This window comes from Varanus komodoensis, unplaced genomic scaffold, assembly GCF_004798865.1.
Source record: "Varanus komodoensis strain SLA01 unplaced genomic scaffold, ASM479886v1 scaffold20_1, whole genome shotgun sequence".
Classification (NCBI taxonomy): Eukaryota; Metazoa; Chordata; class Lepidosauria; order Squamata; family Varanidae; genus Varanus; species Varanus komodoensis.
The window spans coordinates 14,825,103-14,897,191 of record NW_025335587.1 but is presented as its reverse complement, the minus strand read 5'-3'; the positions used below and the strand labels follow the sequence as shown (position 1 = coordinate 14,897,191).

The 72,089-nt window shown below is 45.3% G+C and overlaps 1 protein-coding gene across 1 annotated transcript; it reads right to left on the bottom strand.

The window, feature by feature from the left end:
* Nucleotides 1–18,386: 18,386 nt before the first annotated feature.
* Nucleotides 18,387–38,267, bottom strand: WSCD1 (WSC domain containing 1). Its single transcript, XM_044430316.1, has 8 exons — nt 37,841–38,267; nt 34,066–34,180; nt 31,412–31,596; nt 24,956–25,077; nt 21,497–21,665; nt 20,005–20,169; nt 19,244–19,444; nt 18,387–18,739 (listed from the first exon to the last, which is right to left on the bottom strand). The coding sequence occupies exons 1-8, from the start codon at nt 38,265–38,267 to the stop codon at nt 18,387–18,389; spliced, it is 1,737 nt and encodes a 578-aa protein (XP_044286251.1).
* Between the last annotated feature and the right edge of the window lie 33,822 nt (nt 38,268–72,089).

The window sequence follows — 72,089 nt, the reverse complement described above, 5'->3', positions numbered from 1 at the left end:
GACCTTCTGAAGTTCTTCTGCATTTTAACCTTCAGTTTTATGGTATCCTTTTGTTTTAGCACCGTTGCTTGCTTCCTCAGGGACTCTTTCAGCCAAAAGACAATGCAGAAGTTTCTCGAACAGACAGCCATGCCCAGGGCGATGTCCCCGCTTTGCTTCAGACCAACCCCCTCACTTCTCTCCCTTCCCCAGACACGTTGCTCCATTCTGGCTCATTTTACATTCCCGATTGATGACAATGATCATGGCACCATAACAATATTATATTGCATTTATATCTAACCTGTTTTCCTCTTGCAAGGGAGGTTTTTTCCCTATAGTTCCCACCCACCTGTCTTGCTCCATTGCTTGTCTTTCCACCTGCCTGTTGTCATGTCTTTGTCCTCCCTGCTTTCTATTCAAATATCTGGCCAAGGGCCAAGCTTAACCTTCTTGGGACCCAACCCAGCCCTGGTGGGTTTCCCCAGGTGGCTCCTGGCTACACGGTCAAAATGACACCCCAACAGTTTACTTAAGGTCAGGAAGGGTGTCTTGTCACACAACAGCTTGGAAACAGGCTGGTTGCAGCCCCTGGCTTCACACATGCTGTAACACCATGACAATCTCAAACAAACTTGGTGGCTTCCCACTGAAAACCAAGAATTTTGGGAGCAAACCATCGGGAGTCTTTCTTTGCCATTGCACCACCTCATTTCAGTGCCGTAGGGCTGGAGACACACATTGGAGAAGCTGCTGTTGGATCGATCCTGCTCTTGAGTGCTTTATTTATGTATACTTTATTTCTTTATCTTTCTCTAGAAAGCCTTGCAGCCCTGGGTGTGCAGAATAAATACTAAATCTCCACCTGTGATACACAACTTCCAGAAGAGGAAAACCAACCATTGGGACTCTTATTAACATATGTATGCGTTTTTCCCATTTTCTTTCCTGCTGGCTGATACTTGCGGAGTTGCAATCAGCTCTCCCCAGTGGCTTTGGCCCTTGCAGAGCTTGGCACTGATGACATGAACTTTGAAGGGAGAAAAAGGAGGTTCTTCAGCCATCGAGTGGCCGAGTGGCTGCAGAAAAGTCTCCCTTGGGTGGGCGTCTGGGAGAGTCTGCTGGGCTGGACAGTGCTAATTGCAAAGGTGAAGCAGCATTTTACAGAGCACTGGAGTGTGAAGTTGCTTTACATGGTGTAATTTTTGGCCAAGGACAGTTGAAAGAGTGCCCTTTCTTTCAAGTATCTTTGGAGTAGCCATTCTTACTTTGCTCTTGCTCTGCATAGTAATTAACCAATGCATGCTTAAATGGAGCACAGCGGGCTTTTTTCTGAGCTTGAAAAGCTCCAAACATCTCTGTGCGCTCACTCAGTAGTGAAATGGATTAAATTTGTCAGACTTAGGAATACTTTAGAAGCTCTTTTGCCTGTTGGGTGTGCTTTTCAGAAGCACTGTCTGCTGGGTTGCATGGAAAGATGATGCCCTTACAGGTTTTCAGCCCACATACCTTGGAATCAGTCAAGTCCCAGCCATATATGCTGATGATTCCAATGGTGAGGCATATTTTTATCCCCTGCCCTTTTAGGGTGGATGCCAGGAAGTACTCCCTGAAGGTTAGGCCCCCGAGGGTATGGGATGGGCTTTCACAGGAGGTGGATGAGGCCCCAACGGTGAGGGCAAATGGTCACACATTCTTTGCCTGAGAAACACAGGGGCTTTTGCACAGCCAAGATAGGATATAAATAAATGCAGTTCCAAAGCCAAGCCAGGTAGAAGTTCAGGGTCAGTTGGTAGCACATCTGTTCAAGTGCACAGAACAGTCATGGAGAAAGAAGAATGTGGATATTGGAGCTGAAGATCAGATGTCACGCCCAGCATTTTGCAAGCTACAAGTGAGAGCTGAAATAGCTAGAGCTCCTTGAGCCATACTCAGGGCTCCCAGGCAGATCTGTCCGATGACCTTGTGAGTAGTTCTCTTTAGTAACTGAGCACTCCTTCACCTGGCCACCATCCTTCCAGATATGTGGTGACCCAGCATCCCCCTTTGTCCCAGAAGCTCTCTGCTTCTCCAGGAAGATGTTCCAGACCATCTTGACCAGTGCCAGGGTCCTCTGGGAGATCAAGTGGCTCTGAAGATGGACCAGCCCTTGCTCTGAAGATGTTTACATGAATAAATCAGTTAATCTGCTGTGGGGGAGGTGATTTTCTACAGTGCTCTCAACGTTGAGCAGTTATGTATTTGATTTCTGTACTGCCCATTAACTGACGCTTCGGGGTAGAGTACCAAAAGAAAAGCAAAGCAAAGCAAAGCAAAGCAAAGCAAAGCAAAGCAAAGCAAAGAAAAGGGTATACCATCCATCAGCCTAGATGGCTCCCTGAATGGTTTACAACATACCAAGAAACAATTAGCAGTGAAATTACCAAGCTACTATCTCAGATTTAGCAAGCCCACACACTTTTAACCATTGAAATATTGGGTAAATAGAAGAATTTTTACCTGGTGCCGAAAGAAATAAAGGGTAGGTGCCAGGCATAACTCTTTGGGGAGCTGATTCCTCAGCCAGGGGGCCATAACTGAGAAGTCCCTTCCCTTGGGAGCCCAGTCGCAAGATTTTCAACAGGGGTACTCCAGTGGCTGAGGAGCTGTGCAGGAGAAGGTCCCGCACCCGTCCTGCTGGAGGGATCCAGTGGGCAGCTGGTTTGCCACCTGGTGAACGGAGTGCTGGACAGGATGCAGCCTCACCGGCCTTTGGCCAGATCCAGTCGGGCTTTTCCTATATTCTTATGCTCAATTAGTTCATTTCAGCTCCTGAATCCTTGCCTTATGGGGGTCCCCCTTCAGAGTTCAAGAAGCACATCTCTGATTCCCCCTTCCTGAAAATAAAACACGAAGCTGTTTGGGAAATAAAAAAGGGAACGATACTCCTAGGATGCACAGGGTTGTATTTTAAATGCATGTCAATCAGGCACCATCCAGAGCAGGGGAATACAAAGCATCTACTTCTGCTGCCCTGATGCTAAATGAGCTGACTTGGGAACACATGACCTTTTGTTATACAAAAGGAAGATACCTTTGCAAGGAACTGAAATAAAATACAATGGAATCTGCAGCAGGGTATATGACTAGGGAGCTTTGCTGAGGCTATAAAATTATTAAATGAATGAGAAGTCTTCATCCCCAGGTGCTCTCTAGGTGGTCATGTGGAGGTCCTCTGCAGAATGGATTTGACTACTTTTGCTGCACAGCTGCTCGTGCAGTCCAGATGTGTGACGCGAGGGATTCTGCTGGGCCCATGTTTGTTCCCCATCCATGTTCCACAAACACCTCCTTCTTTCCTCAGCAATGTATTATTGAACAATCACGAACTGCTCTTACTGACTTCTTAGAGCAATTGGCATTGAATTTGCTGAAATATTCAATTAGTTCCATCCCAGGAATTTCTAATCAATATGGCATTGTAGCTGTGGAATAACATAATAACAGCAATTATTAGGATAATTCTATCCCCACGTTGTTGACATTCGCAGCTGGCAGCAGATCTTTAATTAACACTTGAGGTATTATTTCAATATGTGCCATTCTTTTCAATTTATTTTATCTCTTTGTTGTTTCCACAGCGTACGTAAAAATAAAAATGGGGCTGACCAGTATTTAGCTTTGGGGTGCACCCTTCAGCATTTTAATGTGGTGCTTGCTCAGACAGCTGAACACTGGAAATATGTTCTTCCTAACTCACCCTGTGGGTGCAAAGTTACAAAGAACACATAGAAACATAGAAACAGAGCGAGACAGAAGGGGCCTCCCGGGCCATCTAGTCTGACCTCCGGCACCAGACGGCTCCGCTCACGACATGCCCACCATGTGCATGTCCAGCCTATCTTTGAACACCCACACCGATGGGGCCTCAACGACCTCTCGTGGAAGCCCATTCCACACCCTCTTCAATCATGGTTAGCTTGGAGAAGGGGAGGCTGAGGAGAAGCATGGTGGCACTTCTGAAGACTCACGGACCTGTCAGCAAAGAGGGTAAAGGAAAATTCTCAGATTCCCAAGACTGGATCTCAAGGACTTACATTGCAGGAGACTAGTCAAACATTAGGAAAAGGCTATGGACAGTAAAAGTGGCTCAGTCATGGAAGACATTCTCTAGAGAAACGATGGGGTCTCCTCAGCTGAAGTCTCGGAGCAGAGGCTGTTCCACCATCTGTAGCCGTTCAGCCAAAGCATTAGAAACCATGACCTGGGTGTAAGGAACTTGATTATTTTATGAACATCTCAGCTGTTTATTCTGGTGGCCCTTATGATGCCAGAATCTCATTTGTTGTGCTTCCGTGAACATTTCCACAACACTCATCCAAGAGTTTCCCTGGACTTTGGGAATCCAAATTACTTATTTTTATTTTGGAAGTGGTGCCAATACATGACAAATCTTCTCCTTCTCCTTTCCTTCTCCTTCTCCATCTATTCCTTCTCCTTTTCCTTCTCCATCTATTCCTTCTCCTTTTCCTTCTCCACCTATTCCTTCTCCTTCTGCTTCTCCTTCTGCTTCTCCTCCTCCTCCACATTTTTTTCTCCACACTCTGCTTCGAAGCACCAAACGCCTTTCAGGCTGAGGGTTGAATGCCATGTCAGAGACACTCGCAGGACTACATTCCAGCAGTGGACTGAGCCAGGGCAAAAGGAATGGGGGCTTGGTAAAATAATTTCCCCTGGCCCCAGTGATTGGGGGGACCAGGGGAAACAGGCATGACAACCTGGGGAATTGTGAAGGGCTGGATTTGGCCCTGTCCCTGCAGTTCTCAACCCCCACTTTACAGGAGTAGAGTGATAAACGTATTGATAATAAGCTACGCTTCCCTCTGCCGCTGCCCCGAAGGCAAACCTCACGTGCTTGTCCATATATTCGTGTGAAGATTCTTCTGATGTGGTGTTTGCTGACTATCAGGTGTGCACATGGGCATTATTGAAGCATTGCACAGAAAGGTGATGTTGCACTCACAAATGCAAACTGGGAACTTGGCATCTTACGCATTTGCTCTAGAAAGAAGCGGAGGACCCTGTTCCCTTTTTCCAGCGATTACACACTCTTAGTGTTTGAGGATGCTTTCCCCCCATATCGCTTTGCACTCTGCATTTCAGGCAGACTGAGTCATTCAGATCTTTTGCCAAGCGCCCTCAGGGCCTAATTAACTTTGGAAATCTAACAAGCCAGCAAATATTATTTTGCTGTCCTGATCCTTACAGTTTTGCAGACTGAGAATAGAGACACTAAAACAGAGGCTGGAAAAAGAGCACACCAAGAAATCCAGAACAAGGAGAGATTTCTGTCTGTTTTCCTTGCCTATTCTGCATGTTTCGGTTGCAATGAAAACACCTGCACAAAAATAGAGAGCTTATTTTATTCCAGCAGTTCCTTAGAAAAGTGCAGTATTTTTTCACAGCTCCAACCCCTTCCTCTTAGCCCTCTTTTCCCTGGGGCTTCAAGCATCCCACATCCTGTCTCGAAGCCCCAGCATTTACCAGAAGGCATTCCAAACCTGAGAATTGACCCCCAATGTAATCCAACATTTCCTTGCCAAGTTATGAATCCAACAATTCAGATCATGAGAACTCTGCTGCCACAGTCTCCAGCTGATGTGTGAACAAGCCAGCCCTGTAGACTTGTTTGGACTCATGTTAGCTGCGTGGATGCAAAACAAGAATTAGCGATGATCATTTAGACAGAAATACCATAGATCTTTGAGAAGGAAGGACTCACTGGAGAAGACCCTGATGCTGGGATCAATTGATGGCAAAAGGCGAAGGGGATGGCAGAGGATGAGGTGGCTGGATGGGGTGGACTCCAAGGGATGGTGGAGGACAGGAGAACCTGGAGGAATGTTGTCCTTGGGGTCACGATGGGTTGGACGCGACTTCGCAACTAACAACAACCATAGATCTTACTTAATGCAGAAGTCTGACTGGCCACTCAGTTTCTTGTTCAGGTATTAACTAGTGGTGGTCAACCCATGCTATCTTTCTGTATCTTTAAACTGAACAGGAGTCTCCTTCAAATACGTAGAGGACTGTCCTGTATAAGCGAGGAGATGTGGTCATCCTAGAAAGGGTGCCTCTTGGTCCTAGCATGTCCTCTGTTCTGCTAGGGGTTCGGAGGAGGTCAACTTGATGTCTGGACAGGTCTGAGACTCCACTCTCAGTTGAGACTTGCACTGTATTCTGTTACCCGCTCCTCAAATGCACAGTCATTTTTATGGGAATCTCTTCTTCCATTTTCATCTTCTTTAAAACCCCCAATAATCACATCCATTAGGACCAAAAGTTCATCCCAACCACAATGCCTAAAGCAGGTTAGGAAATGCAGGGTACATTTCAGTGTGGAAATTGACAAATGCGTCAAGCGAAATGTTAACATAATCTTGTTGTAAACTCCTTGAATAAGAAGATTATCCACTGAAAACTCCCCCGGCAGGAGCCAGCCATCCTGACATGAAGACACGCTGGATGTTAAAAAATTACAGCTTAGCTCTGGGGGAAAGTGATGCCACTGCGGAATTCAGTGCTGCAGCATTTTGCATCCCACTGTGTAGGGCGAATGTGTGGAGGGAAAGTTTTGCACGCCTCTTGCTGCCTTGCTCTATCTTCCTGCATTGGATTGTGTGGGCTTGTTTCAGATTCTGTGCACGGAGGACTTCATGCACCGTAACAAAGCAAGATCAGTGCAGTCATGCAAGCTAGCTGATCCAGGATGTGTGTGGTATTTCACTGATGTCCATGCTTACATGCAAAGATGAGGAAAGACTGGGTCTGGGATACCCGACAGAGCGCCTCCTTCCCTGTGTGCCCTCCTGTTCCTCGAGATCTGAGGCAGAGGCCCTGCTCCAGGAGCCCTCCTTGAAGGAGATCAGGAGGGGGCCGTCTTTGTGGCGGTACCCCGATTGTGGAATACACTCCCCAGAGAGGTTTGCCTGGCACCGATGCTATATTCTTTTCGGCATCAGACAACCCCCTTTTTATTTTCCCTCTATTTTAATGCTTAATTGATTTTAACTGGTGTTTTAGTATATTAATGCTTGGTTGTTGTGTGGTTTGTTTTATTCTACTTATTTGCTGTAAGCCATCCCAAGATGTTCTGTAGGGGATGGGATAGAAATGTCTTTGATGGATAGACAGATAGATAGATGATGCAAATAAATGCAAGGAACTGACAGCAGCATCAAACCGAGCTGCTTCTAGTCCCGTAATTCATCTAGGGTTGTGTTAAAATTACGTTAAGCATTCTGTGGGACCTTGACTCCTTCCAGAGAGGATGCTGGAACTCCAGTCTCCTTCTGACAGTTGTTACAAGCCACCATATTTAAACCTGACCATTCTGCACTGCTTTATTAATTTCCCATTAAACTCATTTCTACAGAAATCTATTACTCACTGCTGAAGAGCAAGTGGCTGCGCTCCTTTAGGCACATTACCCACCACGAAATAATTAAGGACTAGACTTTCAGCACGGGCTCTTCTGTGTCACCTCTCAGGAACCTAATACGTCTTTTCGTGGCATAGGCTATAATGAGAAGTTCAAATATAGAAAATTGAGTTACTGCTTGTTTCAGTTATGACATTTATCCAGCCAGTGGCTTCTAAGTTTTTGACAGTGTTGCTTGCAATTTACTTTTGACCTTGGTAAGCCAAGATCCATCATCAAGGAAGCTATCTTCTGAATTTCTTCCTTTTATTGGTCTTTAATTACGGCAGCACGTTTTCCAGTGTGTAAATGATAATGTAGGTTTGCCATTCTTTTCCTTTCTTTTTTGTCCTTCTCGTGTTATGAAGCCTCCAAGAAGGACAATTTGAGGAAGTAGTTGAATGCATTTCCTTCAAAGAAGATGTCTCCAGATGTTAATGAAGCCTGTGAATACTTGGTGGATAATATTTGGGGGAAATCTGCTATTAGAGGAATAGGAGGTTATTCCCATCTGGTCCCTTCCATAAAGGTGGCTTCCCTCAGGGGCTGGAGCTCTGGTGCACCTCCTGTTCAGCCTGGAGACTGCCCTGACCAGGAGGGTGGACCCGATGGTCTTCTGGGCCCTTGTAACTCAACTCTTCCATGATTCAATGATTCTATGATCAGGTGCCTGCTCGTGGGGCAGGGGCCACATATGTTTGTCTATGCATACAGGTGCCCACGTAAGCACATTCACATGCAAACATATCCCTCACACACACTGTGCTTGTCTCATATAATAAATAAACATGTTCGATTTCACACAAGGGTGAGCAACTTTTACAGCATTTCAGGAGTGAGGATCCCCTATGCAACCCCCTATACCTTCTTCCACTCACACCTAAATCTACTCCCTTTTCTGCTCTCTTTCTCACTCACAGCTTTAACCATTCCTTTCCCTCTGCTACCACCAATAAGCTAAGCCAAGCCAAGCCAAGCCAGTCTAGGGACTCCATGGGTCTTCCCAGCACACCTTGGAAAGCTGGCACCCAAGCATGGCTTCTTAAGACTCCAAAAAAAGGATTGCGTCCTTTTTCCTTTCCCTTTCTCCTCTTTCCATTGGCACTAAGCAGCAAAAGCAATTCTCTAAGAACTCTGCACGGTAAAGGTCCCCTCCATTTAAGTTGAAATCCACTGATAACTATCTGGACAGCCAATAGAGGACTATGCCTTTCTTGTCATTGTAGGCTGGGAAAGCAAGTGAACAGAGACTAGATTTGAGCAGGTGCATATCCCACCAAATTTGGTGCAACATTACATTTGCTTTCTGGACTTGAGGGATGCAAAAAATTTCTCAACAAGTATCTTCCTGACCTGTAATTCCAGTGGAGGACACCGTACCATTCTGATCTCCTTACCTGGGGATTCCCCATCATCTTTTATTCACAGGTACGTACACATTTAAGTCTGATTTTTCCCTCTTCTCCCTCTGGGGTGCTTTGGGGGACCCACACCAGGGCCAGAATGCCAAGTAAACAGTGCATCCATCACTGTTTACTTGGCAAAAATGGGAAAACAGCAAAATGCAAACAACTAAGAAGCAAATACTGATGCAAACAATTCCCAGATTTGCAGACATTTCCCCAAATAGGCCAAAGCAGGGTGGATTGCACTGCCTGTGTTTTGAAAAAGTTGCATGTTTTTCAAGTATACATTTTATGGACAGGGAACCAACTTTTACAAAAAAAAAAAAAAAAGGGGAAAATTCCCCACTCAAATTCAGGATTGCAAACAAGGATTGTTTAACGTGATTTGCAAACTGACACAAAATCCTCATCCAGGACTGAACTAGATCCAGCTGGAGCAGGATAGGTGCTCGCATCTTATACTGCAGCTGTCCAAGAATGTGGCATAGTGATGAGTTGCTCTGTGACCTTTTTAGTTGGTACTACCCAATGTTCAGGATGTTGGAGGCATTAAATGGGTTGACATTTTAATGCCGTTGGACAGCAGAAATGCCAGAGCATTTCAGCTTGGTGTCCTCCAGCCGACTCGCATTTTTCCCGGCCACAAGAGCAACTCTAAACTAGCTCCCTCCCATGCTTTGAACTAAGGAATAATTACGTGCGAAAGGTGCATGGTTGGAAGCCCCATGGAGGGTCATGTGTGAAGAAGACGAAAGGTACTTGGAAAGAGCAAACTGAAGGATAGCTGCACTTCGTTTGGGGTGATGCAGCTTTCACATCAGAAATGGTAGTGGATACATGCATGTCTCAGGCTTCCCAAAGTTGTACATGGCACAGCAATGCAACCCAGAATGTTTTACTAGGTTTTCTGCTTTAAGCGGACTTCTACACTCCTTTGGAAACGGTTGATCTAGCAAAGAACAACAAAGCTGACCGTGTTGAGAAGCAGTGAGAGATGATGAACATGTGGCTTTCCGAGCCCCATGCAAAGGGCAACCTGAGATTCTCTGTGCTATTTTTGAGGGCAGAGAAATTAGGAAAATTTCACTGGAGTTTGCCGGGGCAGGGAAGTCTGCCCAACAGTTTCGTAGGGATGAGGTCCTCCATGCACCATTGCTCTTTCCTCCTAAAGTATTATTATTTTTCCTTACTGTTGCTGCAAGAAAAATTAGCAGCAGACCGGTTACCATTTTGTAGCCTTCATAATACCTGCGGGTGAAAGAGGAGAGCACAAAAGTTGGCTTGAAACTGAACGTTAAGAAAACTAAGATCATGGCATCTGGTCCTCTCACTTCCTGGCAAATAGCTGGGGAAGAAACGAAGGCAGTGACAGATTTTATTTTCTTGGGCTCCAAGATCTCTGCAGATGGGGACTGCAGCCAAGAGATTAAAAGACGCTTGCTCCTGGGGAGGAAAGCTATGGCAAATCTAGACAGCATACTAAAAAGCAGTTATCACCCTTCCAACAAAAGGGCATATAGTCAGGGCTATGGTTTTCCCAGTTGCAATGGATGGCTTGAAAGTTGGACCATACGGAAGGCTGAGCACGGAAGAAGTGAGGCCTTTGAATTGTGATGCTGGAGGAGACTCCTGCGAGTCCCTTGGACTGCAAGGCGATCAAACCGGTCAGTCCTAGAGGAGACCAACCCTGACTGCTCTCTAGAAGGCCAGATATTGAAGGTGAAACTCAAATGCTTTGGCCACCTAATGAGAAGGAAGGACTCCCTGGAGAAAAGTCTAAAGCTGGGGACAATAGATGGCAAAAGAAGAAGGGAATGGCAGAAGATGAGGTGGCTAGATGGAGTCACTGAAGCTGTCGGCGTGAGCTTGAGTGGACTCCGGGGAAGGTGGGGGACAGGAAGGCCTGGAGGAATGTTGTCCATGGGGTCATGATGAGTTGGGCATGACTTAGCAACGAAACAATAACAACGCTGGCATGCTGGGAAGGTAAAATGTTGGCCGCCCCCAGTGAATGTGCAGGCAAAAACCATCTGGTGAGTGGTCTGCAAAGAGTCCTTCTTAGTTCCTGGGAGTGGGAGGCAGTGAAAAAAGAGGGGAAATCTGCTTTTTTCCCAGAAAAATACATGTTCTCCAAAGAAATTAGATCATTGGACCTGTAACTGTTGCATAAAACATTTCATTTTAATAATGCGCTCCCGTTGTATTTGCTGTTATAGCAAGAGTATGACACCATTTATGTGAATAAGGTTAGCCATTTCTCTCATTGGGAGAGATTTAATAGGCCTTGGCCAAAAACTAAGAATCCATTAACAAGCACGGCTGGAAATGAAATAATTTCTAATGTGGTTCTCTCACTCCCCAGCAGACATATTGCAAGAACTGCTTCATTAGCAAAATGGAATCAAATTTATATTAGTACAGAAAGTCATATTCGTTATATAAGACCCTTTGCAGCTACAAACAAGAACTGACATTTAAGGGAAGGAAAGGGGGAATCCTAATCTCAGATGGATCTGCTTGGAAACTTCTCCCAAATAGACATTATGGAAGAATGGGTATGTCTCCCCCTTTCCCAGAAAGAAATATGGGGCACGCCATTCTTCCATCCAGAGTTTCCTCAGATTCTACTCCCACGATTACGCTGATCCAGCCATGCCCAACCGTAGGTCCCCTAGTGTTGTTGGACTCCATGGGCTGTTATTCCCAGGCAGCATGGCTAGCTGTTGAGGGTTATGGGAGCTGTTGTCCAACAAAACCCAAAGACCCAGAGATCTTGGGCAAAGATTTCTGCAGAGGGTGGAGAAACACTGTGAAGATATGCTGTGAAAACGCCACCAAATCACACATGAACGTTGAATGTGGACAGATGGAGGAAGATGTTTAGTAGTCAGGGGGAAAGGCCACACAGGGAAAAGTTTTAGGCGTTTTTTTCTTGGGGAATGCTTTCCAGAACTTGATCAGAAGTAATGAGAACAGACAGACAGGAGATTGCAGTGTGAATTTGTCATTTGGGAGAACTTTTGCTACTGAGGAGCCCAGATCTGCTGTCATCTCAAGTATTCCCTTTTGCATTTCAGCTCTATTTGCATGACGGTGCAAAGCTTTTGTAAGTCATACAGTGGAAATGAATGCCTGTTTTACACTTGCCCATCCTATTTTCTTGAATGTGGTACCTTAGCCCCATACCAGAACTCTATTTATATGCAAATACCTTGCCCCACACCCTATTCCCCCAGTCTTCTTAGCTTTTCCTTTCCTTATTTAGAATTATCTTTTGTATTCAACCTGACAGACTCGTTCAGCAATGCTGCTTGGTTATAATTTATGTTTCTCATGTGCAGGTCAATTCACTACAGAAGGGAGGGAACTGAGATTGAATCTCCAGTTAAAACAATGCATAGCCCATGGTGCACATGTCCCACCTCCCCCACTGACCTCTTGGGGTCCACAAGAAGCTCATCACTGACCATGGGTGTGATGGAGCACTCCAGAGTCAGTTTTGAATCTCAGTTGTTGAACTTCAGCGAGAAAGCAGAGTATTTGGGATGGTGTAACGTGGTGTCCTGCAACAGCAGGGGGCTGGACCCAATGGGCCCTTCCAACTCTACTATTCTACGATTCTATTTCTTTGCACAGTCTGTGGGAGGTGAGGGGTCACTGAGGGACTCTCACAGTAGCCCACCCTTGAGTGGAAAGAAGCAGAACCTCATCCACTCAAAGCTGTAACGCCATCTCAATTCTCTTGCGGAACAATTGGTCCCAGCAGCCCCTGTGGTCCTTTATTCCATCCAATCTGCAAAGAACCGAGCAAAGTTTTCTTACAGAGAACACAAGAAGGGCTGTTGCACAGAGCACCGGATCATGACTGTGACCTTCTCATCAAAAATACTCTCTAAATTAATTCTTGTTGACTTCAGTGAGACCTGCTTCTTATGTCTTCAGAGTTATGTGCCCTATAACAGTGGCATGAAAAAAACGAGCTCATTACAAGTTTACATAATTTAAAACATGGCCTTGAGCAGGTTCATTATCCACCTGTTGGGTCACACAGGTGGTTTCTTGATTAGAAACTAAGATGCATCCACAGGAATGGCTTCTTTTGTCTTCTATGATGCAACATGCAGGCACATCTGTCTTTCCTTAAAACAGAAGGGGGGAAAAAGCAGAAAGATCATCTTTGAAGTCTTGGAGATCCATCACCCACCTCGTGGATGGCTCCTGGCTACATGGAGAAATGGTTTGCCATAGCAGAACATAACATGTGGCTTATCAGATGTGTGTGTGCAGCTTCTGCAACAATTGATTGTGTTGCAGACAGTCCGTTGTCTCCCAGACTTCCTCTTTGATCATTCTTTTGTTATAATGAACAATGTGGTTATGGTTAAGTTCCTTAGTCTTGCCTTCGAATGCTCATAGGGCTGATGGACCAACAGAAAGTTCCCCATTGGCAACACAAGTTATCCGTTGCTTTTGAACTGTCTGGACCAGAAGCTCCCCCTCTTGAATGCTCTTACTACAACTTCTTTTCCCTTTAGGCCTTAAGTCACTCTGCAACAACAACAAATATTCCCCCTATAGAGAGGGGTTCCACCTCTTGCACACCCCAGACTGCTCAGATCGATCGGTCTGATTCTGAGGAGGAGGAGGAGGAGGAAAGTAGAACATAGAAACAAAGAAACAGAGTGAGTCAGAAGGGGCCTCCTGGGCCATCTAGTCTGACCTCCAGCACTAGCCAGCTCTGCTCACGACATGCCTACCATGTGCATGTCCAGCCTATCCTTGAACACCCGCACCGATGGGGCCTCAACGACCTCTTGTTGAACTACAAAGGTCTGTCTTTTGCTGGGTAACCAGAAAGAAAGAGGGAATGGGATGATCCATAACAGCCAGCCCCAAAACACCCCATGCCCTAAATCTGACCATTCCCTTCTCAGAGTGATCATGTATGAATATACAATGCTTTTGCCAGTGACTTGGGGCTGGGGAAAGACCGAAATGGAGGGCAGCCAGAGACTGGGCATCAGAGAAGGCCTGGATCATGGGTCCACACAATTTTGCCTGTTAATATCCACCAGTGATTGCAGTGTGCGTCCCCCAAGCACTAGAAGGGGGCAACACTATCTTTTTCTGTGTTGACCTTTTTGGAAATGATATTTTCCATCTTCCTTCACCCCCAGCCCAAAGTCTGATGAAAAGAAAATCTATTAGGAGCTAAGGTCATTTTTAAATATTATGCCTTACAATCCATTTGTAAAACATGCCATATATTGGACAGATGAAGCTTTTTCTGCTTTGTCTTCCTCCCTGCAGAAGAGAAGGGGGAGTTAGTTTTGGACGGTCGAGCCATTGCTAATTCTCCTCAGACTTCAAAGCTTAAGTTAGTATCTGTTGGAATCAAAGGAAGAGGAACACTAGGAACACTAGAATGAAGAACTGTGGAGGAAGCAGAATTTCTAAGGAAATAAATGCTCTCACAGCAGAACACTAAAAGAGGAAAGAGGTGGGGGGAATATGGTATCTCACCGCTCAGCCATCTCTAAAGGGCAAGTGACCCCCTTATTGTCACCTTGATAAAATTATTCTGGGGCTTGAAGGAAAAGAATTCCTTTGAACAAACCTTACAGAGCAGTCTAACGATAGGGAAATAATTCTTTCACCAGTTTCTCACACACCACATTGTTCACAAGTTTGATATATGAATGCCTCGATGCTGGTGAAGGTGGAAGCTGATCTGTAATTAATCACTTGAGTGTGGTACCGTGGAACTAATTAAAAAAGAAGGGGATAAAAAACAGAACAAATTTATTGGCTGTGTTGACAAAGATTCAAGTCTCATAAACTTGATGTGGGGGGAATCATTAACGTTAGCTAGACATACGGACCTCTGGAGGTATGTGTTGACTCTCTTGACATCTTCCAAGGATGTGCAAGCAGTTTATTTCTCCAGTAATTATGGTGCTTCCTCTCCACCCCATGGCCTCAAAGGGCAATTTGCAGGGTGTGGGTGGGTTGACATGGAGCATGGTCCTGGAAACACTTGCTTCTGCAAAGGTGTGGGTGCTTACAGTGTCCTTGCATGAACTTGGAGGGATATGGATTAGGGTCCAATGAAGGAACAAGAAAAGATCATCAAGTACTGTATAATGATTTTTCACTGGATACTAAGGCCAAGATCATCCACACAATTGAATACTTGGGTATGAAAGCTGCACAAGGAAGAAAGCTGACAGCACTCAAAACAATGTGCTGAGGAGAGCCTGCACCAGCAGAAACATCAACAAGTAAGCCCGAGATAAATCAAATCAGAACTTCCCCTAGAAGCAAAACGAAGGCTGTCCTACCTCAGGCAAACCATGAGAAGGCAAAACTCCTGGAGACCATCATGCTAGGAAGAGTGGAAGGCAGAATTAGCAAAGGAAATCCAGCTATGAGATGGATAAACTCCATCAAGGAAGCCACAACCTTGAGCTGGGAAGAGCTGAGCAAGGCAGGACGGCTTTTATTCATGGGATCTCCATGTGAGCACAGCACAACAAGAGAAGTCCACACAACTGCCTCCTTAGCACATGAGTGTAACACATTTGTTTAGAGCACAGAGCTTTTGGGGAAGGAGTTGAAGCTCTTTCAGTCCAAGGGCTGACTTCCATTTCAGAGAACTTCTCAGGAATCCTATTCCTGTTCTTGGAAGGACCAAAGACAGAAGAGACAGGGGTAGAATTAGCAAATCATTCTGGCACATCATGACTTTGATGGCTGGTATCTAAGTCTTAGAAGAAGCATTTCAGTCGCTTAAAAATGCCAGGGGAGCAACTGGGCAACTCTGAGCAGCTACCCAATCCCTGGTGGCCAGGGGAAAAGGAAGGTGACCTTCTAGAGAACCCAGGAGAACATGGTTGGGGTTCAAGGCAGGCTGGGTGTGGTGTCCAGGACGGTCCCAACCTTGAGACTAATTCTGAACCTTTGCACTTTGGTACACAACAACAGGATTAATGGGATGTTCCTGCCACAGTTGTGCTCCAGTCTAGGAGTGTCATCAAGAGCACACAACTTTTATTTTAAAGAGTAGTTTAGGCTGCAGCTCTGTGTGAACTCACTTGGAAGGATGTCCCACTTCCCTCTTATTGGTTTAGCACCATTTTGTTCTGGGAATGGAATTGCCTAATCCGGCTTTCCACAATGTGATCCGTTTGAATGAAGGACTGTGGAGGAAGCAGAATTTCTAAGGAAATAAATGCTCTCACAGCAGAACACTAAAAGAGGAAAGAGGTGGGGGGAATATGGTATCTCACAGCTCAGCCATCTCTAAAGGGCAAGTGACCCCCTTATTGACTACAACTCCATCATTCCTGGCCAGCTACAGCTTGTTGGAAATGAACCAACTTCAACCCTATAGTTTAAGAAACTGGCTTGTCTCAACAAACCTTAGTTAATGTTAAGCCCCCTTTAAGAAACAGATGTGGCTAAACCTAGTTTAGGTTGACCTAAACGTTGATGATGGTTAAAGTAAATTTGGAAATGGAATGTCCAAATTCATCATGGTTTAATCCCATAATGCTAAATGGTGGTTTTATGGGATATAGAAATATAGAAACATAGAAAACAGAGTGAGTCAGAAGGGGTCTCCTGGGCCATCTAGTCTGACCCCCGGCTTTGCTCACGACATGCCTACCCTATGACATATCTACATGAGGACAGTGTGTCAACCAAGCACTGGCACCAACTCACCCAGGGCCCGCTTCTTTTAAAGCGGGTCTTCTCTCTCTGCCTCTCTGTTTTTAAAACAAAAAATTGCATATAACCTGGCTGACAGTTGCACAAGCTGCAGACAGAATTGGCGCAGATTACAGCAGAAATTTATGCACATTTCCCTGGTTGTGTTGTTTCAATGCAAGACAGGCCCACTTTAAAAGCAGAAGCTGTGAGAACCACCTCCCACTCCACCTAATTTTGGTTCTTTAATCGGTGAAATACTGAAAATCCATCAAGTGCAAGCAGGTTGAGTTTCTTTACTCCTGTGCAAGAATGGGCATGCCTCCAGCCAATTCGGGCACAATACCACTTACGCTCTCCTTGTCACCTGCCTGGTCACTGTGGATTTCAGGCTCCCAGCTGCTGCTGGTGGTGATGCTGAAGGACTCAGTAAGTCCTTCTTACTGATACTTCTTTCTTACTTCTTACTGATACTGAAGGGGCCTGTAAGATTGTTTTGCTTGCCCCCAGATTTGCTTGGGCTGCAGAGTTTTCCACCTGGTTTATCCTGATAGCTGGAGCAGCCTTAAAACTGCCAAGTTCATCCCTTAACTTGCAGATCATGGTGGGAAAATTGGTAGATATGGTATAGGGTTGGTGAGCAACTGAATGGCTATAGGAAACTCCTGAAACTTGCATTCAGGATGGTGGTACCCATGGGCAAGGGATGGATCACCTCAGAGGCTTATCTCCTCTATCACCCAGAATTGTGGAGCTCTGGAAGGGGCATGTACAGGAGAAGTTTCTCCTAACCTATAAGTGGACCTCTAAGAAGGGGTGGTAAGAAAATTTTGAGAAGTCCCTCCCAAGATAAATATCAAGACAGCAACATAGTGAAATTCTATTACCAAATTCTTTACTCTGATAATCCTTCTCCTGTAAATTTCCTAAAACCAAAGACCTACATCATTGGTAATCTTGAAATTTAATTACTCCCAAATTTAGATAATATGGATTTAATTCCAGCAAAGTCATGATTAGAATAAACCAACTGAAATCAACAGGACTGAAATTCTATTCTATTTAGGGGTGCTTATTCGGAGGTTAACAAAGTCTGGGTTCAACCCAAACCAATTTGAAATTAAATTGGGAAGAAACATTTTCCTAGCTTTACAATTACAGAAAAGTAAACTCTTTTGCCAAAATTAATTTCATAACTATGGCTGCAATCCTAGATGTCATGTCTTGATCCAGATAGACACAACTCCCCTTTTGATACATTCATAAATCTAGGAAAAAAGACAAAGAAAGCAGCTTTGTTTTCGCTCTCTCATTGAACTAATATTCAATATTTAGCTAAAATTCAATATTTAGCTAAAATATTAGTTAAAAATATTTATCAGGATGAGTTTAAAACCAACAAATTAAAAACCCTGGAGGGGGGAAATACATATTTGAATTGCCAAAATTGCTATAAAATGCCTAGAGAGTATTGAGAAAGTATTGCTAGTAGGCAGTTAGCATGAGACGTAGGAACGTGTTTCCCCTTTTCTTGGAATTAGCAGTGCACAGAAGTGTTAAAATTTGTAGCCATTTATAGAGAAAAGGACACACACAGGCAGAGATGCTAATGGCTTTTGCCTTGGTTTATAACCCAATTTCCATCCTTCATTGCTTGCCTTTCGTAGCACTTAGTACTCCTGAAGAGCATCCAAGTCTTGAGAATTTGCATTAATCAGCAGACTCCGTGCAAACTCTGCCTTTCCACTGCTTTAAAATCCCTGGCCTTTTTTTTTCTTTCCTGTTTCATTATTAAGCTTTTCTTAAAAACGCAGCTTGCAGGCCATGGGGCATCATCTGGGTAAATACTCTTTTGGCAGGCCAATAAAGTTTCTTTCTCTTAGGGCCTTGTCCACAGTCACAATGTATTTATCGATCAAGTCTTTCATTTCCTTCGTGAAGGGCTCGAAGGCCTTCTGCCTGAGTCCCGACCGTTTGAAATTCCCGTCTCGGTTGTTCTCGACGCAGATCAGCCTGTCTTCTGGAACTGTGATGTTCAGAAACGTGACTATTTCTTTCAGCTTGGGGAACAGGGTCTGTTTTAAGTCTTCGTAATGAACGACAAGGAGATGTTTGCCATATTTGAGCCAGTCCAGCACATGGGAAGCCCACCAGGATGCATAACTGTTCACAAAGTCTGGCCACTCTGTATGGTAGGAAAGAAAATAAAGGAGAACCAATTATATCTCCCAGCCTGAACCCCAGAATCACCTCCATTTTGTATCCCCTTCCCCTAGCCTTTCTCTTGCCCCTTGACTTCCATATCAAAAAATAAAATATGGTGATTTTTTTGGTATTTTGCTCCAAAACCATTTTTTTCTTTGGCCCTACCTCTCTGGCCTTTGGCATTCCCAAAGAGCTTTTCCATAATGGAATTCCATTCATAGGTTGAAGCCGATTTTGCCATGTTGAAGGCTGTCTCTTAACACATTTAAGGTGGAAGGCAAAAGAAAGCTTTTAAAAAGAACTAGTCACTTTGTGCTAGTGAATATCAAAACAAAATAGCAGCAAAGTCCTGATCTTGCTCCCTCAATATGGTACATAACCCCCTAAATCCCAAACATTCCCAGAGGGTAGTCATGTTAGCTTCTTGCAGTAAAAATGGCCAAGTCTTGTGGCCCTTGAAACAACTAATGTTCCCTCCAGTTACCTTTGCTTTTCCAGTTTCGATCAGAGGCATATCCAAGGTGACCTCCACACTTCCGATTGAATTCTGCCACCAACGACTTATATGGATTACGTATCAGCAAGATGGCGGAATCAAATAGCTCGATTTCCTTTTTGCCACTCTCATGAGTTTTTACACAAATTGTCCTCCGGCTTCTCCAGTGATCCTTCTCCCCTTTGAAACCTGTTTAATATGAAGAAACGTTTATATACACTTAAGAATCGGGTCAAATTTGTGCCTTATGAATGGACCAACCATACTGGTTTTTCCAAAAGTGGAATTCTGCTTCTGTGCAGAGGCCTTGAGGGCTTTGCATCGTTTGCCGAAAGAAGCTGCAAGCATTCCTGGGCATTCTCAGACTTGATCACAGCTCAGCTGTGATTAAAAGGGGGTACTTGGACATAGCTGCTAGACTGCGTTCAAGGAACTGCTCTGTGCATGGTCAGAGGCTCGTTTAGTGCTTACTGGATCTCCTTCAGAGAATAAAGAGCTTTTGAAAAGGAATGGTCCGTTGCATTGAATGTGCAAAAGGGGAAACCTCACTCTTGACAGTTGATGGACAAAGGGATGATTGATTCAGCTGATCTAGCTGGTTAGGTGGGTGGTCCCTTTCCCACAACTCCTTATGCTTATTCCCCAAGTTAGTGGAAGAGGGTGGCCAGTTCAGTGGACCAAGTAGGAGCAGCCTTGGGTTGTTCCCTGCTCAGACCCAGGGGGTTTGGCAACTGCAGTCCATCTCCTACCTTTATTATAGAGGGTTCCATCAAAGTAGTAACTTCCTGTGTAGAATCCTGTAGCGTGTTCTATTAAGTGGCGAACCCAAGTGTTACCAGCTCCTGGGAAGCTTGACAATGCCACAAAGGATTTGGATTTGGTGGGGAGAAACTTGCGGTCAGTGCAACGGGTATCTGTAACCAGACAGAGAGGGTATTTAATTGTCGCTACTCTGTTTTGTTTTTACACAAGACAAAACTCAGGAGGGCCTCTTAGCACCTGAAAGATGGGGTTGGGGTCGGCGGGGGGGGGGGGGGTCTGGAGCAGTTTCAGCACTACTTCCAGACTTAGGGCAGGATGCAGCTCATTCTCATGCAGGCAACAGCGGGAGGTTGCAAGACAGCTCCTGTTCTATCCAGACTGATCTACACTATCAGGAACTGCTAGGATAAATGAACAGTTCTCCTGTATGGGGAGTCATGGAATGAAAAGTTCTCAGCTTCTCAGGTAGCCGTTGGAATCTCCTGGTCAGGAAGGAGCATGAGGTAACTTCTTGTTCCATGGAAGCCTTGTGAGTCCCTGTACCTTTGGTTGTCCTTTTGTCTTGGCTCCTGGTTTGTTTCTCTGCCCTGTCCTCTTGGGTTGTCCTTCATCCCCATCTTGGCAACTGGCTGTCCCACAACTCCTGCTTCCAACCTCAGACGGATGTCCAAGTCCTAGCCCAGACCTTGGAACACCTTGCATTGCTTCTTTGAGTGCTCCTCTGTTAGGTGTGAATCAAGGTGTGACATGACTGAACCCAATGAAAAGGGCTTCGTGTCCACATTATACCAATAGTATATGAACGTCATTGGTTGCCAGTTAAGCTCCAGGCCCAACTTAAGGTGCTTGTTTTAACATATAAAGCCCCAAGCAGCTTGGGACCAGGATACTTGAAGGATGACCTGCTCCCAGATGTGCTACCTGACTCCTAAGATAGGGATTGGAGGCCTTTCTCAAGCAGCGATCCTCCAACGAGATACGGAGGATGGCAAACAAGAGGGCTGCACCTCGTTTATGGAACAGCCTCCCAAGAACAGTTTTCCTGGCACCTTCTCTACAATCTTTCTGGAGCCAGGCAAAAACACTATTTCCATATATTTTAATAACTAATTAAAAAAAAATAAATTCTACATTTTACATTGGAATTGAAAATTTAGCAGGTTTTAGATTTTTAATAGATTATTAATGCTTGTGTTACCATTCAAACTCTCCGCTGCATATTACATTGTATATGATATTGTTATGGGTTGTGTTTATTGCGGTGTTTGTTTAGCTTACTGGTTTATTGTCGCATTATGCACACTGTTGTTTTACCACTATTGTTACTTATTGTTTCGATTCTGTGTGTTCTGTACAGAGAGTCCTGGTGGACTATTGATCTGCAGAATATAAATTTAATAATAAATGAATAAAGCAGGTGTGGGCATTTGATACATAGCTCTTGGCCCCTGTTTATGGATATAACTAATCCACCCTTACCTTGGACTGGCGTTTGATAGACAAAGCGGAAGTCCTGCTCCTGTGGCACTTGACTGACATTTTTGAGCTTGCTACAAAATGACCGATTGGAGCTGTTGTGTAATGGGAAATGGACAGTGGGGAAGCCGCAGTGGCACTGAGGTCCTCTGATGACGGCCAAAGGGAATTCCTAGCAGAGGAAAAAGAGGGTAGAGAAGGAAGCGCCAACAAACTGAAGACACAGCAAGCAGCCACAGGATGGAACCGTGCAATGGAACATTCCTCATTTGAATGGCCTTGCAAATGTGCAGGGAAAGATGCTCCAGCCTATGTAGGAGCATTTCCGAGGACAGAGGTTGCCTGACCAAAAGGGTTAATGAGGCTTCCATCTAACCAAGGATGTTGCAGGCAATTAATTGCATTCGTTGCGGCCGGTGGATCAGTTAATACAATTTCCTTAATGCTGGCTATCAGTGGAAACAGCCCTTCCAAACCAAGAACTTCGTTGTCACATTGCATTGTTGGGGTTCAGCTCCATCGGTTCAGCTGGGATCATTTGGTCCGTTCTTCCACCTATTGGGTACCTCTGAAATTATTTTACCTGGCTGCAGTGGAGGAAGGGATATGACCCCGTGGGGTATCAACTACCATTTGCCACCTTCTCTGCCAGAACCATCTCTTGCAGAGACGCTCACCTTGCTTTCCTTCCCCCTCCTGGTTGTTGCCCTTTGTATCATGGCTATGAAAATCCAATCCATTTGCTTCTACAAAGGATGGAATTTCTATTCTTTCATTCTAAGGATGGATCTATTTCTGATCTTGGTCCATTTCACATAGTCATAAGTAAATTGCATTCAGTGACTGTGCCCTGTTTGCATATTGTGTGTGTGTGTGTGTTTTAAAGAAAAGAAAACAGGAAAAATCATATATTTTTGATAGTGATCAAATTTTCATTTATAAATTAATTTTCATTTATAAATGAACTGGCCTGATCAGTTCTACATTATGGGAAATTATGCATGGAAATCAATGAACATTTTTGTACTTTTTGATGTTTGCAGCCTGGTATAGAAATGCAATAGAACAGACTTCTGACTCTACCTGTGAAAATAACATGGATTGATCTGTCTTTCCTGAAGTCTAGAGAGCCATAAGATCATTTGGATTTCCAGATCTGAGGCTGGAAAAGAACTCTTGTCTTGCATTTGAGATCTGCCTAGAATCCCCCCTTCCCTTCCTTCACAGCCAGTTCAGAAAAAGCCATGCTGGTTGCTTCTCTAAGATCATAAAGATGCTCTTGGAAAAGGGGTTTCAAATGTATATTTTGTAAGGCAATATATCCCTAACTCAAGGATGGGCAAATGAATCTGTGTCTGGTCACATATATTCAGCCCACACAGTTGCATTCACAAGTCTGCTCCATCTCATTTCTGCATCTGTCTGCACATACTTTAAAAAACAATACACACAAAATGCACATCCATTTTTGTACAGTTTCTCCACATTAGGTCACTTGGTTCAGCTCATTCATAAATACTCAGTTCATTTATACAGACCAAAGAACATTCTCCTGCAACTGTATCACAACTATTTAAATATGAATTTTTCAGTGTGGATATTTTATAAGCACATCAATGGGGAAACCCAAGAGGGTCAGTGAACAGATATCTATGTTCAGTGGGATGGGGAAGAGACGAGTGCCACCAAGATCAGCTGCTTTCTCCTCCTCCTCTTCCTCCTCCTCCCTATACTGCCAGTAGCCAAAACTCTCAACAGTTCACAACATTTAAGTCTCCCATCCAGATTTCAACCAGGCCTGACTCTGCTTAACTTCCAAGATGATGCCTGATCAGCACTTCAGGCTATACAGAAGCTGATGTTGCTTCGACCTCTTCCTTTCCGCCTCCAAAATGCTTTGGTTCCTTTCCTGAAATGGACCATTTTCCTGCTTTTCTGAGTGGAAAAGCATGAAAGCACCTTTTATCCCCATGCTTCTCTCATTCACACAGGATGCTCATAACCCTCCGGGTTTGAGGGGATTCTAGGCAGCTCCATTGGGTTGTACCTGAAATGCATTTTATCCTAAAATGCACCTCCTGGGACATTTTTGAGCCAAGAATCACACAGAAAAAAGCGAAATCAGAAAGTGAGCTGCATTCTGATCCACCCCGGGATGGTTTGCTTCAACGGGTGGGCCAATGCCCTTTCCAAGCACCCCTGGTTAAAGCTGTGAAAAGTAGGAGAAATTTCTGTTATGTGTCTCTACTCAGGAGATCCAGTCCCTGTACACCAATGAATTACACCAATTGAATGCTACATGAAATGTTTGTCTTCTAACTACTTTCAATCCTCTTCAAAAATTAAAAAAGGCCTAAAACTGATCCTCTGTATGGAACTGGAGGATGAAACCATCCCCACTGAGATCAGTTTTCTCCCATGCGTGCCAAACATGCCCGATCAAAGCTGACACAATGTTCATACTCCCGGATGTGCCTTGTGCGAGGTTCCCAGTGCGCTTCTCCCGCAGCAAGTGCAGGCTCTGTTGGACAACGTAATGATCCACTCCTAATGAGGTAATTTATGGACAGTCCCCATGGCTCTCATCCAGTGTTCTAGCAGCACGGTAAGGCATCAAATAGATTGTCAACTTAAATGGGTTCAACCCATCCCGTTCTGACTCTTCCTTTAAGTGCAGACCATGGCAAGGAGAACAATTGCTGGAACTCTTGGCCCAGTTTTGAAGGGAGGAGGAAGAGTCGGTCTGATTAGATTTAAAACTCTATTCTCAAAGAGAAAGTCATGAAGGGCACAATGCAGAGCCTTGTTTTGGATATATGTACACCTCCACTCAGAGGCAGCTGGAGCGTGGGCCAAGGTCCAGTCTCTGCCCCACTGTGACTTGTGCTGTGTATTTCTTTTCCCTAGAAGGCTGTTTTTGGACATCTAGAATAAGCATGATGGGAGGCATGGAGAAAGGATGGAAGCATGTCTCCTTTTGACCTCTCCAAGACCTAGTTGCATCCTTGGAAAGACAGCCAATGCAGACCTTCCCATGGCAGATAAGCAGGGCACTGGGGTTGTCTTTCAAACTCACTCGAACTGGGACCTGGGACCTGGGACCTGGGGATGCAATTCTATGCTCCAGACAACAGGGGGCATAAGATTGTACCCTAACTGCCTGAAATGAGACTGCAATCCCAAACTCATATACCAGAATAACTTGATCCCTGCTAGATTATCACCATAACAACAAAACAAAAAGCATGCTGGACCACCAAAGGCCTTTCTCACCATGAGCCTCATAGACACCGGTGGCCTTGGAGATGGTGTTAGACTTGAACTCCAACCAGCCAGAGGAACAAGGATGGTGGAAGTGGTAGTCCAATATCTGGGGATCCACCCTTCCCTCACACCACATGAAGGTGACAGCCAAATAAGAAAGGAAGAAGAGAAGGGAGGTAAGAAGAGAGTATTCCTTACTTTCTTGGAGCAAAATTCGACACACATCTCCACCGTCAAATTGGAGTGCATCAAAGAGGCTGGTAAGGTGTTTGTTAAATTTTCTGGTGTTCTGAAACATCCTCGATAGATAATGCTTTGCTCTGTGGGGATATGAAATAGGTTTCTCTTGAGAAGAGCAACACGGTAGCCCCCACTGCTGCGGGGAATAATATTAGTCTTAGATTATTTTCTGTAACACACACACAGAGTGTTTAGACATAATAACTAGCATCAAGGCAGAAAGTGGAGGAAATGGGCTTTGTACCCTGTCAAGCTGAAGCCATGCCGTGTCTGCTCGTGGGGCCCTGGATTTTCAAGAGTGAAGCTTGAACAGAAAAGTTGAAATTAAATCCCCCCAGCGTAGGGCAGCACAATTGTTTTCTTGAGTCAGTCTTCTTTTGAAGCTTCCCACCCACCACCACCCCCTCCCGAATTTCCCCTGCAAGGCTTTGAAAGTGCTTGATAAAAATCTACAAAGCTTCTCATGATCTGCACCAGGAAAGAGATGGAATTTCAATGAGCTGTGAAAGACCTTCAGGGAGGCCTATTCTGGACTCTGTATGTGTGTGTTGTATGTGTTTGCTTACTACTGAATACACAGCACCGCTTCCTATTCATTCTTTTTCTGAGCCTCTGAGATTATTTTAGCTTTCAAGAGCTAAAATGGATTTCCATTGTGTGAGCCAAGGATACCAGGAATACGGGGCCCCAGACAGGTGAAGTTCTGAAGCTGCCCAGATATCACCAAAGCAACAGAGCTGTTAATGCAGACTTGAATTTTACATTTGCAAACTGTCTCTGTTTTTGCTTGCCTTTCACAACTGCCTGGGATCATTGGATGTAAAAGAAAAATAAATAAAACAGAGCTTGGTTGCTCACAAATGAATTTTCCGGAAGCCCTTCAACACTGGTGAAACTCCAGATGTGTGAATCAGCAAAAGTTCTGACCCATATCTCAGCCTGATTGCCATCTCATTACCCTACATGTAAGAGAGTAAATGTGTGCATTTTTCAAAAGTACACATTGCTGCTCTGCATTTTTGAAAGGCACACACATTTTAAACTCTGTGAATCACATTGCTAGCTTGGAAATGCGTGGATTTTGACTGCAGACAGTGGGCATTTGTGCTTCACTCCAGGGGCTGTGAACTGGGTAAATTCTGCTCAAACCATGAACTGCGATTGCTCATGGCAGATCATGTCAACCCAAATCATGAACCTGTGGAAGGAAAGCATTAAAAAAACATGTTTGCAGTTAGGAAAAAGGCAGGGAGGGAAAGGTTCAAGCTCAGCAGTGATAGAGATTGTAGTCAGTGGATTTTATGTATTTTAATGGATTAATCAATTAAGGTTCATGAATTCTGCATATGAAAGGGAGAGCTGGGAAGGGAGACAAAAAATGGAATTCATTGTTTTTTGATGATACAAATGCATGGCACATTAAACACCATCACAGTGCACAATTTGCTGGTGTGTGTGTGTGTGTGTGTGTGTGTGTGTGTGTGAGAGAGAGAGAGAGAGAGAGAGAGAGAGAGAGAGAGAGAGAGAGAGAGAGAGTAGGAACAAAGGGATGTCTCTTTACACCTGTTAGTCTGCCTGTGCAGATCTTCTCAACATTTGTGCTACTTAACTTTTTAAACTGCTTCCAATTGATTTGGGCTGTGTCACACTTTTGACTCAGTTATTCTTACCAATGCATTTTCAAACTTGCTGCATTGCTACAAGCTAACCAAGAAACAAATGAGTCTTATTTTAATTTTGTAGTTTTGGAGACCCCAGGTAGATCCAGAAGCACATTTTAGGAATCAGTGCTATACAGGAATCACCGGGAATAGTATTTTAGTATTTTTGAAAAGAAGAATATCTAAACTGCCATTCGTGTAGAAATGGCTGTGAGTTTTCTTGTGTAGTGTAGATTTCAGCACTGACGTAAATCCTGGGAAAATTGCCAGGGTATGTGTTAGACTGTTTTGGGTGTGTTTTGACCCCTTATTTTCAGAAGCAATGAAACACCAGTTTGGCTGCCTCAGACTAAGGTTCTAGTCTCCCTTCTCAACAAACAACACTCACTGGGAACCATAAGTTGGAGCCAAATAAATATGACTCAATGATGAGATGAATCATACAAATTGAAACATATCTATTTCCCAATACTTCTCATAAGAGGAAGCTGAAAAGAGTACTAATCAATAACACCCCTTTCTTTACAGTAAATGAAGAAAAAAGCTTTCATGCAAAACACCATCTTCAGCTTTGCTCCCATGCACAATTGATTTGTTTTAAATGAAAGTAATTTGCACAAACCGGATCTTGAAATTTGCACAAATAGAGTTGTATTTGGCACAAATAGAGTCATGTTGCTGTAATCCACTTAGAGAGTCTGATGGAGCTTGTAATGTGGAATCTAAGTTAAATATATTTTTGTTTGCTTTTTACCAAAGTGTGGGGAATTAGCAAGGAAATCAGTAAAAAAGGTCCCAATGAAATCTCATACAGATAAATGTATAGTGATCACCAATTGTATTAGCTGAACTTACAAATTGGGATGTGGAGAAATTGATTTAGTGGGCAGGAATGTGTTGGTTTCCCTGGGCTCTGCAGCTTTGTTCGAATTCCTTTGTCCATATGTATACATGGCCACCAACTGGATCATGATCCTCCTTCATTTCATCCCCACCTCAATATCCTTCCCCATCATGATCTTTTAATCCAGCTTCATGGACTTGCTTCACTCTTTCATACCTGCCTAAAGAGTGTCTGTAACCATGGGAACCTGCAATACATTGTGTTTGAATGCTGAGTCTTCCAACAAGAATCCGTCTGCAAACAGAATCCAAGTCTTGCAAGCAATGCCAAGTCAGGCATGCCAGAATGGGAACACAAGACGATGGTAAAGCAGGCCTGCTTTGATCTGAAGCCAAGATGGAGTCCTTCAACCAACGCCAGAAGTCAAAATAGGATGTCCACATAAATTTCCAAGGTATTGTGGCTTGGCTGTTCAGGCGAATGCTGTGCCACCTTGCAGGCAAATGGTTTGTCTGATTGCACTTCAGCATCTTTTAGAGTTCCTTCCAAAAGCAGGGTGACTTGGGGCAGTTATATTCAGACAGAATATGACCTTCATTACCAAACTGAAAGGCTGAATGGCAGGTAGTTTAGTGGAGTCCAGGTAGAAGCACTGGAACTTTTGGAATAATGGGGGCATTCCCCTCTGTCCCCTCCAAGCTTAGCCGCAAGTGGGAGTGAGGACTTGCATTTTCCCACCAACAATACTTATTATTCCCTGCAGAAATGTGCAGTACGGTGGCTTGGTCTTGCTCGGGAAATCCAGACCCTTTCACTTTACAGAGAACCAGTTTCTGTTGTCAATTAAAACCACTGTAAATGGCATGTCGACCCTAAGAAAAAATGTTTCTCTCTCTGATGCCGGGAACAGAACATTTTGGTGTCATGCTTTCAGGGTACCTTATTGTACTCTCCTCTTTCCCTTTCTCATGGGGTCTTTCCCCCATGAAAACAGGAGGCCCAGATGGCTAACCTGTCAGTCATCTCGTTTCCTTTGGGACAGTCCTGTCTGCACCTGAGTTAGATGGCTTCAGGGATGGATCAGACCAATGGTGTATCCAGTCCAGCACTCCATTCACAGAATTCCTCCAGCAGAATGGGTGCAAGACCTCCACCTGCTCATTTGCCTCAGCAACTGGTGTTCACAGGTGTGCTGCCTCTGATAATGAAGGTAACACATAAAGTCTGCATGATTTGATGCAAGGGTTTCTTTGCTCATTGCTTGCTTCCAGTTAATGTGCACCGAAGAGGGAGAGATAAAGGGAAGCTTGCTTTTGAAGGGCATGTTGGAAGGTTCCGTGGACACCCTACAATCTGTTACGTGTTCTACACAACTCTGTCCCTCATTGTCAATGGGCACGACACAGTCCTTCATGTTTGTGCATTTGTATCTCACCCCTTCCCTGCTAAGCTTGGACTGACACACATGAGTTGTGTCAGTAAATACACTTCATGCCCACGGTGCCAAGGTGTTCAAACGGCCCAAGGTCAGCCTGTGAAGCTGAAGTCAGACCAAGCGGGTGGACCCTGTTCTTTCCAACATTCAAACCATGACAGTGCCCTTTGCAAGCTTGGTATTTTACTCCTGTCACCCCATGCTTGGGATGAACAAGGATCCCGGTACCCTTCATATCAAAGCAGTACATGACCACACCTCCTACACAGAGGGGGCAAAGGTATTCCCAGGCTGGCATTCACATTTAAAAAATGCATTCATCAGGAAGATGTGCACCTTATCATTCTGAAAAAAGAAACAGCATTTTCATGCTTTAGTTAACGGGAGGTGAATACAGAGCAGATTGCTCATTTACACAGGCACCTTTCCATTCGAACAGCAGTAACAACAAAGCTTGCGTTTGGGAATGTAAGGAAACAAGGTGGGCCGAGTTTTCTAATCCTCTTACCACTTTCTGATCCTAATAAATTGGGTATTATGCTTAGGCTGTCAATCTTTGGAGGGCGATGAACAGCTTTTCTAGGGGGCATGGCTATGGAGACAGCTGTGCTAAGTACCCACACATCAAATTTTCCATGGCCTCACTGCCAGCAGCAGAGCGCTTGTCTCCTTTCCAGGTCCCAGATAAGAGTTTGAGGATGCTGAGCTCAGCTTCCAATTAATTAATATCATTAATTCATCCCTGCATTCACAGAGTGCTGTCACACAATCTACTCCCAGGCCTGGTTCTTGGATAACTTTGCTGCATACAGGACGACTCTCCCTACTTATCAGAGCTTGGCCCCTTTTGTTGCTGTTATCTGCCTTCTTGAAATTCTGCTAATGTCCGCTGTTGGCATCATTCCTCAGACTGATGCCCTCTAGATCCCTAGAAATTTAATCACAGACTGGATAGGTGGACACATGTTTTCTCTAGAGCAGCAATGGGCAAAATTTTTGCCAGGAGGGGAGATATTCAGCAGAAACAAGTCAGAGTTGGTGCTCTGGGCAGGACCAGAGAGAGAATTCAGTATAGTTCATGTATTTTAGCATCCCCTACCTGGACCCATTCATAAATGCTCTGTACAGGAGCTCCGAGACACATTTGCTGAGCAGTAAGCCTCCTTCAATCTGCATCGCACAGATTTTCATGCTGCCAAAAGCAACCAAAAGCGAAGGATTTCTGAGTGCCACATCTTCTGTTTCCAAGCAGCGAGTATCATGCATTTGCTAAGATCCTTTGTCATGCTGACTGCAGTTTCTAAAGGCTTGCCCTAAAAATGCTTTAGTTGTTCTTCAAGGCATGAAAGGAAAACTGTGGCCAGATGGGATAGAAGTAGGAGCCGGAAATGACAACTGCTGCAGTGAACTGCTGCAGATAGTTAGAGGATAGAGAGTACTTATGTAATTCCTAATATATGCAACACACAGCTTGAATTCTCCATCAAGAATCCATTGCAAATCTTCAGAATTCTCTCTCGGATGGGCTTTCCTCTGCACTTTCTCGAGGACTCAGCTAGGCTATCTTTGACCAGCTTGGGGCTATCATACCCATCCATCCTTCAAGTTGGGTGTGATCAACCTACAGCCCTCAACTTACTCTCTATCTTGGTCTTGATGTTGCTCATAATTGTTTCCTCAAAATGCTTCCTTTTTGCATCTCTTTAACAGAAAGGCTGCCATGTTCTGAAGGAAGCCTTCTTCTCTCCAAAAGCTTCATGAACCATGATGGTGCTCTCTTTCCTAACCTGTTGCTCCATATTGCGCTTTTGAGAAAACTTCAACCCTTTCCTCCACCCTTCAACTTCCTTTACCCCAGTGCTTTCATTTTAGAGAAGTTTTCTCTTTTGGTGAATGTGACAGAGTTGGGCTTCCTTGTCAATTTTCCCAGTTAAACATACCGTATATTAAAGGTTCCATTTAGATGCCAGGAAGCACTTCCTGATGGTTAGGACCCCGAGGGTGTGGAATGGGCTTCCCCGGAAGCTGGTTGAGGCCCCATTGGTGCGGGTGTTCAAAGACAGGCTAGACATGCACATGGTGGGCATGTCATGAGTGGAGCCGGCCGGAGCCGGGGGTCAGACTAGATGGCCTGAGAGACCCCTTCTGACTCACTCTGTTTCTATGTTTCTTAATCTGATAGCATTGAGGTCATTGTTTCAATTGGTTCACAAAAGAATTAGAGATGAGTCAAATACAAACAAGGATGTGTATAGGAAGTGAAAAGGCGGCCACAAAGGAAGAATACAGACAGGTAGCATGGCATTGCAGGGATGGTGCCTGGAGGGCTTAATCTAGGAATGAAATGAGGCTAGTGAGGGATGCCAAAAGCAACAAAAAAGGATATGCTCAAAGTAAAAGATGGGAGAAAGAAATGGGGGTTCAACTACTCAGTGTGGATGGTAATGGTCCCTTGGGCACCTTGCGTCACTTACGGCGCTTGGGTCCAACCCACGGCTCCTCCACCCGGTAGACAGAGAGCCTGTTAATGCCTCCACAGACGGTCCCCTTCTCTCCCTTGCATTCGCTGTTGCACTCCTCCTGCTTTGCCACGTTCACTGGCAGCGTGTTTCCACAGTAGCATTCTGCTCCGTACTCCAACCCTGCGTATGTGTAAGCCCTGCAAAAAGTGAGACCCCTCAATAGCTCGGAAGAGCATTTTCCGTTTTATGGAGACCGGTTCCCCACCCCTCATGGCATTTGTTATGAAATACAATGCATCGTTTATTCATTTAAAGTTTTCATCAGCTGCCCAATATCACAGTCTCTGAATGGTTTGCGAAAAACAACCACAACATACCAACAGCCAACACACTGCATCCGGCCATTAGTGATAGGATCAAAGATAAGACCCATTTAATATTAAAATGCTGGGTAAATAAAAAGGTTTCTGCCTGGTGTCGAAAAGAATAAAGCGACGGCACCAGGCAAACCTCCCTGGGGAGCATGTTTCAAAGTCGGGGCACCACCACCGAAAAGGCCCTTCCCTCTGAATTTCCTTCAAAGAGGGCTCCCAGAGAAGGACCCCTGACCCAGATCTCAAGGTGCAGGTGGGCACACAGGGAAGAAGGCGCTCCTTCATGTGCATTACATTATTACATTGATATGCTACCCTGTAGCCCAGGATATCTATGTTCTGTCAAGTTCTGTTGTATTCTGTTTATCCCTGAGTGCTCATTTTACTGCTGTATGTTTTAAACTTATTCTCAACTTGTTCACCACTCAGAGAGCCCTGTGAGCTATGGGCCGATATAGCCCGTTACAGATAAATAATAAATAATGCACCTCAGCATAAAGGGCTCTCTTAACCTGACAGGGAAGGGATGACAATGTTGGTGGCAGGTGGGCCTCAGTAGGGATATCATTCCATAGTTGGGGCCACCACTGAGAAAGCCGTGCTCCTGTCGCCAGAGCCTCTGTCTCACTGTGTGTCTTTACGGGAGGCTGTCTCCCATGCACAGCCCTGTTGGGAAAAGGGATACATGGAAAGTGGCTAGGAAGCATTTGATTTTAGGAAAAGCTCTGGTGGAAAGATTCAAGGGTGGGGACCTGCAGGTGGTGAAGCCCAGGTGTGCCACAAGCCCAGGTGAGCCTCAAGACATTTGGAACTTTATTTCAGCATGAGTCCATGGACAACAATCCAATCCCAAGGATTCAGGGCTCCCAATGAAAAATTTGGGGCTCCATCCCTGGTGGACTGCCCCCCTATTTCACACAGTACACAGAGGTCAACCTTTGTGTTTGCCACGAAGTGTGAACACGGCAAGAAGTTGCACCCAATTTCCACTTTGGGTGTACATCTAGAAAGGTTGCATATGGCGTGACCTAAAGCTTTTCACCTTGCAAGCACAAACCATCCACACAACTGTCAGCAGTTTTAAATACTGGGACAATTTCGTTCTGTGTCTGAGATGTTCATGGATGTGAAATAGAAGCCCGAGGTTTCATTCGGAATCACCATTTCCCTGTTGGAAGAGGTGGGAAGTCCTGGAGCAAAATTCACTGGTTTCCGAAGCAAAGAGAAATTCATACAGCCAAATTAGTCTAGGGGTGAGGGCAGCGTCAGACGGAAGAAGGAGTTCTGTGTGAACACAGTTTCTGTTTCTGTCCCATCCCTCACAATCTTGGTAAAGCATTTGTCTGGCCAGAATTTGAACCTGGCTGGAATTTCTCCAAAGACTTTTTCTCTAACAACAAATCTGAAATTTTCCTTCTCGTCCCCCTAAAAAGGAGGAACCACTTTGCAGATGTTTCTCTGAATCTTCTCCCATTCTCATTCTCCTTTTGGATAGCTGTCATGGGCAGTCCTTACCATGTCCCAGGATGATGCTAACTTTGATGTTGATTTAATCTGATTCTTTCTCCTCTCACCAGCACATGCTTAGTTCTTTCAAATCTCACCCCATTAATCCACATGGCCATCCTGTGAATGAGTTTACTCCAAGAAATGCATTTCTAGAACAAGATATCAGGGGCAATTTCTAGCCAAGTGCAGAGTTTTAACTCTTATTTAGGGTGAGAATTCTGCATTCTCTTTTGGTAAGATTTTACCAAAATGCACAACATTCTTCATAATTGGAACAGGAAGAATGTGAGATTTGAAACATCTGAATGTGAAAGAAACTAAAACTGATACATGCATCCATGAAGGCCCACATCTTCGAGTGAATAACAATTAGAAGTCCAGGTTTGGATCCCTCTATATTTAGCCACTTGAATGCCTAATTTAAGCTACCGCCTCTTCTTTCCCCACCTCTTCAAGTAAACTAGACTGTTTTGCATTTCCTGGGCTTTTACGCATATCAAAGCAGAGTAATTCTTTGGGGTATGTATTTCTGCAAATTTTGTGATGCAATTCTTGGCTCCGACAGTGCATGTCTCAACGTATAAGTTCTCAGGTCTTTCTTGTTTTAATTGAAAATAAATGTTCTGATTTGGCATTCAACAGAGCAGGCTTAAGGCCAGATCAATTTTTCCAGACTAGAGAAGAGAACAAAGTGCAAAGGAAACAACTCATGCGCACACACATGCAAAGAGAGAGAGAGAGAGAGAGAGAGAGAGAGAGAGAGAGAGAGAGAGAGATTTTTACCGCTCAGCACAAGCTTCCTGGCAGTGTGAAACAGTCATCTTCCTCAAGTCATAAAACACAGCACCTTTCAGGGTCCTCTCTCTGGAATTGCCACTGAAGCATCCAATGTAAGTACCTTGAGCACACAAGAAAGGTAGAAACAGTGAGAAAGGATCTTATAGAAGGGGATATTTGAGTGCAAACAGTCAAGGCTCTTCTTGGCCTGTTGCAGCCCGCACTGTCATTCAGATAAAAACACAGAGCATTCTGTAAATGGAGGCAAATAAAAAGCCGGGGTGGTGGTAGAAATAGGGGTATCTTGTTGTTCTGGGCTGTAATGTTCATGTCCATTTCTCCCCTCATCCCAACAATATATGGCATTAAAAGTAGGAATTTCTCAGAAGACTCCCCTCCCCTGAAAATACTCTGAGATGTTTCTTTTTTCACACTGCCCCCTTAGAAAAAAGCCTGCTTTGCAGAATTTTGTAGAATATCCTTCATTCTCTCTGTGTGTCTGCATTCATACAATAAGACAAGCAATCCTACAATGTTAGAATGGTTCAGGGTTTTTTTTTTAACATAATCTACCCAACAGACCATCGATTGGTTTCTACTTTTATCACGGTTTCCATCCTCCCCTCTCAGTCCTCCTACTGTTGACAGGTACTCCATCATCCACTGTGCCTGAAATTCAATCCCAAGGTGCATCACTTCTTGCCTGCCTCTTCCTCATTGGCCCACCCATGTGAACCAGTACGTGAACCCAAACTCAACCACCCTTTGAGATGTACCCCTTATCCAAATTTTGCAATGGAGTTCTCCAATATGGAAGTGTTTGGAATTGCAGATATTGGAGAAAGTGTACAGAAATTCAGATATTGGGGGACGTGTACAGAAATTCTGATATTGGGGAAAGTGCACACAACCATGTGACTTCAGCTAAATGGGTCAATGAAGTCCTTCCAGACCTTTGCGCTCAATGCTGGAAGGTCTTGTGGGCAGATGTGAGCACATGTTCCCTTCCCCACTTCAACTCTACACATGGAGGGCTCAGGTGTGAGTTAGTTCCTGCCAGGGTGGTAACACTCTGCAAGGACTGTACCACTTCAGACTGCGGGCGAGGGCTTCTCTGGTGGGATGCTCATGGGAAAACCACACATGAAAATGCCCATGGTATGGATCTTCCAGCATGGAACAGGCATGGTGGTGGAAAAATGAGAGTACTGTTAGACGGACCCCGATGGATCTGCCAGTCACTACTGTGTGGACCAAGACGGAACGTTCTTTCCCTTCCACAACTGCTACAATGAGCCATTTTAAAAAGAAGTTAATATGTTACACAGCAAAGGATCTGACAGCATAAGGAAGACGGAGAGTGCTTTATGAATGCACAGCTAAATTTATCTGCCATTCTGAACAAGAAAAGATAAAAAGTACAAGGAAATATGAATTCTGAATCATTAACACTCAGTTCAGCCTCTGATGGCTGTAAGGAAGACGGGGAATTTGAGGAGAAAGGGAAGCAGGAGGGAAATGATGCCGTCTAGACTACAAGTTATGTTTTTCTCCATCTTCTTCTCATTGGGTGACTAAGGCCATGGAGTTTTTGCTGTTGTTTCATATGTGCAGAATGAAAGTTTCATCCTACAAAAAGCAGTTGCGAAGGGAAAAAATAAGAGCAATTACAGAGAATCCCTTTCCTTTGCCACGGATCCCAAAGCTAGCCTGGTCAGGAATTGAGCTGAGACCGGGAAGAGAGTGTGAAGAAAGGCCCATGAAGAATTTCACCTTCGGTATTTTTTCACTTGAGAATCACCCTCCCCCAAGCTCCATCTGCATGGGAACAGCTGGGGGGCAAGGGTTTTAGGAATTCCTAAGCTCTCTCGATTCCATGGTTCCATGTTGAAGGCAAGAAAGAAACCTGGCCAGTTCACATTTTCATGCAAATGTTCCTAGTTTCATTCTTTCAAACCGAGACAGGAGCTAAAACTTGGGGCATCAGCAAAGGGAAATCAGACAGCACTAGCAGAGCTGACAGCTGGGTGGACAACCCCCCTTCTTGTTCGGTTGCAGCTAAAACTCAACAAGCAGCAGCACACAAAACCCACACAGGAAGGAGGCAGGTTAGCAATACTTGTCAAAGCCCTGAAAACATTGCCCAGTGTATGGTCTTTCCATATAACCAGGAACTCTGCTTTTTAAAAAACTATTTGTTGGTTTCTTATGCATTTATTCAACACAAAGAAGTGATGGTTTTCACAGATGGATTGCCAACAAACAGCTAAAATGTTGGCTTCAGGATTCAAGAATAATAGTCTAAATCTTACTTTAAAAATATAAGTGATGCAGAAGGAAAAGTCAGAAATCTGAAATAAGAAGTTGAGACAAGGTGAATGCTATGTTTCTCCTGAAGAGGTGAGCACTGGCAATTTGCAAATATGCAATTAGGAAGTTCACAAGCTGTGAACACACACCCACAATAGCCCACTCAGAAGACATGAATAATATGTTTCTAAGCCTCCATGAGCTTCCTTTCACTATTTTTTTTTCACCTATTGCAGCTGGAAAATCCAAGACATCAAGGCTCATTTGACTGTTGGAATATAATTTAAAAAAAAAAAAGCATTTTTGTGATCTCAGTCTATTCTACTTCACATGCTATTAAGCACTGCAGCTTTTCCCAACTCAAAACAGATCTCAAACACACAGGGTAAAGTTAAAGGAGGACTTATTTGGGGTGAGACTTTGTTGCCCAATTAAATTTCTGTACCACTCAGTTGCTGAACTCTCTGGGTGGTATAAAGCAGCAAAAGTTGAGAATCCTTAGTGACAAACAACGCCTGATCTGCTGGGGAGCGTCCCAGTCCTGGAGCTTGGATAAAGCATCTTGCACCTCTCAATGCATTGCTTTCTTGCGTTTTACCGGGTGCCTTTTGGAAATGAGTTTGTGCCTTAGATGGCTCAACAAAAGAGCCAAACTTTTGGAACGAAAATTAATAAAACCAGGGAAATGAATGAATTATGCTTGTTTTGACATATGACGCCCCAAAAGGCTTGGGGCCTGGTTATCCGACTCTCTATACCCATAAAATCAGCCCAGGAGGCCCTCCTGCGAGAGCCACCCCTTGGGGAGATGATGGGGTGGCCACCAAGCAAAGGGCCTTTTCTGCTGCTGCCCCCCATCTCTGGAACTCCCTCCCTCAGGAAATTCGCCAGGCGCCATCCTTGTTTTCTTTTCAGCACCAGGCGAGGACTTACCTTAAAACCCTCCAATAAACTAGCACTATGAATGCTGGCGGCCTTTTTATTTTATTGGTACAGTGATGCTCGAATCTTTTAATTGTTTCAGTAGCTTTTATATATGCTGTTATTTATACATATGTTGAATATGTTGCTTTGATATGTTTAATATGTGGTTGTAAGCTGCTTTGGCGAGCCTTTTGGCAGTTATAGGAAGCATATAAATATGGGCATGGACGGATGGATAGATGGATGGACAGACAGACAGACAGAGTCGTTTGCACCTACCCACTTTAAGAAGCTTTCCCACAGTCACCCAGCAAATGTAGTGGTTGAGCAGGGACTAGAACCCGGTTCCCCCAAGTCCCAGTCCAGTGCTCTGACCATAGCACCACACTGCCATTCTTCCTAAACATGTTGCTGCTAATGAACCCCTTGAACTTCATAAGAAGCAATGCTGGGGAACAGCTTATCCCTGCAAGAAATTCCCTAGGCCACGAGTGCTGAAAATAACGCCCCCCTCACACTCTATAGGGAACTTTCCAAAGGCACTCACCTCTGCTCTCAGATCTGCGCTTCAGAACCTTTGCCCCTGGCACCTGCGCTGGTTCCTGGTCATTGACAAAGCGGAGGAACCATCTCCTTCGTAGCTGCCTCAGTTCTGAGTTTCTGGATATCAGCCACCTTGGACCATACTTCTGCTCCGGCGTTGATCCATGGCGCACATCCATATTCCCTAGAAAGTCCGGAGTCAAGTGGGAACTTTGCACCGGCCTGCTGTCTGGGCTCCCAGCACCGAGCAAGATATCTGCAACAGGTAGGGCCTGGTTTCCGGAGGTCCCTCGGACACTTTGTTGGAGGACCAAGCGGGATCTCTGCAGGAGCAGGATGCTGCCAGCCATCAGATAAGCTGCCGTGAGGAAGAAGAGTAGGCACTGGGTCCTCCGAAGAAACTTCTGTGGTCTAAAGAAGGGTCTGGCCATACCCTTACTGTGACCCGGGGTTCCTTATGCCTTCAGAATGGCCTCAGAACCACGGCTGGGCTTCTCACTGGTTCATCCCAGAGGTCCATTCCATTATCTTAGAACATCCCCTCTCTCAAGAACGATTTGTTCTACTGCTGCTGTTGAGTGTGGATCCATTATCCTCTCTCTAAAGCAGGTTCTCTTGGTTCAGGGATTCTGGTCTACCACCAATGGTCATTGTGAGCATCTTCAGTTTGGACAGTCACATTTCTCATGCCAAAATCTCCCAGCCTGCAAGAATAAGGCAAAGGCTGTTGAACTCCAGTTAACCATCTTTGCTTTCATGACATGCTCCTTTCCTCTTAGCTAATGTTCCCCCATCTGTTGTTTATCATTTTACACATTTAAACAATAATCCTGTGCAAATTGTGGATTGGGGTGGAACACAAACAAGCTACACAGTTTCAGTTATCCAAAGGAGCTTTGCCTTCACTGAAAAGGAAGATTTTCAATGGGAAAGTTCTGGAATATATTAAACTTCATTTCCACCCTTGCATTATGGCTTAAAACAAGGACACAAGCTTTTGTGGATAGATTTGGACTTCTCAGAATTTTTAAGCAAGCTGCCCAACTTTGTAGTTCCAAGATTAATACATGAATTGGAATACAGTTACGCCCTTTGCATTGCTCATGTTTCCGCTTGTAAAAATGCATCAGGGTTGTAATTTATGGGGAAATGCAGCAAAAATAAACTTGTTTTAGGAGACATAGGAATACATGTGAAATTGGGCGGGCAAAGAAAAAGGGGAAATGCATACACTTTACATGGAGATTTTTGCTCTTTTAAAAGATAATGTAAAGCCATTCAGAATGGATTCATGAGTGAACATATGCAAAACTGACACAGAGATCTGTTCCTTCCTATTTACTTGTAACCAGCATGGAGCCAAAATCCTTCTTGACATTCTCTGCTCAAATGTCAGACTTTTATTTTTCTCAATCTGCTCTTCATTTTCAAAGCATCTCCTACTAGCTCTGGTGCTCAGAATTCTCCACTCAGCAGAGAACCTTCCCCACCTTCTACAATAGAACTTCTGATCTAGGACACTCGACGAACACAAACTTCTGACCAGGCTGCTAATGTGGTTCTATAGCACACCTTAACATTAAGACAAAGAAGTAATCCTGTATAGGCTGGTGCTAAGCCCTGCAGACCCGTTGGTGCATTTTCTCAGCTCTCTAGGGAAATTCGTGAAACAGTGCCTCTTTATTTCTCTACCTGCATTTTCAGTAAGCACCTGAGCAGAAATCTCTTCTGCAGCTAAGTTGACTGTGCAGCTTCTCTCTTGTTCTGTCAGAGGTTTCCCACTTGTATGAAAGCCTAATCAATAGTTCCTTTGCTTAAAGATAGAATTACCCTGTTATGTATTATAAATGGTTTAAAATATAGCCCTGAAGCTGCAGTGAGAGAAGCAGCTGGCTCAGAAGCACCCTGTTGTTTCTGTGCAACATTTCTATGCATGCACATTCGTGCAAGATGCATCCACTCACCTGGAATACTGCCTCCAGTTCTGGGCACTAAGATTTAAGAAAGATACAGGTAAATTAGAAAGGGTCCAGCAAAGGGTGACAGAATTGATCCAGGGCTTGGAACACTGCCCTATGAGGAGAGGCTGAGAGAACTGGGCATGTTCGGTCTTGAGAAGAGAAGATGAGGAGGGACATGGTATCCCTCTATAAGTACATGAGAGGCTGTCATGAAGAAGAAGGTCAAGATCTCTTCTTGCTGATACCAGAGTGTAGGACACAGAATAATCAGCTCATGTTGCGACAAATTAGATTCAGGCCGGACATCAGGAAAAGCTTCCTCACTGGCAGAGCAATACAGCAGTGGAACCAGCTGCCTGGAGAGGTGGGGGGCTCTCCCACACTGGAGGCATTCAAGGTGAAACTGGGCAGCCATCAGAGTGGGATGGTGTAACGTGGTGTCCTGCAACAGCAGGAGGGTGGACTGGATGGCCTTCATGGCCCCTTCCAACTCTACAATTCTAGGATTCTATGAACTCTCCACTAGGGGTTCTATATTTGAAAGACTGGGAGAAAACTGAACACTAGTAACAGAATATTACCAAAAGGAAAATGGTCATAGGGAACAATAATTTTCCAAGGATGGGGAGGTGGCTGGGGCTGATGGGAGTTGTAGTCTGGAGGCTACTTGGTGGAAGAAAGCAGGACTAGAGAGAGTAATAACTGTAGAGTATGAGAACAGAGAGTCAATGGGTTGGGTTAAAAATCTAATAATAAATTTAAGACACAAATATTGATTGCACAGCAATAGAGAGAGGAGGAATTCTAAAAGGAAGGCTTTTGCTTCTTCTTAGCAAATGGAAGTTTTTAAGATGTACTTTCAAGTTTCATTCAACTTTTTTTGCATCAGTAATCTGCTTTGCATAGACAAATGCAGCTTGGATTCCAACACCTGACTTTTTTCAATTTTAATTTTAAGGGGGGCAATCTCCTACCAGTTCCCTCATGGTCAGGATATGCTGCTGCCTGTAATTGGAACCCAAGGAGTTCTTTTCCTTCAAAGACAAGGCACAGGACCTAGCAGGATTTGCCCACAATCTGATGAGATATTGGGTCAGCCCAAGTTGCAATGTTTTCCTATGACATCAGCCTTAGCTTGGCTCTGAAGGGGTACTCTAATTCCTTCATCCTCACAGCATTTCAGGAAGACCCCCTTGCTTCTGAGTACCCATCAGAACCTTGACTAATTCTGCCTTTTTCCCTGCATGGTCTATTTTCCCTAAACACCTATTTTAATGGCAGTCCCTGCCATAAACACCCATGACAAACACCAGGCCCAAACACCATACACAGCTCATTAAAAAGACCCCGGAAACATTAACTTCGTGCTCAGGTTACAAGCAACCCTATGCAGTACATGATGTGACCAGCTAGCATTATACTATTTATTTCATTTATTTAAAACTTTTCTAGACTATCCCTTACCAAAGCCTCGGGATGGTTTAACAATACAACAATATAAAATGAAACAGAGTCCTAAAAAATTCGACTGACAAAAAATATATCTGGAAGGAAGGGAGGTTGTGGTTGTTTAGTCACAAAGTTGCGCCCAACCCATTATGACCCCATGGAGAACATTCCTCCAGGTTCTCCTGCCCTCCACCATTGCCCAGAGTCCACCCAAGCCCACACCCACCACCCCAGTGACCCCATCCAGCCACCTCATCCTCTGCCGTCCCCTTCTTCTTTTGCCCTCAATTGTTCCCAGCATCAGGCTCTTCTCCAGGGAGTCCTTCCTTCTTATTAGGTGGCCAAAGCATTTGAGCTTCATCTTCAGAATCTGGCCTTCAAGAGAGCAGTCAGGGTTGATCTCCTCTAGGACTGACCGGTTTGATCGCCTTGCAGTCCAAGGGACTCGCAGGAGTCTCCTCCAGCACCACAATTCAAAGGCCTCAATTCTTTGGCACTCAGCCTTCCTTATGGTAAGGAAGGGGGGGACAGAAATTTATATAACTGCTTAAGAAATGGTCCAGTGTGATGTGTCTGCCCTGCATCCTGATTTGTCCCATGCTACATCCAAAAGCACACAGCAAGGGGGTCTTGAATCAAGTTTTGCACCGTGGCTTGGGTGCTGAGCTATCTGCGTAGATCTGAATAGGTGGGAATTTGCAGGCATCCAAAGTCAGTAATTAGAAATCCACCTCCTCTCTCGCTTTCAGGGTCTTGTCAGACATCTCCTGCCAGCTCGGGGGCATCACTGGCCTCTTTGTTATGGGAAAGTACACAGTGACAGGGTTGTCCCTTAAAAAGAAAAGCACTTTTCATGCTCTGGGAGGCCTTCCCCTCCTGAGGCAAAAGAAAGTCGGCTTCTGTCCAAGAGTTCTCCCTGGGTTTCTTTGCTATGAAAGCAGCTTTGAAGAAGAAAAAGAAAACATTATGTTTCTTCTTTGGCGTGTGTGATGGCAGGAGACAGTGAGGTCCCTCTCGGCCTCTGATTTTGGCTGAAATGTTGGACAGCACCAGGTCAAGAGGTAGCCAGGCGGGTGTATGTCCCATCTCTCCATTGACAGTGTGCCCTTCGCTGTGATGCTGCACACATAGCCCAGAGTGTAGGACAGTGATGTTGCTTCTAAAATACCTTTGGCCAAAAGAACACACAAGCATGGCCTTGTCCTTTGAAACAGCGCAGAGCAGGGTACTAAAGCGTGAGCTCCACTCCTGTGTGCCACACTTTAAGAAGGCTATAGCTAGACTGGACTAAGTTAAGATGATGGGGAAACAAGAAGAACTGGCCATGTTTGTATGCAGAAGGGAAAACGGAGGGAGGGCATCTTCAGATACCGGAACGTCACACAGAGGTGGGTAGAGACCTGTTCTCCCCTGCAGAGGAAGGCAGGACGCGCCCCAACAGAGCAAAGCTCAGGGAGCCAAGGTTCCATTTGGATGCCAGGAAGCACTTCCTGACAGTCAGGACCCCGAGGGTGTGGAATGGGCTTCCACGGGAGGTCGTTGAGGCCCCATCGGTGCGGGTGTTCAAAGAGAGGCTGGACATACACATGGTGGGCATGTTGTGAGCAGAGCTGTCTGGAGCCGGGGGTCAGACTAGATGGCCCGGGAGGCCCCTTCTGACTCGCTCTGTTTCTATGTTTCTATGTCTCCCACATGCAAGTGGGGGAAGACTTGACCTTAGCTGCCCCATAAGGCAGGATGTTGCTCTCATGGACTGAGGTCAGTGAGATTTAAGACAATCTGAATGTTAAAAGATTGAGATTTAATTTGATAACCTGGGGAAATGTCGGTTTTAGGAGCAGTTTGGCCTTGGAGCCAAGGAGCTGCTCTTCACAGAAGGTCTTCACCCAGAAAAGCTACCGGTTGGATGTCCATTAGCAATGCACGGAGGCGAGCAAGATGGCCTGCAAGGCTGCCTCCTTCTGTTCATTTCAGCCCCAAGGCCGCAGTAATGCTTTTGAGACCAGCTTAGGTAGAAATCCTTGGTGTGGAAGTAAGTGTGTTGTGTGTGCGAGCTCCTCCAGTTAGGATAGCATCACTAATACATGTTGGATAGAAGAAAGAGAAATGACAAACACCATCATTACTGATGCAGAAGGATACGATCTGTCAGCAGACTCTAAAGTAGAGATGGGCAATGATATTTGAAATCATGTCTAGGCTGTCTTCAAGAGTAGAAACTATTCAAACGTTTTGGCTTTGCTTCTCCCACATCCATCTGTCTTTGAATCGCAGGGCATTTCTGACTGGAACACGAAAACATGTGCACAGTTTAGTAAAGTGTTTGAAAAAATGAACTGAAGCTAAATTCTTTGCTCCTGCACTGGCCTAATTCAATAAGTGCGGCTATTCCCAGCATGGAGAGGACTAAATTGTCCCTGCTGGCTCTGTAGTGTTAAAGATGAGGAGCTTGTCACAAATTGAGAGCCAGTATGGTGTGGTGGTTAGATTGTTGGACTGGGGACTCTGGAGATCTGGTTTCTACTCTTCACTCAGCCTTGACACTCACTGACTGAGTTTGGACCAGTTGCAGACTCTCAATCCAACCTATCCCACAAGGCAGTTACCGTGAAGATAAAATGCAGCTCTGAAAACCAGCCTGGGTTCTTCACAAGAGGGAAAAAGCAGGGGACAGATGTAATGTGACCATTGGGTGAGATGGCTCATATCCCAGAAGACAGAAAGAAGATTCAGGGTGATCTTGATAGGTTGGAGCGTTGGGCTGAGAACAATAGAATGGAATTCAGTCGGGACAAATGCCACGTTTTGCACCTAGGAAAAGGCAACCAAACGCATCATTACAAGGTGGGGAATACTTGGCTCAACAATAATGCGGGTGAGAAGGGATCCTAGAATGATTGTCGATCACAAGCTGAATATGAACCAACCACGTGATGTAGCTACAAAAACAGCAGATGTTATTTTGGGCTACATTAATAAGAAGGATTACTTCCCGATCACATGAAGTTCTGGTTCCCCTCTACTTTGCACTGGGTAGGACTCATCTGGAGTCCTGTGACCAGTTCTGGGCATCCGGATTGAGGAAAGATGCAGACGAGCTGGGAAGGGTTCAGAGGAGGGCAGCAAGGATGATCTGGGGACTGGAGACAAAGCCCTGTGAGGAGAGATTGAGAGAACTGGGCACGTCCATCCTCAGGAAGAGAGGAGAAGATCGAGGGGAGAGAGGATGACATTCCACAAGTACTTGAAAGGCTGTCACAAGTGGGGAGGCAGGATCGCTTGTCAATCATCCCAGAGAACAGGACACAGAATAATGGCTTCACGTTGCAGGAAGACAGGTTCCACCTAGAGATCAGAAAGAATTTCCTGACGGAGAACTGTGACATTGGAGAGAGGTGGAGGGTCCTCCCACACGAGAGGTATTCAAGAGGCAACTGGAGAACCCTCTGAGAGGGATGGTTCAACTGGGAGTCCTGCCCTGAGCAGGGGTTGGACCTGAGGGCCCTCTGGCCGCTTCCAACTCCACTACTCTATGATTCTAGGATCCATATTTCCATCAGGACGAGGAAACCCTATTGACCCCAAACGGGTTTAAATACTCAAAGCTCAACTCAAACGTCTAAGACTGAAGCAGGCAAAATCCTGGGCCTAAAGGGATGATTCTACTGCCCCCAATTTTTCTCCCACATTCAACTAAAACAAAAAAATAAGAACAATCTCAGCTTTGTTCTATGTCCTTCTCCCCTTGCCAGATAGAAGGGTAGATCAGAATCCAATTATCCTTTGGTCTACGCACTTCTTTGAATTTCACAATGTGTTTCATGGCCTAAAAACATGTACAAAAACTGTGTATATTCTGAGAAATCGGCTACAAATTTTCATTTCTATTTATTTTATTTTCTGATTTATATTCTGCCTTTTTCCTGCAAAGGGCTCAAGGCAGCTTACATCATTCTCCTCCTCCATCTTATCCCCACAACAACCCTGTGAGGTAGGCTGGGCTGAGAGTCTGTGACTGGCCCAAAGTCACCCATTTGGCTCCATGGCGGGGCCTCGAACCCTGAGTCGTAGACCCATGCCTTTAACCATGCTCAAAAAATGCATGCAAATCGTGATGCAGAAGCCAAAGTCAATATCTGTGCAACTAACACAGGCCAGGAATAGATGGAGGGGTCCATTCCTCACACATTGTCCCAATTCCCCCCCTCCCAACAGCATCCTCCGTTTTCGTCCTAAAGGAAGGACTGCCCCACATGAGTTAAAGATGCAACGCAGGGCTCAGAGAAGGCACAAACATACCGAAGGAACAGAAGGAGTACCGTTCACTTCCCAAATGTTTTTCCTGTGGATTGATCAAGGCAGGGCATGCATTCCAATTCATTGCCTCTTGACAAAGACACAACCAGCTAATAGCAATTGGAGAACCAAACCGTTCGGCCATAATCAGAGATAGGCACGGCTTTCAAATCCATCTACTTGCTTTCCTAGCGGAGAGAACAAGCAGGCCATCACTTAAAGGGGCTGACCTAATGATCCATCCTCCCAGCTCTCAGCACAGAACAAACATTCAGTTCCACTTTGCTGGAGAACACTGAATTGATGTGAAAGAGGAGACTCTCGGTGTGTCCAATGGAGCCGGTTTTTCACTCCGCTGCCCCAGGACTAAGCAGAGCGAATTCCATATTATTGTCAGGAAAGTGCCAAGTTCCATTAGCACCATTTAGCACTCTTCCAGGGAGTGGGCTAAATTATTTTCACATGGATTTAGTCTCAGAACAATTGTCATCTAAGAACATTGTAATCCAATTCCGAAAATCAAAAACAGACAAACAAAACCACTTAGTCAGAAGAACTACTGTAAGTGTGTCGCTTGCATTAAAAAGGGGATCTTTCACACAATGAAACACAGAATTTCCATTAAGGGGAAGTGGCACCAGTGACTTAAAGTGGAACAAGATCTCTCCATGGGGGAGATGCATTAGCGAGAGATGAAATGCCCCTTGCATGGATTGGCAGAGCATATGCAGGGAAAGGTCCAACTATAAGAAGCCTGCTGGTCATATTCTGAGATTCCCCCAGTACATTTGAAATTCCCCCCCACCAAACAGGTGAGCAAAACTGCCCCCACCCATTTCAGGCAGGCAAGCAGGCAAAACGGCCCCCACTTCAAATTATGCCCCCCAAATTAACTGGAAGCAAATGGACAGGCAAGACTCCCCCGTGGCAAAGAACAGACAGACAAACTCACTTCCCAAACTGCCCCTCAGCAGATGAGCAAGGACGATGGTTCCTCAAAGGAAAACAAGAGCAGAGTAGGCCCAAAGGGCCTCTCTCAAAACACACACCCCTTCCCAAAAGACCCCAAAGACCATAAAGACACACCACCAAAAAACAGCCCATTTGCCCCCTCTCCTCTCCTCTCCAATTTGTGGGGTTGGGGGAATGGCTGTGAAGACACCTAGGTCTTGGGCCTGTGGGTCCCATGCTGTTGACCCCAAGTCAAAACCCACAGTTTTACCATGGTGCATTTGAAATCAAGTCATTACCTAGTAACTACGGCTAAGAACAATAACATTTTGGGTAAAAATAGCAGACTCATCCAGTGAAGAACAATGCAGTAGCAACACATGCATTCTACAAGAAAGTCAACGGATTGTTTTGCCCAGTTTGCACTGAAGTCAGAAGCATTTTTAAATTTCGGAAGAAAGCACATGCCACAACACACACACACACTCACACACATCCTTGCAAAGAAGCTTCACAATCTCATGGCAGTCCGGCCAAGCCATACTTTGGCCATACTAAAGCCAACTCTGGCTTTAGATTTGCAGAAATGTATCCAGGCTTGAGTATCAAGCAAATATTGTAGACTGGATGCTTTATGAAGCATGAGAGAGGCTAGTCCCTGCCCTGAGAAGCTTACAATCTAGAGTTCGACCGAGGGGATACAACAGAGAGAGGGAGGGAAGTATATGGAGAGAAGACAACCATATGCTTTCCATGCAGGAAGTGTGATTTCAGGTCATCGCAACTCTTCTCCGTGGGCGTCTATTTTCTCTTGCATCCAAGGTATATATTAGCAGAGCTAGAACCTTTCCATCAAGATGCTTAGCGCAAGACACAGAGGATCAATATGGTGCTACCCAGAGGACCTCACTTGACAACTGCTCCTATTGACCACTTGTGTGAACATGCCTCATGTAATTAAAAAAAGTCCAGTCAGTTTCTCTCTTAAGAACCAAAGAACATCAATCCCCCTCCATGCACATCTATGCCTCATACGGAGCCATGGGAAAGGATGAGTGAGACAGGATGACGACTGATTGTGGAATAACACTCCAGTGTTGTCTTCTGCACAGGCTTTTTTTAGCAGGTTGTATAATGCAGGGCTTCAGATCCATGTAGGCAAGAATGGGCAAGCAAAGCCAAATATATACATGTTTTTCATCTGAATTATGACAGATGGGAACGGCTGTTTCATGAGCCAGTCGTTGTCCCCTACCATCTCTCTCTCTCCCCACGTTTTCATCCCAACAGCCCGGTGAAGGAGGTTAGGGTGAGAACCACTAACTAGCTCAGTCAGTTTTGCTGCTGAGTGGGGACCTGAACTTGCCTCTTTACATTTCCAGTCCAACAGACTAACCGCTACATTTCTGTCTGCCTAGAGATTGGATAGGGAAAACGCTGCCATTAAATCAGCAAATAAATAGTTGATGGTCTTCTGCAATCTTCAGGGCCTCTAGCACCCAGCTTCATGCTGGGGTCTGGAGGAGGAAGTCCAAGGGCTCAGACAAGCGAGCCCGGAGGCTTGGTGAAGCTCCTTCCCGGGGCAGTGGGAGTGGCTGTGTTGGTTTATCGTGTTCTGCATCTCAGGGAAAATCAATCTTTTCCAGCCCCAGGGCCAAATTTCATTTCAGAAATCTCAGTGCCTGCATTCCATGGATGGCCAGAACCAGGGCAAAATGCCAGCTTATTCTAACTTCATGTTCCTTTTGCCAGTAAGAAGAGGCTTTTCCAAAGAGTGGGGAACCCAGAGGGCCAAAGACTGCAAAGCACAGACCTTTATTATTTATTGTTATTACATTGCAATTCTACCTTGCCTTTTGTCCCCTTTTGCAGGGAACTCAAGTGGCTAACATACTGCCCCTATTTGCCACCGTCCTCACAACAGCCCTGTGGGGGAGGTCGAGCTGAGCGGGAGTGACTGGCCCGAAGTCACCCAGAGAGCTTCATGCCACGTCACTTGGGTCCTTTTATGTCTACATGTCCTAAGAGAGAATATTTTTTTCTGGAAACTGCGGAGGATAAATCCCCTGAGCCTCTGGTTAGATCTCCCTGATCATGACATCATAGGGGGCTAAACTCCTATTAACAGCAGCCATGGCCAAACTCAGGAACTGAAACTTGTTTTATTGCCTCTTTTTTAATTTTAATCTACTGCAATAATTAAATTGGCCTCTATAAAAGATTGAACAGAATGTTTCCTTTCCTCATGTAAAGCCAGAAGGGAAGGGAATATCCCAAATAGATTACTGTTCCTCCTTTTTATGAGATGGCTGCCTTGAGATGGAAATGTTCATGGTCTGATCCTAGATTTGAGATGGGTGTGATAAAGAAGCCCATCGAACTTAGGTTCTGGCAAGACTGCAGAGAAGTTGTTTCTGTTTTGAGACGTTTGGTTCTGTTTTGAGGTTTAGAGTCTTCTGGTCTAAGGCACGGGCGTCAGTTATGAGGCACCGTGGAGCTCCCTGAACTGGGACTTCCAGCAGCCACAATCCCACAGTCCCATGGTTGCATTCACACAATGCCACTAGCTTGGTTATCTTGGTTCAGTTCTTTTTACTACGATCTACCCAACAGCCAGTCAAGTGCTTTCTAAATTATTCTGTTTTCTGTCCTCTCTGATCAGTGTTCCTGCTGATGGCAGGTATCCTATCAGCCACTACAACTGAAATATAATCCCAAAATCACTCCCATTATTGTCACCTGCCTCTTCCTCACTGCCTACACATGGGGTCTGGAATGGCTAGAGCAACTGCCTGAGTTTCTGCTCTTTCCAGAGGACTCTGTTGTAGTTGCCTACCAGGACTGTAGAAACCACAATCCTGGGTTCATACAATATGATAAACCTAGAACAAAGCACAGTTTCTTATTGCAGTTCCTAAAGGCCAAATTTAGCATGATGAAATACCATACTTATCAAACCTTTCTTGCTGAGCTAGGTCACCAGTAGCAATGTGATCAGCCCCACCTCATCTCCACAGCCTGATACAATTTTGCATCCTGTGGGGCTAAAGAAAATGTGTTTGGTGGTGGAAAGCGAGCAGAGTAGTGCGAGGTAGGCAGAGAGCAGTTGCAGAAGCAGAATATGGGGAAAGTGGAGAACAGCTTGGCTTGGTGACACTCAAACACCTTGGGAAGAACCTCAAGGTATGCCAATGAGCAGAGAATCTCTTTCACAAAGAGAATGGACACAACCTCAGGAGGAGGGAGGAGAAGAAAACATGAAATGATGTTTGGACAGCCTGAGTGGTCGAGAAAGAGGAACAGGGATTCCAGGGATCTGGGTTTGAGTCCCCACTTGACCATGGAGCTAACTGGGTGACTTTGGGCTAGTCTCAGCCCAACATATCTCAGATGGTCGTTGACATGAGGAAAAGATTGAGCTGGAAGGAAGGAAGGAAGGAAGGAAGGAAGGAAGGAAGGAAGGAAGGAAGGAAGGGGAAAATCAGAATAGGAGAAATGAATTATGAATGATGTTAGGAACGTTTAGGGATGAACTAGTCTGTCCTTTGCTCCCAATGCACCTGCTTACAATCTCAAATTAATTCCATTTGATTTATGAAGGGATGTACAGATGTGGTCAATCTGCATCAAAAAAGAAATGGGACAAAATCCTTGCTCATCTGCACTGTCCACATTTGTTAGGTGTTACTATTCCCAGATCTGTTTTGTAGCTGCTCAGGACACGGTGACCAAGGTGACCCAGGGACTCTAACCAAGAGTTTGAATAGCTTATCACTCAAAGTGCTTTGCTTGCATGGATGAATCTATCCCTTTTGTTTTGAAAAACTCCAATACTTTCCTTTACATGTATGAGAAAATGTGTGAATTTAGTTAGGGTCCAACAAAAAAAGTATCATCACCCATTCTAGTTAGGTTACACCGCTACATCCTTTTGCAGGGCCCACTAGCCAAAGATCTTTTACTCCTACTAGATTTTTCCTAAAACTGTCATCCTTGCCATTAAAGTTTCACATGACTGAATAATCCACATTAAAACATTATTCACAAAATACTGAGGGGGGGGGGCTGTTCCATGAATCTGTTTAATGTTGCTTTTATTCTTGGTCAGCTTTCTTTGAGGACAATGTATTCATGCTTAGAAATAATTTCAGGACCAGACCAAAATAGATTCTGGCTTCTAGCCTGCCTTCTGGATAGAGACGTTATTTTCTCCCCCCTGCAGTTTTACTGGGGAAAGAAAAATCAGGATTAATATAACAGCTCATGCAGATCATGAAACCAAAAGCAAACTCGAGAGGCCGTGCTCACATTCATTAGAGTTATGCTGATTTTAAAAGAATACTTGGGATTTGAGCAAACATGAGCAAATAGCCAACGGGACAGTGTTGGGAAGTCTAGAGAACACACACAGCTCCTAAACCACCATCACCCAACCAGGCTTACCCTCTAGATCAGTGATGGTGAAACTTTTACAGACCGAGTGCCCAAACTGCAACCCAAAACCCACTTATTTATCGCAAAGTGCCAACACTGCAATAAAACCGGAACACTGAGGTTTTAGTTTAGAAAAAACAACTCCTACATTAACATAGTTTGTCTTAAAAGAAAAACATAATAGCAGGGCTTTCAATGATACAAACAGCTTTTCATTGAAAGGTAAAAGTTTGCTTTTGCCGTGCTTTTGCACAGTTAATGTGATCTTTGCTGTTGCATGCATGCTGATACTCAAAACTCAAAGCTAAAATCTTGTGTTAATAAAAATAAATGTATTAAAACTCACAGCCAGTCCAAGCAAGTATGTATATATCCTTGGCAGCGCACTGACCGGCCATGTGAAAGCTCGGATGAGTCACGGCTAATGTGTCGCGGCTTGTGACATCATCGCCTGGCACCACTACTCCTTTCCGAGCATGCGCATGGCTCCTATGTGCACTGTTATCCATTGCTCGGCTGCTGGGGCGATGCTGGGGTGCCTTGCCTCATGTGCCGCCAGGGAGGGCTCTTCATGCCCGCTGCGGCACTCGTGCCATAGGTTCGCCACCACTGCTCAAGATGCTTTGGATCTCAGCTCCCATCACTGGATGGGGAGGATGTGAGTTCTAGTCCAAAATATCTGGGGAGTCACTGACTTGGGGGAGGCTACCCTAGGCCCCATTTTTATGTTGAAAATGCTCTGTCATGATCACACTGTTTACAACTCTAATTTCCGTTCTGTTTGCACATCCCAAGTAAGCATGTTTGCTCTGCCTGCCTCTGCCTGCCTCTATCGGGATATATCACACCATCCATTGAGATATGGAAAATGCTGAAAGCACTGACAATGACAAATTTCCCATCTGAATGGCCATGACAAGTATTGTAAGTGAGGTGTCTCTTCCCCCACGGCATGAATCACCCAAGCCTGGTCAGAGTGGGTGGAAGGGAATGGAATAACTGAGAGATGTTTCCATGAATGCTGCTGTGATCTATAACTGTTCGTGCTTAAGTCCTATGTTCATGCGAAGTGCCAGAGAACTGACAGAGATCTCCCACCTATTCTAGCTGTGAAATACTTTGCATGTGCCCAGAGCAACTCTGGACTTCATGACTGTTTATTTGTTTATTGCATTTATATACCACCCCAATAGCCCAGAGGGCTCTCTGGGTGGTTTACAAACATTAAAACCCCACCAATCCTAAACAAATAAATAAATTGGGTACATCATGACTGAGAATAAAATAACATGGTTAAAATGAATTAAATAATAAATATACCATTAAAATTGATTAACTTTAAAATGTTGGTGAAAGGTCTTGACCTTGTGCCGAAAAGCATATACTGACAGCGCCAGGTGGACCTCTTTAGGGAGCGCATTCCATAGTTGGGGTGCCATCGCGGAGAAAGCTCTCCTCTGAGGGCTCTATCTCCTGACCTCTTTCAAAGAGGGTTCCAGCCACCTTTCCCTGAGCAGTCCCAGCATTGGAAACTATTCAAAAACATTCTCTGTCTAGTTTGGTGTTTGAGATACTCTTGCATATTTTGGCATGAATGGCACTTCCCAAGCTTGTGATCTTCAGTGGTTCCCTCAGGCAGGTGCCCCTTGACAAATATGCCCCTCCTAATCCTACCAGGACTAGATTACACCATTGAGGTAAGCTATATTACCAACTAAGTGAAGGCTGCATGAGATCGTTAACTCCAGTTGGCTCCCCATCCATAAGACCATCAACTCTAAAATGACTGACCTTGTTCTGCGATTTCTCACTTCTTCCTTCCTTCCTTCCCTCCTTCCTTCCTTCCTTCCTTCCTTCCTTCCTTCCTTCCTTCCTTCCTTCCACATTCCTCTCCAGCTTCAGATTCAGAGGATTGCTGCCTCTGCTGAATTCTGAGCCAGACCATTAAAGGAACTGTCCATGGTGCTCGACGGGGCAGGAAGAGGGTGGTCTGAGGGTGAGGAATTTGGGTCTGACACCCCATCGTGGTCAGATCACTTCCTCGTGAGGTTTGTGCTCGAGAGTGGCCTTTCCCTCTGTTAGGGTGCGGACCCGATTGTGTAGGTCCGCCCCTGGAGCCGGATGGATCCGGATGGATTCCTGAAGGTCCTGGGGGAGTTTCCGGCTGACAAGACTGGTGCTCCTGTTGAGGCTCTGGTCAAGCTATGGAATGGGGAAATGACCAGGGCTATTGACACGATCGCTTCTAAGCGTCCTCTCCCACTGGGCAGAGCCCACTCTTCCTCTTGGTATACACCTGAATTGTGGGCGATGAAGCGGGTTGGGAGACGTCTAGAGCGTAGGTGGAGGAAATTACGGGATGAATCTGACCGAACACACTTAAGAGCCCATTGTCAGGCCTATGCTGTGGTGGTGAGGGAGGCGAAAAAGAAATTCTTCTCCATTGCCTCCTCACAATGCCGTCCCGCAGAGCTTTTTTGGGTGGTACAAGGACCTCTCAGCAGCTTTCGATACCATCGACCATGGTATCCTTCAGGATAGGCTAGCAGGACTGGGAGTTGGAGGCACTGCAATGGCCGATTCCAGAAGGTGGTGCTGGGGGACTATGGCTCTGCGCCATGGCAGCTATGCCATGGAGTTCTGCAGGGATCCATTTTGTCCCCTTTGCTATTTAACATCTACACGAAACCACTGGGAGAGGTCATCAGGAGGTGTGGGCTGCGGAATCATCAGTACGCTGATGATACCCAGCTCTACCTCTCGTTTTCCACCAATCCAGGTGAGGCAGTGGCTGTGCTGAACCGGTGCCTGGCTGAGGTAATGGGCTGGATGAGGGCCAATAAACTGAAGCTCGATCCAGACAAGACGGAGGTCCTGTTGGTTGGCGGATCGGGCTTCGAGGAAGGGACCTTGACCTAGTCCTGAATGGGGTTGCACTCCCTCTTAGGGACAAGGTCCGCAGCTTGCGAGTGCTCCTCGACCCAGAGCCTTCACTGGAAGCTCAGGTGACAGCGGTGGCGAGGAGCGCTTTCCATCAGCTTCGGCTGATCCATCAGTTGTGTCCCAACAGTGACACACGTGTTGGTGACTTCCCAACTTGACTTCTGTAACGTGCTCTACGTGGGGCTGCCCTGGAAGATGGTCCAGATACTTCAATTGGTTCAAAATAGAGCTGCTAGGCTGCTGACGGGGACTGGGCGTTATGTTCACATGACTCCAGTCCTCCATCAGCTTCACTGGCTCCCCATTGAAGTCCAGGCCCAATTCAAGGTGCTGGTGCTTACCTATAAAGCCCTTAATGGCTTGGGTCCTGGTTACCTGAAGGAGCGCTTGCGTCCATATGTGCCCGCTCGCCCCTTGAGATCTGCGGGAGAGGCCCTTCTCCGGGAACCGTCCGTGAAGGATATTAGGAACTTAAGTACTCGGAGGAGGGCTTTCTCTGCGGTGGCGCCCAATCTGTGGAATGTGCTCCCCAGAGAGGTCTGCCTGGTGCCATTGTTATTTGTTTTTCGGCACCAGGCAAAGACCTTTTTTTTTTAAACGTCATTTTAACTGCTAATATTATTTATTTATTTTACTTTTTTGGCCAGGACGTCTCCAATTATATTGTTTTTATATTGTTATTATTTATTTATTGTTGTGAGCTGCCCCGAGGCTTCGGCAAATGGAGCGGCATAGGAGCTTTCTAAATAAATAAATAAACAAACGGTTCTTCACATGAACCCCCTCTTGGGTTGGAAGCATGGGCAGCTCCTTCAAAGTCCAGATGCAACAGCACCTACTAACATGGGAGGGCTGCCCCCACTGCTCCCTGCTTAGAGTTTTGACCCATGAGCTTTGTCTGGACCATGGACGTGCTCCATGGAGTGTGGCTTGACCTGTACCCTGAAAGAATTCCTGGTGTTATTTTATTTTTATTTTATTTTATTTATTAAAACATTTTTATGCCGCCCCATTCGCCGAAGCCTCGGGGCGGCTTACAACAAAAGATTAAAATAACATTTTAAAATATATACAATAAAATACAAATATATAATATAAAACATACAATATAAAACAAGCCGCCCTGGCCAAATAAAATTCAATAATATTAACATTTAAAATACTGCTTAAATAAAAAGGTCTTCACCTGGCGCCGAAAATCAAATAACGACGGCGCCAGGCGGACCTCTCTGGGGAAAATAAGTTTGGAAGATGCAGGTAACACCTGACTGGTGTGAGGGGAGATTGAGTGACTTGTGTGCAGCCCCCATGGGGACAACACACGGAGTACAAAACCCGAGGGTCTTACCTAAATAGCACCTTCCCATTGGGAAGGCTGGGAACAAATTGGATCAGGAGACTTTCCGCACCTCCGCTGTTGCTTGGCCTGCAGAGAGCTGGCTGGGTGTTCATACACTCTTGCCATTTTGAGTTTCCAGCCCACCCCAACTCTAAAGAAGGAATATGTAGATTTTTTTCCAGAATAATCTCTACTATTTTTCTTTGAGGTTTTGCATAGCTCTCCCCAGTACCAATGCCTTGGCCCAGGGAATTATACAGGATGCAGAATGATGGCCAGCCCAGAATGACGCTGCAGAACCAAAGTGGAAAATAAAAGGAAAACGTTCCATGACGTCCATGGCTATTAATGAACTCTACTGCAAGAAACCTTGCAAATTATCTATTTCTCCTATGAAATCCAGCCAACAAGTCCCTCTCTCGAGAATGTCAAGAGTTCATTTGTGCTGCGCTCTTGAAGAATGTTTCTCACTGCCCTTTCATCCCTTCCAAACAATCTGTTTGGCATCTCAGATCTCCCTCCCATAAAAGGTCGCACTGATGACCAACTCGAACGCACACGTTTCTAAGGCCCGTGTGCATTTGTGGAGCGATTCATTTCTCACATATTTATATCTGTCCTTTCCAACTCGTAACAAGACACTTATTTTAAGTTTTAAACTCAGGGTTTAAGAAAGAAGACAGCACGGTTGCCACATCATGGGTGTCGTTCTGATCCTGCAACAGTTATCATGCAGTGTCTTAGTGCAACAGGACGTGCATTTCACAGCATGTGCAACTGTGCTAGGAGAGGAGTGCTGTTGTACCTGCCCGTTTCTTGATTTCCCGGAAGTGTCTTGTGGGCCACTGCGGGAGCAGTGCCAGACCAGATGGGGCTTTGAACTGTAGCTGCTCCGCTTAGCTTCTTGCCATGAATCCAGCACCCACAGCCAGCTAGAATATTGGGTGCATTTGTGGGACCACTGGGATTTCTGAGGGCACCCTTAACATGGATCCTACCGTAGGGACAGTAATTTGTCATGGAGAAGTAACTCAAAAACCAGGAGTAGATGTTTTGCAGGTGAGCTAACAGGGTCTTTCTGGGCAGCTGCTCTGGATCTCATTTGTCTTTCGGTCCATCCTTGCAGATGGGGCCCTTTGAACTTCACCTGCTAGAAGGGCCCACGTTGGCAAGAGGCTGCGGGCATCACGTCTGACAGTGAGTTCCTCTCCTGACTGATGCTATTCCAGGGCCAGGAATATCGTTTTCTATCACATGCACGTTGAATCAGACACATTTATTCCTTCCCACCCATTTCTGAAGGTATGCTTTTAAGTTCTCGTAGCACTGTGTAATTTCATGCATATAACAAATCTTCTAAAAAAATCACCCCGCTGGTGTATTTTACAAGCCTCTTCTTTAAATGCATGCTTTTGAGCACGCTCTTTTTCCCAATGAACACCGTTTTGTCTGCAATTTCACTCCGTGGATACCACTCGCTTTGTTTGTTTGTCGAACCAAGGAAGTGCATCGCAGCTTTTGGAAAAGCGTGAAAACCAGTGGCACACTGCATTAGTTCAGGGGGAATGAATTGAAGCGTTTCTACTAAAATGAGATCTCAATGAATTTATCCCTATGATGGCACCATGCCTGGGGTCTAGAGCCCTCCTCTCCAGCCAATGCACACCCAAAAGCAGCTTCAGGAGGTAGGATAGAGAAAAGGTTTACTTATAGTCTTCCCAGAACTGTTCAAAATAAAACTTAGAAAAGGAAATCTCCTCTCTCACATACAAGGGAGCAGGGAAGTCAAACGGACCAAGCTAAGGTCTTCCACACTGTCTATTTAACCCCCCGGAAGCTGCTTTGGTAAAGCAAAGTACTTGGTAAAGGCCTGCTTTCCCACAGAGACACTTGCTTCCCATCTCCATTTATTTCTGGATTGCCTTGATCACCGTCTTTTATTTTTCTATTGTGGGACTCAGGAGAGATTGCCCATGAAGGCGTTGACCAGTCCAGACCTGCTCAGCTTCCCGGAGTCCTCCAACCTTGTCGCCACTGCGATGCCCAGCCCTACCCCTCCCAGTGGATGTGACGCTAGCCATTTTTAAACCTGATCTTCTTGCCCTGCCATGAAGCGCGGATGGCACGGAACGGAAAGGCATGAACTACGAAGCAAAGGAGGCGTTTATCTGAAGGGATTCATAGTGTGGTGCTAATGAGTGGCCTTTAAACAAATTACACACATACATAAATACCTGAATCCAAGTACGCCGTTTCTGGAAGAAAAGTAGCACCTTGAAGCCGAAGTAAGCTCCCTTGCAGAGCAGCTGACTTTCCCCATTACTTTTCTAAATTAGGCACACGGAGACCAATCCAGATCTTAAAAGCCATGTGAGGGTCCCTCTCCAGACTGGGGTGTGTGTGTCCTGCACCTACTCTAGAGTAAAAATGTGAAAAATAAAAAATCCAAGACGGATGCCGCTAGCAGTTACTAGACAGAGCTTTAAAGTAATGTCTGTTTTGACCTTGAGCTTAATTTTGCGCTGACCTCTGTGCCTCCAAGACTTGCCACACAGCTCCTTGCTTCACTCCCTTCACGTCTGACGATGTGCTCATCCATTCATACTATGGCAAAGAAGGGCTGGTTGGGGACAATCTGGGCATGATAATTCCTCTCTCTGCACCACAATTCTTTACTACTGTGCTTCACAAGCGTGCACAAGGATGTGCATCCATCTGTGAAACACCGCCCCAAAATAATCAGCATGATGCCATCTAGATTGCTTTTTGAGAGTGGTTTCAATCTAGACAGTGTTATGGGTAATGGACAGGAGGGTCAAAAAGTCAATAGAAGGGGCAGAGAGTTCTGCATGCCGCAGTTTGACTGGAATTTAGGAGGACAAGGGCCCAGGGTTGCTGACCCTCTAAATTCTCACCGCTCAGATTGTCTGTTCCTGTACTCCCACATGTAAAAGTGGCAGGTTGCTCGTTCTCCTCCTTAGGGTAAGGACAAACTCAGTGACTGCGGCTCTGTACAATATTAGGGCAAAGGAGAAGTTGAAAGGGGTCTGCCAAGTTGGCTGTGCTCAGCCAACCTCCTGACCCACCCTTGGCAGAGTGGGGGATTTCTTACTCTGTACAGAAAAGAAAATATCATTGCATGTGAGAATATATGAATATAGAGCTCCCCTCCTAAATTAAGCCAAAAGTCTGTCTAGCCCATCCCCATATTTCCATTAATAACCAACCAGATGCTTCTGAGAAGCCCAGAAGCAAAGCTCAAAGGCAAGAAGCCTTCCTGGTGGTTTGCTCTTGGCATTTGAGACTCTAAGGTAGACAGTGTCTGGACATGGAAGCTCTACTGCTAATATTCATGGTTCATCAGATACAAGCTCTGCTAAGTCATTCTCAAGGTCCATGTGGCTGGGCTGGAGGCACCCAGGAAGCCCGCAGGCAAATACCATGTGGCATCATAGTTAAGAGTGCTGGACTGGAGCTTCATAGATCTGGGTTCCAGTCCCCACTCAGCCATACAGCCCCTAGGCCCAGATGTTCAACCCTCACAGGGCTGTTGTGGTGAGGAAGAGGTGAGCTGCTGGATGGAACAGAATTAAAACAAACAAGCCAAACTTTTAAGCATCCTGGGCTCCTTGCAAGAGGAAAATGGAGTAGAAATGGAATATGATAATATTCATACCTAAAACCCCCTCCTTTTTGTAGTCTCTAAGTGTACTCAGCACTAGGCAGACCTGACCTGGAGTCCTGTGTCCAGGTCTGGGCAGCGGAGTTGAAGAAAGATGCAGACAAGCTGGGAAGGGCTCAGAGGAGGGCAACAAGGATGATCCAGGGACTGGAAACAAAGGCGAGATTGAAAAAAATGGGCATGTTTAGCCTTGGGAAGACTGAGGGGAGGTAGGATGTGACAGCCTTTCAAGGACTCCACAAGTCCTTGAAAGGCTGTCACAAAGAGGAAGACCAGGATCTCTTTTCCATCATCCTGGAGTGCAGGATGCAGAATGATGGGCTCAAGTTGCAAGAAGCCAAGTTGTGGCTAGATAACCGGAAGAACTTCCTGACTTTTAGAGAAGAACAAGAATGGGACCCATGAGCGACGGAGGTGGTGGGCTCTCCCACCCTGGAGGCATTCAGAAAGAAGCTGAACAGCCACCTGAGTGGGATGGTGTAAACTGGTGTCCTTCAACAGCAGGGAGCTGGACTGGATGGCCTTCATGGCCCCTTCCAACCCTACTGTTCGTTCTATGATTCTAGGTGGCCCTCCATCAACAGCATCCTGACCACATTTGATCGGGTCTTCATGACTTATGGCCTTGGATCAGCCTGTGTTGCATGCGGAGACTCTGCTATGAAATTACTCCTATCTATCAGCAACTATCTGCTGATGGTACAACCCTGTGGTCTTCTGTTCTTCTGTCCAGATGACACAGAGAAGAGGTGCCTCTTCAACCTGGCAACACCCTTTCACTTAGCAGAAAGCAGAGCGGCTGGCAAAGCAACAAGGCTTTAAAAGGGCAGGGGGAAAGGCTGCAAGTTTAGGTAAGGCCTGGAACAGAGAACCAGGTGGAGAAGCACAACCAAGCCTTAGAAAAGGCGCCATATGTGGAATCAGAATGATGCAGGCAATGGAGGAGATACGTGGACACCCATGGAGGTGACCGGAGGAATGTTGTTTTGTGTATGGAGGGCAGGGGGTTGACGCAAAGCAACGTCTAGCAACTGACGGAGAGGTCCCAGGGCAACAGTTCCCTTCTCCCACCCAGCCAGAATCCATCCCTTCCCAGACTCACCCCACGTACAAGATCCCTTTAACCAGAGCTACTTATCTGTTCACTTCGGGAAAACTGAAGTTCATCTCTCTCAGCCCTGCGCTTCCACAACAAATCAAGTTTAATTGCACAGAGTCATTTGCAGCTCCAAATGGGTCCATTCACAGATATCCCATTGCAATACTTGAAATTACTTTCCAGGCCACTGTGGAGACTGATCCCCCAAGGAAAGGAGGAGGGAAACTAATATTTCTGAGCTGAAGAGACGAGGGGTTTCCTTCTCTCTCTCTCCTGAAAAGCTTTCCAAAATGAACTGAATTGGAATGATATGCCCATTTTCTGGACTATGCAGTAAACACTTGTCTTTCTAGGTCAGAATTAACAGATTATGGGATAAACGAAAACACACAGCTACGAGGTGCTTTGGCAATCTCTCTTGCACCAGTGCAAGGAGATGCTGATTTCTACCTTGTAATTTAAAAAGGAGGGAGTGAGAAAGTAGAAACATGATAGATGTTACAAATCAGGGAGAGGGAGAGAGATCCCAGTAGCAGACATTCCTCACTTTGCATGTCCTCAAACTGGAGGTCAGGATGTTTTTTTTTCTATAATCACCTCTGCAAAGCAATATAGTTCTGAGAAGAAAGGAGAAGTAAGTTTCCACCCCCACCCCCAACTCCCCAGCCAAGAGAGAATCCAGGAGAAAATGCTTCATGCAATGGTGATTTCAGAGAGGTTGCTTCTTTCGGCACAAACAAATACCACATCAAACGTACATTACAAGAGGCCTGGCCACACAGGGCTTGCAAAATGCTAAAGGAGCCGAAGAGCAGACCAGTAAAAATGGAATAGATGCTATTTATAACAGACTGGGAGTGTTTATGCATGGAGAGCATGAAGGAAACACCGGAATCTACTAGCTGCCTTGAGAATAACGCACAGAGATGATAATTCTCTCTCTCTCTCTCACGCACGCACGCACGCACACACACAGAGTTTCCTGGTCTATCTAGGGCAATGCAGCCCACAGCCACAATCCCCACAGCACAATCCCACTGAAGCCCACAAGCCTGAGCTCCCATCGATTGTTTCCATTATCCCAACAGGCGCCTCTCTCATTTATGCATGCAATTGCAAATCGGTTGGCAACTGCAGTTGTGAAAAAACAGAAAAAGTTGTCCAGTTGCGACCGAGGCATTGATGGATGGCTCTTTCCAAAAGCTTCCCCATGTTCCCATAAGAATGGAAAGGAACACTCACCTCCAGAAGAATCAATCCATCACAACTCCAATTCCAGGGAGACAAAGTCCTCGGCAAATCCCACGAGCAAGACCTCTAATGCAGCTTTGAGAGGCAGCTCAATCCGTCGCATGGTGCCCTTCTCTGCAAATCCTGCTTCTGCCACCCAGATTTCAGGACAGAGAAGCTATAATCCTCTCACATTCCCCCCTCTCGCAGCTCGACTGGTCCCTAAGCTCAGCACTTGAATACCTCCAGCTGTTTATATCAGTAACTAACGGAGCCTTAAGAGAACGGACCTCTCCGCACATGCTCAGTGCACGCCAGCTCTCGCTACTGCACAAACCGGAGCTCTCCGGGTTCCTAAGTGACTCATGCGGCCACTGATCGGCTGCACACGATGCAAAATATCACCCCAGTTGGTTTCAACAGTCAGGGAAACGAGCTGGCGACCTGGCTTGCAGGCTGCAAGCCCGGGAGCGGCGTCTCTATCGGAAACAGGAATCTGGCTGCTGAGATAGAAGGGCCCCCTCCCTGCAAATTGCCTCCCCGCAGCCACCTCAAGAAGCTGCGAACCGTTCCTCTTGGTAGGACCAGGGTTTCTTCTCAGTGGATCGGCAGCTCCGGGTGAAACCTGCCGAAGGAGGCCGTTTTAGGAACAATGTCATACCGCCCAAACTATGCTGTGCTTGTAATGGTTTGCTATATTTTGTTCTTCTGCATCTAGCCATTTTCCAGGATCCCCCCACCCCCCAAGAAAAGCTTTGGGGTAATTCACTTGGTGACTCGGACCACAGACCTCTACACTATAAAAGTTCCCTATTGCGAATGGAGAAGCAACAGAGATGGAGAGTGAGTCAGTGAGAACCCACCTGAAGGCTTTTTCTCTGGTGTGGATTCCCAGCTTCCAAAACCTTTGCAGTATAGGCAGGTGACTCATTTCTGAATGATCAGAGAAAAGCACTCTTCCGGCAGTTCAGTGGCTGTCTCCGATGTTGCAATTCCAAGTTTCCCTTCCACACACCTCTGCCCATCCTTCCCTTTAGGATCATTCCAGATTTGCTCTCAAGAAATTTCTCCTGGGTTGTTTACACAGCTAAATTCATTTCTTCTGCCTTTCGACTCATGTTGATTTCTCCTTTCTTAGCTCTTAAAACCGAGTGTATGTTTGCCTTCGTATGCCTAACATCAAAACACTTGGCCTTTTCTCCTTCATGTGCCTGGTCTTTACTTTTAGATGGAGACCCTTTAGGCAGGGTCTGTGCTATTTTTAAAAGGTTTCTCCATCCTAGCAATTTCAGGAATAAAATCTATTTTATGTCTAAGATCTATAAATCACTTTTGAGAGGTAGGCCTCTCAAGGCAGATGGCACCAAAGAATTAAAATGCTATTTATATACCAAAAAAAGACTGAGCATTGCAAACATGATCAGAGAAAATGCTGTACACTTATGCATATAAATGTGCAAGGATGTTTATGCAGGTGTATCACACTTTCAAACTAGTGGCGTTCCAAGAGTGTATAAATACCTTTGCAACTGGCAGAATTGGAATGCAAGATAGCAATGCATCTTTCCCAGAGATGCTCTCAGGGAAGGGGGTGGCAGCTGAGATTTCCTGCGGGAATCCCCATGAGCACATATGTCCACACATACCACCTGTCCCAAAAAAGGGGTCAGAGATGTGGATTTTAAACCTCCCCTCTCTACCTGATGGGGGCATTGCTCTCCTCTCCCCACCAACCTGCTCCACTGCATGTACCACTAGAATTGAATTTTTGATTTCCCCAAACAGCCGCTTCACAGGCAATTGGGAGATGGATCACACTGGGCAGGACAGCACTCCAGGATGGTTTTCCTCACATGTCCTATTTTTTCCTTACAAAAAGAACAATTTTGCTTTCCTATGAATTATTAAAGCAAGTTATCATGATAACAACTACGAAAGCTGACATGATGCAGTAGTTATGAGTGCTGGGCTAGAACTCACGTGATCTGGGTTCTAGTTCCCACTTGGCCATGGAGCCAACTGGGTGACTGACTCTCAGCCCAGCCTACCTCACAGGGTTGTTGTTGGGAGGGAAAGATTGAGAGGACAGGGATGGAAGATGATTTGCATTCCTTGGAAGGAAACAAGGTGGGGTAAAAATGAAAATATTTAATGTTTAATATTTTAACTGTGTTTTATGCTCAGTTCATGTATTATTTGTATTATATGGGTATATATGTACTAATTGGATACCCAAATGGATAAATAAATAACTCCTGATAAACTTGAATGCTGGACTGAAACCAACAGAAGGAAATTCAATAAGGACAAGTGCCAAATCCTCCACCTGGGAAAAAGAAACCAAAGGCATTGATACAAGATGGGAAATACGTGGCTTAACAGGACTGAACGGTCTTGGAGTAATTGTGGACAATAGGCTAAACATGAGCCAATAATGCAATGCAGCTGCCAAAAGGGCAAATGCTATTTTGGGATGCGTTAACAGAAGTATTACTTCCAAATCATGAGAAGTAGTAGTTTCTCTATACTCCACACTAGTCAGACCTCACCTGGAACTCTGTGTCCAATTCTGGGCACCAAGATTTAAGAAAGATGCAGGTAAATTAGAAAGGGTCCAGCAGAGGGAAACAAAAATGATCCAGGGTTTCGATCTATCCAGCACCTGTCAGCTTAGTGAACAAATCCCTCCATTCTGCCAGCTGCTGCTTCTCAGCAGAGCTAAGAAGGGGGGCAGCCACGCCTCACATCTACCTGCTTCATGGGCCAAATCAAATAATCAGAAGTGGGTCCAGAGACTGCCACGGATAATTGGCAGGGTGCGTCTCTTCCTTTTTAAGTTTTGGCCTGGAGTTCTTTCCTCAGTGGCTGCCACCTAGTTCATTTGGTGTGGTTTTGCTTTTGTTGATCAGCCTGTCTCTTTGTGTTTTGCTGATGACAACGGCACTCTCTGATCTCAGCGGAAGTCTGTATCGTTCTTGAATGATCAAAAAACGCAGCCTCCTGCAAGCCATATGGCGCTCGTGAGCAACCGTGTTTCATGGCGTTCCAAAAAAGCAGAATGCTGGTGGGGAAGACCTAATCACTCTTTTCCTAGTTCGCATCAGCTCTGCATGTGTTCCGTTCAGAATCTAAGATCATCTCAAGTCTAACCTTATGCGTAGCATGAACATGTGCATTATTTTGAACGTTTCCCAGCAGAAAATAGGCATCCTTGATAAGTGGTTAAGCCTGCGGGAAGGGGGACCCAGGAGATCTGGCCATCCATGGACCTTCTTGAGGGACCAAAACACAGTCATGGTAGATGGGCAGGTCAGAGGCTACCAATGCTGTTACGGCCTGCTAGTTGCTATGGATTTTAGTATTTCCCTTCTCCTTGAAGAAGTTAACATTCCGTATTTTTAACCTGCTTAACAGGTGATTTAAAAATTTGTTTTATAATCTTTTAATGACATTTTAATGCCAGAGGGGGGCCTTCTCTGTGGTGGCACCCCGATTGTGGAACACGATCCCCAGAGAGGTTCTCCTGGCGCCAAAGCTTCTTTCTTTTTGGCGTCAGGTGAAAACCTTTTTATTCTCCCAATATTTTAATGGTTAAACTGTTTTATTTAGTGGTTTTATGTTTTAGCATTGGATGCTGTGCAACTCCAACTATTACTCTTATTTCTATTTTTATTCTATTACTCTGTTGTAAACCGTCCCAAGACATCTGTGATGGGATGGTATAGAAAAGTTTTAATTAAATACATACATACGTGCATACATAGAACATAGAAACAGAGCAAGTCAGAAGGGGTCTCCCGGGTCATCTAGTCTGACCCCAGGCTCTAACTGGCTCAGCTCACAACATGCCCACCATGTGCATGTTCAGCCTCTCCTTGAACACCCTCAGCGATGGGGCCTCAACGACCTCTCGTGGAAGCCCATTCCACACCCTCAGAGTCCTGACTGTCAGGAAGTGCTTCCTGGCATCCGAATGGAACCTTGGTTCCCTGAGCTTTGCTCCGTTGGAGCACATCCTGCCTTCCTCTGCAGGGGAGAACAGGTCTCTACCCATCTCCATGTGACATCCCCTCACATACCTGTATGTCGCCAACATATCCCCTCTGAGTCTCCTCTTCTCCAGGCTGAAGAGACCCAGTTCCCTCACTCTCACCTCATACCCCATCCCCTGCAAACTGGCCACCAACCTTGTGGCCCTGCGCTGCACTGACTCCAACCTGGCTATATCCCTTCTGTAATGAGGGGCCCAAAACTGAGCACAATACTCCAGTTGCGGGCGCACCAAAGTCGTATAGCGTGGTAGTAATACCTCTCTTGATCTAGAAGCCACACTTCTGGCTATGCAACCAAGGGTGGCGTTCGCCCTCTTGACCACCGCATCACCCTGCTGGCTCATGTTCAGCCTGCAGTCAACCAGCACCCCAAGGGCCCTTTCGCAAGTGCTGCTCTCCAGCCACTTGTCCCCTAACCTGTACTCATGACAGCTATTCCTATGCCCCAAGTGCAAGACCTTGCACTTATCCACATTGAACGCCATCCTGTTGTCTCCTGCCCACTTCCATAGTCTGTCCAGATCCTTTTGGATCCAGAGTACCTGCTCCTCAGTTGTGGCCACTGCTCCAGTTTTAGTGTCGTCTGCGAATTTGATCAGCAGACTGTTCACACCTTCTTCCATGTCATTTATGAAAAGATTAAACAGGATCAGCCCCAGGACAGAGCCCTGGGGACAGAGGCTCTATTCCATTTTAATATATAATATATCTTTTATTGGCTGATAAAAATCCTTTTTGTGAACCACCCAGAGCGCTTCGGCTGTTGGGTGGTATAGCAATCTAATAAATAAATCAACTCTGAATCTAAGGCTTGGTAAACAACAGCTTCAGTGTCCTGGAGGGACAATGGAGCAAACTTTGCCCATCTTCCTTTTGCCAAGTGTGTGGCAAAACAATGGCAGAGCATTAAATCACACTGCTTTTTAGTGCGGTGCTGACTCAGTCATTCATTATTGGGAAGTGACAGTAGCAATTAGCAAGCGGAAGGCACCGAGAGCAACACTGAACGCTGAGATCGAGCCTCCAAATTAGAGGGTGACCATGTACGGTGCTCCTTCATGGGTCAGCTCCTGTTGTTAGCATTCCCCTCTTCTCCGGCATCAGAGGCAGAAATAGTGGAGACATGGCAATTAGTCTGTCGTGGCCAATTTCAGTTTCGTTAGCATAATGTTTCAGGGCAGTCATGCCAATTAGGAGTGACATCCTGCTCCTTGGGAAAAAGTTTTAATCTTAAAGGACAAAAGCAACAAATTAGAATTTTCAGACTGTATGCACAAGGATGAGAAAAGCGGGATCCTAAATTGATTAATTTTAGGAAATGGATTGTGTGAATCGGGTAAATCTAGGAAACATTGGAAACAAGATTGAGCTGAGAGCCCTTAACATGTATGATCAAGTAGTTCTGAGAGGAACAAACGCACGTGGAGGCCACTGGAAGCAAAATATCAGAGTTAGATGAGTCAGTCTAAATACAAGATACAAATCTTAGATTTCAGATGCCCAGGATCTCTCTCTCTCTCTTTCTCTCTGTGTGCAAGTTTGCTATACCATCTACCTTTCATGAGCTCTGTCTTTCCCCCCATAATTAAAGCACCGATGTTGGAAACATTTGGATGATATCAATTTTGGAAGCAGGTTTTGTTATCCTCAGTCATGCTAAGATTGTTGGGTCTTCGAGGTCAAATTCTACCCTTTCTATGGAAGATTACGGTTTTCAAAGAAGGGAAAGATCTGCACAGTGATTCATAAACAGTATTTACATCTTGCACACTTTCCGAAACAAACCCATTTTGTACGCATGGATTCATTATCTAAAGTGTGCTTGGGCCTAACTGGGAAATGCAATCATTTTTCAACTGGGAACATGTTGTCCAACCCAATGTTTCATTATCTGGTATGTGTTGAAAATTCAGAACAGCATTCCAGGCACATTTGGACTGCAGCACCCAGACTTCCCAGTCAATGGCCCAGTTAAAATGGGGATTCTGGAAGCTGTGGTTCAATACCTCTGAAGGCCACCAGGTTGGGGAAAGCTGGTTTAGAATGTACAGAACTCTGTTCAAAAATGCTGGTTTGGTCCACATTTGGATCTGGATTGTGTGAATCAGGTAAATCCAGGAAAGAAAACTCAACAGTTCATTCCTCGTATGCTGGAAGCATCCGTACTTGAAAGGCACTCCGAACAGCAACAAATTACATGAAACAAAAATAAACAGTTATTGAGGAAGAGCAGGAAGGGGGCAACCTGGGGTCCATCAACCGAATTCCATGTGGCCCTCAATTTAGGTTAAGTCCCCAGGAAGCTGATGGCTTCCATGCTGGTGGAAATTATCTACTGGAAAGTCCATTTTGAGTTTTATGGGCACTATCCACAGCATTCCATGGTGGGGAACCTATTTAGGGAATTTTCAGTGACATGGGAGCTTGCCTTGTAAATAAAGGCAGTAATGCCATGAGGCAGCCGGGTGACATTGGGAGGATCGCATTGGGAGAATGAGCGAGTATGGGAAGGGCATGCTGGATTTTGTCTCTGGCCTTCTCCGGCACTGACTTGTCTGCCTTCCTGCCCTTGAAGAACTGAAGGAATGCAGTCCGCAGGAACAAGAAAAAGGTTTGCTACCCCTTTCTATAGTTGCCAAAACCAGTAAATCTGGAAAACCCTCAGGAAACAAAAAGGAGGCGTTGATGAAAAAGAGAGTTGGATGAAACATCTATTTTTCTCTTGAATGGCAGGTCATCAGCTCTCAACGTGCATGTGAGTGTGTGTGTTTAAAGGTTTCCTTCCAATAGAGAGGCATTTCTTTTCAGACCCAGATGTGACTATAAGGATTAAATGGATATATAAAAAAATTATCCTGAAAGAACAACTGTCCCTTTCAAAGTCATTAGTTTGGAAAGCTTCATTGAAAAGCAAGGCATTTCTGAAATGTCACGGCCAGTTGCTAAGCAACCATAGTAATATCTCTGCTGCATTCACAACAAGACCACACTTTGAAAATTTGGGAACTGGCACAAGAGAGAAGGCAGGGAGATGTGGGGAGAGTCGTTACGGTACCATCAGAAAATCAGTGGAATAGCAAAGGACAACTAATGTGTGTATTGAGGCAAAGCTACAGACGTGACTTTCCTTCAATAGCTGTCCCTCACTTCTTTATAGTTCCTTTTCAACCAGGGCTCAGACAGAATCAATTCGAAGACATGGTTTCTGAGCAACTTCTAAGATACCTCTTGCTCTTGCCCTCTCTAGGAAAACAAGACAACCTTGCAGAGTTTCCTCAGAACATTTTAAAATGAATAAAATAGAATTCAAGTTGATGCATCCAAAACATGGTGCTGGAGGAGCTTTGAGAATACCCTGGACTGACAGAAAGATGAACAAGGGGCTCCTGGGTCAAACCAAGCCAGAGCTTTTCTTTGAAGCAAAGGTGACAAGACCAGGTCTGTCACATTTGGGCACATCATGAGAAGACAAAACTCGCTGGAGAAAACCTCCACGCTAGGAGAGTTGAAGGCAGAAGAGGAGGCGGAAGGCCAGGTATGAAATGGATTGACTCTGTTAGGGAAGAGCCTTGAATGCGGAAGAGCAGGTCTGTCATGGATAGGACATTTGAGGGCTTTCATCTGTAAGGTCACCATAACGTGGACAGCACTTGACCACACATAACAACAATCATAAAATTAAGAAGTTGTGTCCTATGTTGCAGATCCTGCATTCAACAGGAGTTTGATGAGATGACCTCAACGACCTATTCTAACCCCAGTTTTATGGAGGATGCAGCCTTCCAGACCACAGGGTGCACACATGGATTGGGGTATTTTTCATTATGTCTCCACATCACCACCCTGGCAAGCCTATCATTCTAAAGGCAATGCCATTGGGACACAGTCAATATGGTGGCAAGTTCCCCCAAGTCAACACGCATTGAACTGAGTTTGTGTGCTATCAGTTTTGTCCATTCCTCCTCCTCCTCCTCCTCCTCCTCCTCACTCTTGATGCTGTGAGAAAAAGCAAATTGTATCTTATAGCTGTCCGAGAGTAACTCTAAGTCAGGAATTCTGTTTCTACAAGGACTTGCTAAAACATTGGAGGGGAGAGCGGCTAATGAGTACCCTGGACTGAAGAACGGGAGATGTTTATTTAGGATGGTTGTCCCACTGGACATGCAGCTTCTGGAGAGATGCACATGGAGCTGCGAGGGAGGCAGAGGGCCAGATCCAGCAAATCAACCCTGGTGGTCACTGCTGCAGTTGCAGCCAGATTGCTCTTGCTTGGATAGAACTGTTCAATATACACCAAAATCCTTCCCATGCAATGTCTTTGTTTTCAGAACACTGAAGCAGAGGGAATAAATATTTGGTGCAACAACTGCAGGTAGGGAAAGGCATGAGACTAATTTTGCTTTTATGCAATGGGCAGTTTGCAGCTAACAGGGCAATGTAACTCTAAAGTAAGCCCTCTAAGTAGCCTAAACATCAGCCTCCATGTCCAGAGTGTTGAACGCAAACTGGAAACTTCTCCCCCAAGTCCTTCCCCTTCAGTAACTCTGCGGACTACAGTAGGATGGCTCCCACTGGTGCAGGGTCAACTGGGAGACCTACGCAACTGGTAGGTCATCTCTCCTGATGCCTCATCACAGGGTCATGAACAGATGAGGCAATGGTTCTCCTTCCTCCCCTTCTTTGATGCCTTCCATCTCTTCCAAAACTTCCCACTCTCCTGGCCAGCCTGGGGACCTTGCGGTGGTTCCCAGCATTCCAAACTCTGCTTCATCAAGCTTTCCATCTTCTTCGGAATCCCAGCCCTGATGCCCCTGGCAGGCCCTCCCAGAGTGGTGTTTGTTTCACTCACCACAGACATGAGCAAGGCAGCAATCTCATGCTGGGTAGGGTGGGGTAGAGGGCAGAAAAACCCAGCATGCAGTCCTCAGATGTAACCAGGAGTTAATCCATTGTCTTTTTTAGTTCATTCCCCTCTGCATTTCAACCCCCTCTGTATGCAACCTCCTTTTCCATAGTCCTAACACCACCAGCCAAAATGTACTTTATATTGTTCCTGGCCAGATGGTTTCCCAAGCAAGACATATTTCTTACATGCAGAAAGCATCCTCTTCTTGGACCGCTCCCATCTCTTCCGAAACATGCCTGCTCTCACAGTTGGCGTGGGAAGCTGCAAGAAGCTAGCCTGATGGAAGCTAGCTGATAGAGGCTGATGGAACTTCCTAGCCTCTGAATTCTCATCCCTCTCATCACTGAGTTTCTTCTGAATCCAATGAATGATGACTCTGAAATGTCCACCAAGAGTGAATCCTAGTCCACTCACTGCACACTAAATCTTTAGCACTCCTAGCACACTTGCAGTATATCATGAATGCCTTTGATTGCCACAGTCAAGAAGGATATTATAAGATGGGGTGGGTGGGGAAGGCTGTTTAATGTATGCTGACTTGCACACATGCAAAAACACACACACAAGTTGGGGAAAAGAAGAAACGAGGTGGATGTCCTAGCTCATGGTGGGTCCCATCTGCAAACCAGTGTTGAAGATCTCATTCCTCTGAACTCATTTGAATTGTCCTACCTATGGTCCTACTGTGGTGGAGAAGTTGGAGAGTGCCTTCTCCATAGGCTTTAGTGGGCCAGGCAGACACAAAATCTGGCCTGACGGAAGGTCCTTTCCCATGCCACATGCAGCCAATGCTGACATGAAAAACTGGCATGGACACAGTCCCCGTTCTCCCAAAGTGGTCAATATGTTTCACATCAGCAGAAAGTAAATCTTTTTTTTCTCACAACATTTGTAATTTTATAGAAAGCCTAGTGTACATAATTAAGTGGTTTTGCAGAGGTTATATTCCTCTGAGTATTCTGTACGCCGAGTTGGAGAAATGATGTATTTACAGTGCCTTTAGCTTTAGCTGGATCCACATCTTCAAGCTGTTTGTGAGACGTAAATGATTTTTTTTTGTGTTGGGGGAGTCTTTGGGGTCTTTTCCAGCTAAAATCTTCTTAATGAAAAAGCTTTCCAGTCCACAACAGCCTTCAGTTCTGCCATTTCTTGCCCAATTGACCAGCAAAGAGAAGAAGGCATTTGGCTTTGTAATATCTTTTGAGCGCTGCAAAGGAAGAGATGTAAAAGCTAGATTTATGAAGCCACTATGGGCCTTTTGAAATATAGCATTAATGGTATCTCTTTATAGATTGCCTTCCTGAAAGAAGAAATAGGTTGTGTCCCAGGACTTTAAATCCACCAAAGGACAATTTTATATAGCTTTCTGTCCTCGGTAACATATCTCTGTCAGGCGTGCTAATGGTTCGAACAGCTATTAACATGAAGTTTGATCCTGTGTTTTGCTTCACGTTGGCAATAAAGCATAGGGACTCCGACCAGGTAGCCAGCGATGCTCCTCAAGTACACACAGGACATTGGGCAACGCCTGCCTCCCATGTTGCCCAGAAGATGCGACTGTTCAAACAGGTGCCACACACACCGCTGCTGGAGGACAACAGAAGCACCTGTGCTTACCTTCTCCAGATGTTCTCAACTCTCACACCACCACAGCTCCCCAAATTGCCCAGCTACTCTTGGACTGTCTTCGAGTCACTGACCACTCTCCTCTTGGTCCTTTGTTCCTGCCATCTCCTTCCCTCTCAAGGCCGACCTCTTGGTTTTGCTTTGTTCTCATGCTGGGTGAAGATGGAAGATGTCGCAGAGGAGATGGGGGGGATGTGGACCCCATCAGGGGCCATGCGCCAAGGGCAGATATGGTGGAAGATGTTCCAGAAGGGTGCAGGGGTTTCCAGGGGTTTGCCAAGCCAT

Excerpts from the sequence above, each read along its gene's own strand:
- WSCD1 (XM_044430316.1), bottom strand. The coding sequence starts at position 38,267 with ATGGCCAGACCCTTCTTTAGACCACAGAAGTTTCTTCGGAGGACCCAG. Across the intron at positions 19,445-20,004 it reads TGGAACCCTCTATAATAAAG|GTTTCAAAGGGGAGAAGGAT; the intron begins GTAGGAGATGGA and ends CATATTAAACAG. Across the intron at positions 18,740-19,243 it reads TCGAAACTGGAAAAGCAAAG|AGTGGCCAGACTTTGTGAAC; the intron begins GTAACTGGAGGG and ends CCTACCATACAG.